This window comes from Gossypium hirsutum, chromosome D08, assembly GCF_007990345.1.
Source record: "Gossypium hirsutum isolate 1008001.06 chromosome D08, Gossypium_hirsutum_v2.1, whole genome shotgun sequence".
NCBI lineage: Eukaryota > Viridiplantae > Streptophyta > Magnoliopsida > Malvales > Malvaceae > Gossypium > Gossypium hirsutum.
In genome coordinates, this window is record NC_053444.1 from 59,090,001 (window position 1) to 59,162,089 (window position 72,089).

The following is a 72,089-nucleotide window of genomic DNA, read 5'->3' on the forward strand; positions in this document are numbered from 1 at the left end:
CTGAATTGCAAAGCTAAACAGGCTTAAAAACTTATTCAATTTATGAGCTTGCCAGCTCAATAAAGCAAGGGAATTTCAGACAGTATGGTCCAAGAGCTTGAAATTAGAAAGAAAATCCTTAGTGCTTGGAGGTTTTTGAAACATTTTTTATTCTTACAATATATTAGCAAATTCCTAAAGAGATAAAAGGCTAATTGAGACATAAAAAAGAGATTAAGTACAAGTCCAGACTCCGGGAAGTGTGGAGGCTTGGGATTTGGGAGACTAATAATAGTGCCTCACATGGAGTTTTTGTTTCACATGCTCAATGATGTTATCTTACTTAGTCTTCAAACAACATTTTTATTGACTCCTAATTATTCAGTCACACCTAAAAACATCAATGTGCCCATGGCTTCCTTGCTACGGACTATGGTAGCCTCTCTCTCTCATATTTACATTTGGTTCAGAGAAAATGGATGATTAATTCTTCACATGTGAACAAATTTAGAGAGGAAGCCATGAAAGGGCACTGCAAATAAAAACCCCAAGGAGAAAAGACTAAAATTTCACGTCAAACTTAGTCAGAAAAAGAAGCACTTCTTATCATTCATGCTGCTACTTTCCAACGAGGAACCCTTGGGCTAAGCATGCCTACCTACAGGTTAGAAGTGTTTCATTATGAGTCCATGAGACACGCCCAATGATTGTGTCCCTTGGAAAATTTTCATTGCTTTAAAGGGATTTTCAGGCTTGACTTCAACCCAAGTAAAAGGATGTTGTCCAAGTGAATAACAACCCAGGTATTGTACTGCTTTTCTTGCCGGTTTGTCCTATTATCCCATTATTATAGATGCCTAAAAACTTGTTTCCATTACTTGAGGTATTTAAACCAAGCTGGTAAGTTCATGTGGTCAGCGGACAATTGCAGTCACCCTTTCCCGTACTTTTCTTCCAACTATGCTTTCTCCTTCAAGTGTTGAAACCCTGGGAAGTCATCGTCAAGGCCTTAGCAGCAGAGATCCATCACTGTTCCGCCACAAGTTTAATGACGTTTTCCATGTCAAATATATTTTGTCTTATGCTGTCTTCAACTCTTCATGGTATTTCCAGTCTCTATACTTTATACATATATATGGGTCTGCAGTTTCCTATATATGATTCCCTATCTCATATTTTCACGTCCAACTTTTTGCAGAAAGATCTAAAGAGTCTGCAAATCTGAAGGAGATACAACTTCTTGCCTCCGTCTTATTCCATCTTCTTGAACGGGTATGTAGCTACACCTAAGGTATCCTGCTAGTAAAGATTATTCCAATTATGATTTTTTTTCGCTTTCTGGGTGCAACATGAAAGAAAAACTTAATTCAATCTATTTGTATTTCTCCATAAACTTTTAGCCAAAAAAATGTGAATAAAGAAAGGCTGAATAAATATTAGCATCTAAATTGATTATTTGTTAAAATCTGGGAAGTAACAACAACTTTTCCATTAAAATACACATGCATCCTCTCTTATCTCAGATTTGGTAGTGTATGACCATTATATTGCTTTGTGCCAAGCTTTCATTATCATTATAGCTCAACATACACAGTTTTTTAATTCAGCATCAAGTACTTCTGCTCAGCAATTAAAACTATTATATTAGAAACAAGAAGGATAAAACTTTTGTTTACACCCATCAGCCTTCAGAAGAAAACGTACGCATACTATCACAATTATAACAAGACCACATCAAAGACAGGACCAAACTCCAAAACACTCAACTTCAAGAACCTGCATACACTGTGCACAAGCTGAGTCAACCACCACAAACATTGCCTGTAGGACTGATATAGCTACTAGCATGCCATTTTTTTTTTCAATTTTAATAACTCTCTGAACTGCTGGCATTTAGCTTATCTTCATTGCACGTATATTTAGTTAAATACTACAATGCTAAGAAATGAACTTAAGATAAGGTCTCATTTAGCTTGAGATGCATAGTGAGTGTCAAACTTTTTTTTTTATTATTATCAAAGAGGATTGAATTGATTAACTTACTGAAGTGAAAAGTAAACCATAAAAGCATAAATGAAAGTTGCAATATTTGCAGAAGCATTACCAACTTGTAAACATATATGATCTAAGAAGAAGATAGAATACAGTAAGAAACCCTTCATATATTTATATATTAAGCTGCGTAATACATTCGATATTAGGTCTAGTCAATCCCAAAAGGGCGCTCGACCAAAGTCCATCATCTAAAAGTACTAGTTTATTGAACTTGCATGATGTCCAATCTAATAATATCTGCATATGCCTAGTATAAATCAATACATATTAAAGGCACCAGCAGTCCCATAGCTAATGAAATACCATTATAGTTTTATTATGTACAGCAACCTGGATTAAAGACTTCTTTTCTTATAAGTTTGCTACCTATAATTAATTAGTATATATGCTCTAATTGCTGGAATATGGTTTCACTTCCACAGATCAATTTGACAACTCGAAGTGGATGTGGAGGCATATTCCTGATGAGCAATTTCTGGCCTTTTGGATTCATTGGACGCTAAATTCATTTGTGCAGCCACATAAAAACTGGTGTCTGCATTGCAGTAGTTGCTTTCCTTTGAAGCTTCCTCATGGCTGAGCTGAGAGGCAACAAACTTGTCAAGAACTCGCCAATCTGTCACTTGATCCACTGCTTGTTCAGTAGTGCTGTCATAGAAAGACTTGAGATTTTGCTGATGCATTGGGTGCATGTGCTCTTCTTGTGTGAGGGTTGAGGACTGCAAAGTGCTTCCAGTTTTCCCATCGTAGTTACCGTCAGGAAGAACTGAGTTGCAGCTTAAACTTGCAGCAGAATATTGTTGAACATTGGGATTTTCCAGCTGAGGGAGCTGAAAGGTAGGGTCATGAGGCGAATTATATTGCAACTTAAGCACAGGCTTGCAGGGATAACGGTGATAGTATGATGCATAAGGCTGAGGAATTCGCCTTGGGGAGTCGAGTTCCTGCATGAATGAGACCTGGCCATCGTACCAACGTGAAGATTCGTATTCACCCATTTTTCGCACCGTTGTCATTCGCTTCTTGAACACCCTACAAATCACCCATCCTTCTTCCTGGTGGAATAACAAAGATAACAAATTAATCATAACTATTAAAACTAAAGACATCAAGGAGATTGCATATGCCTGCATGCTTATATATTTATTTGTATATATTGAAAATGTGCACAAATGGAAGCTCATCATCAAATGTGTCTGAACACAGAAAAATATTATAAGATAAAAATTATGTAAACAGAAACCTTTCTAATTCCTTAGATAAAACAGTGAATATACACATGTATATATGTAGAATAATAACCTGAGGAGTTCCATTTTCATTTGTTTCTAGTCGATACTCATGCATGATCCAATCGGATTTTTGTCCATTGGGTGCTCTTCCTTTGTAAAAAACTAGTGTTTTCCTCATGCCAATAAGGCTCTGCCTGGAGTAAATAGGTTTGTCTCTTCCAGTAGCTTTCCAGAACCCTAATTTTGTTGCTCTATTAGTGCGAGTGCCTGTTGGATACTTTTTATCCTTGTGGCTAAAGAAGTACCATTCATTCTGGTCTTCAGTTCCTATTCTGCACAATTCTATATACATCCAGACCAACCAAAATATGAATTAGCTGCCTCAGATTGTTGTTCTTTTATATGATGTGTGAAAATGGGAAATACTACTATACCTTGCAGGTCCCATGGTTCGATATTATAAAGATCAACATCTTTGATGACATCTAAATCTATCTTCGAAGCAACCTTTTTTCTAAGGTAGTAATCAACGAGTTCTTCATCTGTAGGATGGAACCTAAATCCTGGGGGAACGTGTGAAAAGCTATTCATGTTGTTCCAAGATCGATCAAACCTGCATTACCACGGCGCACTATAATATTTCAGCAATATATGTGTGTTCATACAATTGTGGAACTAAATTCTACAGAAACACATGCAGATATCAGATATGGTCCAAACACATGCAAATTATGGTATGAATATGAAGATCTTTGAGCATGAGTTTATTTGAATAACGTCTAGCATTCAAGAAGAAATTGGTACCCAACAAGAGTTCTGTTCAACCAACGAATTAACAAGAAATTTTAACAACAACAACAAAAATTGTTCACTGTAGCCAATAATGATCAACTTGTATATATGTACTTCTAAGACAAGTTTTGTCAGATGGAAAGAGCTATAATTCTTATGCTTAACCTTTTCAATGCACAATATATTTAGAGTTTCAGTACCATACCTTAAAGTTGCCTACAAAATTTTCATGCTGTTCCCTATGCTACCAAAAAAAGGTGAAATCTATCCCATATGCAGTTATGCATACTTAGAATAAAATAGTAATTTTATCTTAAATTACTGACAGATCGAGGCTTTAGGTGATAAATAGCCTCTTTAAGAGTATAACAAAGATGCCAAGACTTGTTTGGAACACTCAGATAACATGGATACGGGTCCTATCATTCCTTCTTTTCCTAATGATAAAAAAGGAGTATAACAATGATGCTTTTAAGTTATTAATCCAATATTCTTATTTTTCGTATACAATTTAGGGTAATTAGCTCTAGGTTTCAAACTTGTAACTAATCTTGGGATGGTTGGTTATTTTTGGTCCCAACTGGGTTAGCTGGTAAAGAATTATACTAGGGATAAACTCTCGAAAAGATGAGAAATTGAGAACAAGAAATACTTTCATCACTAAGGCCATTTACTTATGAGTTTTAACTAATATCATTAAGTAACAAAATGGGCAAAATAGAACTAAAATATTATTGTATTTCAGCTATATGTTATTAAATGGAGAGTAGACAAACAATGAATTGAGGCTTTCTCCACTCATACAACCATATGCTTAAGATACATAAAGAACTTGAGCAGATCCCCCATAAAATCTGAAAAATGAGTTTTAAGCTATCATCTAATTTATATGAAGTGAGATCTGAACTCAACCATCTGAAAACTGCATACATTTACATGCGATATAGAGAAACAGGATTTATTCTATAGGTTATAATTTAGAAAGAAAAGGTGACAGTTCTCTATGCTGGAGAGAAGAAAAAGAAACATAACTTGAAAAACCTAGGAAATATGATGAACAAAAATCAAAAGCATAAATATCAGCAATAAACAGACTAGGGATCTATGAAACAAGTTTATACAAGGGAAACAAAAAAATATCATCGAGATCGAACTGAAGCCACTTGAGCTAAAAGGCAAATCTTGAAGAAGGGGTGAATGAAATAGTGAAACACATCATATCTTATATAATTTCATTGCTTGCTTAGCTTATATACCAAAAGTATCTTCCACTCTTTTCTAGATAAACTAAAAAGGAAACAACAAAGGACGAAAGAGGAAGAGAAGCTCACGATGACACAAGCTTGCTAATATTGTGTGTACAGCACCCCCCCAATACCCTAAACCAACTCAAAACTGGCTAATCCTCAGAGATCTGACGGAAGACCAGCATCGTGTGATTGTTAAAGCTAAGAAATTAACTTTACGAGAACTTTTTTGTAACTTTTACAAGGCGACAATATATGAACCAGACAAAAGAACGCACCCAAAGAAAAGCAAGAAAGTTGTGGGTGTAATGAAAAAGTTATAAGCCTCGGGAATTGAACTGAGAAACACCTCCAACCCCTATCTCTTTGTAGAATAAGGAAGCTACCCACAAGTTGTCGGAAGGGGAAGAGGAAGATCAGATCCCAACGAAGGAAATGGGAAAGAAAAAGGGAATAAGGAAATGGTAGTCGAGGACTGACGAATGGGAAGAGATTAAATAAGAAGGGGTAAGGGGAATTATGAATATGAATAATGGTATGAAACACACATGCCCCAATAATCTATCCCTCTCAAATGTATTCCCTCTGTCTAATTCTAAATTTTATCCTATTTGAATTATTCTAAATTAATATCATTGTTGATAAATACGTGAAATTGAATTATTAATAAATTGTTAAGCGGATTAACGATTTAATTGGATTGAGTTGTAAAATTTTACAAAGTAGAAGTAAATAAAGAGATTAACTCCTCAATTCATAAATATTTATAATATCACCAATCAAGGGGCTTGGTTGGTAAAAAAGCTTTGCGGGAGAAAAGGGAGGCGGAAGATTGGTAATAGAATTAGAGAAGGAAGCTGCAACCTCCAATGGCGCCCACCAGCTACTGATAAAGACCAGAGCAGAACTTGTGTTTTAATTTGCTTTACAAAAATATCATAAAACAGATCTAACAACGGTGAAGATTAATTGTGCAGCTCCAAAAGCCCTTCTCAGAAGCCAATCATTTTTTCTCTTTTAATTACAGACATGATCACCACTCTCTTCCTTCCTTTTTGTAACTCTCATAATTTTAAAGGAAAATATATTTTCTTTCCTAAAAACTATTGCATTTTCTTATTCATAAATAAAAGCTACAAAAAAATATTGATCGATTATATTTTTGGTGGTGCTCATCACTCATCACTCATCACTCATTCTTTTACTGAGTATTATTATACTCTTGTATTCTCCTATACACCTCGGGATATTAGACTAAGAAATATTAGCCTTCTAGAATATATAGGATCAATTACATGCTTAATATATGGTGCAAGGACGGCTTTTATTTTTCTTTCAAGGGTTGGTTCAGGTCTAAGCACGATAAAAATATATTTTATATTTCTTTAAATTTGGTTCGATTCGAAATATAAATTTTAAATTTTTATCCAAGTCTATCCATTCTTGTAATTGATTGACTCAAATCCTTTTAAAGCTCACCCGTATTATTTTTAATTTTTTAAAAAATATATATTTATATTATTTTAATTTGATATTTAATAATTTTATATATTTTTATTTATTAAAATTTTATATTGTCATCTTTACAATTTTTATGTTTACATTATATTAGTATTAAAGATTACTATTTTTTTATGTATTATTAATTACACAATATATAAAAATAACATAATATAAAACATTACAAACTTTAAAAACAAGTCGGGTCAAGCTTTGAATGGTCAAGCCCGAGCTCGACCCACAATTTAAATGAGCCTAATTTTTTGGGCTTAATATTTTCGCCTAAACACTCCCAATTTTTACGCAGCCCTTCGAATATGGACAATAACCCGCCCCATGAATAGGTCTAATTATATTATTGATTTAATAAATTTAGTGGATTTGAATAAAATAATTAATAAATGTATATCAAATCATATTAATAAATATTTAAATTTAAATGTAATAGAATTTTTTTTAAATAGATAAGCAATTTGAAAAGAGTATTTAGTAATAGAGTTTAACTTGGATTAAATGATTTTAAAAAGTCACTTTTTTTAAGATATTTAATAACATGTCCTATCATATTTTTTTAGTGCTTGAATAATATAAGATAAGATAAATGATCAAAATAATCACTTTTGTTTGTTTTAGGTTACATTTTAATCATTTATGTTTGAAATGTTACGTTTTAGTCATATACGTTATCGTGTTGTAACATTTTAGTTACTAAGCCGTTAATTACCGTTAACAGTGTAACGGTAAGCTGACATGGTATGTTAAATCATCATTTCAAATGAAAATTTTAGTTCCTATATTATTTTTCATTTTGAGCAATTTAATTTTTTTAGTTTTATGTTCTTTTAACTTTCTTTTTTTTTTCCATTATCTTTTGCTTCTCCCTCTATTTTCCTCCCTTCACCATTTCATTTTACGTAGTTTTTCTATGCTTTCTATTTGTTAAAACTAGTCCACAAGCTAGCCTCAATCTAAAAAATTAAATTGTTAAAAAAATAAAAGTATAGGGTATAATTTTAACAAATGGTAAACATAGAAAAACTAAGTTAAAAGAAATGGAGAAGGGAAGAAAACGGAGGGAGAAGCAAAAGAGAATAGAAAATAAAGAAAAAAAAAGTTAAAAGAACATAAAAGAAAAAAATTAAATTACTTAAAATGAAAAAAATATGGGGATCGATTGTATAAATTAACCTAATTTTTTTTGTTTGAAATGATGATTTAACATATCACATCAGCTTACTGTTACACCGTTAACGGCAATTAACAACTCAGTGACTAAAATATTACAACGTGATAACGTGTGACTAAAACGTAAAATTTCAAACATAAGTGACTAAAATGTAACCTAATGTAAACAAAAATGACTATTTTAACAATTTACCCTATAATATATCAAGAAACATAAAATTAACTCTTATTACTATTTTAACTCTAAAATTAATAAAACTATTTTTTTATAAAATTCTAAAACCACAGTTGTATACCTTGAAATCTTAGACTTCTTTAAACCCTAAATCTAATCTAACTTTTTTTTCTAAAATCATAAATCATAAATCATAAAATTCTAAATTCTAACCCATCGCACCATAAATCCAATTAAATAGAAAAACCATAAACTTTGTGTTACTATTATTATTTTTAATATTATTTAATTAATCAATACTAGGATTAAAATATTATTGAGGATATTTGATCTAGTATTAGAAAATGTATGATATAAATTAGAAATTATTTTTTTAAAAAAAATAAGCGACATATTTTTATTGAAATCATAAAAAATTAAATTTCTAATATTGCTTATAAATCTTCTCTAACTTTTGGATTTGCTTAGGATTATAAAATCAGCATTCGTGATGGTGAAATGAAAAATAAAAAATCAAGATATCAGTATATTTCAAGTGAATTGATTTTTTTTAATGATAGTATACGATAATTTCATGGCATCATAAATATCAACTAATTTTATTTGCTTGTAAGATCCTTATAGAATATCTAATTATACTTGGAAGATTATAAAAAAATATTATTGTTGATTTTAGTTGGAATGTTAAGATTTAACATCTAAGTTTAAATTTTATCTTGTATAAACTATATTTGAATTTTGTCTATATTTTTTTATTTTAGTTAAAGATTTTTCCATATCATGTCTAAAACTATCCTTAAATTTTATTAAATGATTAAAAGATTATATCTATTTGATCTCAAGTTGAAAAGTCTATTCCAAATAAAGTTATAAATACTTGTTGAGGGTGAGGATCTTCTTTGGAATGTCTCATTCTCTCAACGGAAGATATTATCCCCTCTCTCATACTTCGAAGAGAGTCCAGTCAAATGGTATCATGATTGTAGAGGTAAGGCTTTAATGCCTTGGTTGGTGGTTCAAACTCTCGTAAGTACAATATGAATAAATAATATTTCACACAATACCAACACTTCTCTCGCAAGCTTGTAAGTCGAGACTTTACTAATCAATGTATTTGTTATTTCTATAAACCCTTTAGACTCTTCTTAAAATATGAAAGATAAAACTCTAACATAAAAACAATAAGCAGTTACGAAAGTAAGACACTCGAAACCAAATATTCTCCCTCAACAACACTAAAACGATTTGATAAAGTTTAGAATATATTTTGTTGCAACTTGAAGGGTAAAATATATATATTTATTGGATCATTTTCGTATATACGAAATTAAGTTATAGAATAATGATCCAGACTCAAATCAAATTTGGAAATGTCATGTAATGTAACATTCTCATCTATCTTTATAATTGCAGTATGATTCAGAATTTCCTTTGCATAAGAAAATTATAAAGCTGTGGTATATATATTTAGTAGAAATAGTGGAGAGTGGAACCAGAATGCAGAATGATATGGGGTGGGGGATAAAGTTCAGTCTGTGATCGCTTGTGGGCCTCTATAGCTTATTTTCATTTCTTTTTATAAATGGTAGGTTGATAATCCTAATAGGAAAATTCCAACTAACCAATTTTTTTAATGGGCATAACATTAGTAATAATAAAAAAAGGAAAATAACCAATAAAAGCCCCTTTATTTTTAAAATTACTGAAATAGGCCAGGTTCTGAATTAATTACCGAAATGAACCATTTCCCCCAAAAACGCGTCCACAACAGCGCGTTGTCAGGGGATAAAGCAGGAAAACGCTTCCTTAAGGAAGCGCTTTGTCCACGTGGACAAAAAATGCTTCCTTGAGGAAGCACTTTCCCTATTTTTTAGGATTTAGGGTTTTTGCAATTAGAGTTAGGGTTTGGGGGGTTTTGAGTTTTTAGATTTTAGGGTTTTAAGGAAAAATTTAAACAAATAAGGGTTTAGAGTTTCTTAATTAAATTAATTATAAATTTTAAAAAATTAGATTAGGGTTTAGTGTTTATGTTTTTTAAGGAAAAAATTAAATAAATTAGGGTTTAGGGTTACTTGAGTAAATTAATTATAATTTTTTTAAAAAAATTAGATTAGAGTTTAGTATTTAGGGTTTTAAGGAAAAAATAAAAAAATTAGGGTTTAGGGTTGCTTGAGTAAATTAATTATAAATTTAAAAAAAATTAGATTGGGGTTTAGTATTTAGGGTTTTTAAGAAAAAATCAAATAAAACTAGTTGTTATTCGTTATATATTTTAAACTCTTCTAAAAAAATAAACTAATAAAATTAAATGTTTTTAGTAAAAATTAAATTTATTAAAAGAATTTTTTAATAAAAAATTAAAAATAATATATATAATGAATTTTTTTATTTTCAAATTTTAAAATAGAAAAAGAGTTTTTTTATGAAAAATAGAAAAAGAGTTAAAAGTTTATATATATATATTAAATTTATCTTTTGTTGTAATTTTAAATTTATAATAATTTAAAAATATTAATATAATATAATATGCAAAAAAATACATGAAATTTAATATAATACAATCATATTAATAATATAATATTTTAGGGATAATAATTCCTTAATTAAGGTCTTGATCATGGGTAAATATTTTATTGATTGTTAGTGAATGATTTATAAATAAGTATTAATAACTTTATTTAATGGAATTAAACATAAATTTTAATATTTTAATATTTAATATATATTTTAAACTGTAGAAGTTTAAATTTAAAATTTGAGAAAAAATATAATAATTGTAATTAATATTTAACTATATTTAAATAAAGTTAGACTTAATAAATAATTTCTATTTTTTTTAAATTTATAATTAATTTAATTAAGAAACCCTAAACCTTAAACCCTTATTTATTTAATTTTTTCCTTAAAATCCTAAAATCTAAAAACTTAAAAACCCCAAAATTCTAACTCTAATTGCAAAAAAACCCTAAATCCTAAAAAACGAGAAAAGTGCTTCCTCAAGGAAGCACTTTGTCCACGTGGACACAAAGCGCTCCCTCAAGGAAGCGTTTTCCTGCTTTATTCCCTGACAACGCGCTGATGTGGATGCGTTTTTGGGGGAAATGGTCCATTTTGGTAATTAATTTAGAATCTGGCTCATTTCGGTAATTTTAAAAATAAAGGAGCTTTTATTGGTTATTTGCCCAAAAAAACTATATAAGTTGACCCGAGAATTTGGTCATGTTTAAAAGATGAATCAACCGTTATGGTTTAAATCATATTCGCATCAATAAATGTAATAATTATTCTATATATTAATGAAATTATAAATATCTGGATTGCCTTAAAAAATAAAATAACGAGTGTTTTGTGTTTGGGACAAAGTATGGATCGAAGTGAAGCAAAAGTCTATAATGCTACCCTAAAACATAGTTTTATTTATTAATGATTACGAATTTGGGAGTATTAGCAAGGTTGAGTTTTAAATTATATTATATTAACAATAATGGTTAATTAGGGTGAGCTTTTTTAAAGTGTAAATTAAAAGACGAATGTTGTTAGAGCATTAAAGTAATGCATTTTATTTGATTCAAATTGGATTTTATTAGGCGTGGTACGGATAAGAAGAAGAATGTCAGCCAAAAATAAAGACAAATTTCTATTCCGTTTTGTTTTGGTGGCTTGTTGCAGCATAATTCCTTTTTTTTTTTTGTATACGTGGCATTGCAAATGCAAAGGTGTTGTGAAACAAAATAAGGGGAACAAAAAGCAAGTGCTGGGCTCTGATTTTATTCATTGCTCGTATAAACCCATTATTGTTTTGGACATTTTGGTTCCCCACGTTTTGCCATGGGAATGGGGAACTCTTCACAAAAATGCCTAATTAAATGCTTTCCATGTCCCTTCTCCATTGCTCTAAAATATTTTTCTTAACCCAACAACTCTGATTAATCTCTCAACACCTCTTTTCTACTTGCATTAACCCATTGTATGTTGTATGTGTCTAGCTTGGGCATTTGTGTTTCTAGCAAATCATTCCTATAATAAAGTACAATAAATGATATTTTCATTTATTTTTTAAATCAATTTACTTATTTAATTTTGTTTTCCTTTTTACATTATTATTACAAACTAATTTTATAATTTGTAGGTTTCTAATATTATCTTTTGTTACAAATTTAAATTCACATGGAATAAAAATAATTTTAATATTAATTATCAAGATTTTAAAATTGAACATATATTTATTTAATTAATATATACAACTAATCCGATATACCAAAAAATGGGTATGGAGTAAAACTTAGGCATTATGAAGTGATTATATTAGTATTTTGAACATCAACGTCGAAGACTGTTAAGCAGTCCAATACTCCAAGGGATATGGGTTAGATTTCCCTAAGAAACTTAATTCAGGTGGCAAGTATGATTAGCGTTAAATTAATTATAATCGGAATGTAGACGAAAATTGGTATGTTGACCGAAATAAATTTGATGTACATATATTATTTTCCAAGCAGAAGCTGGGAAAGTTGACTAATTTTGAACAAGGATGTAAGAAATATTAATTATTATCTAAGGTTTGATTTGAGCCGCAAAGCTGCTCAGCTGTTTCTCTGTCCACGCCGCCGACATCAACTTAGCAGCTGAAGATATTTTGGCCTAAGTCACAAATTACTACCTAAATTATATTTAAATATTTTCATTACTTAAATCACCCAACCAATTAAAAATTATGAAGCGACACAAATTAAAGTCGTATAATCAAATATTTCCAAAAAGAGTAATAAAAGAAACAATTTTATAATTTTTAAATATATATGAGATCATATTTATTAAAATTTATTTCTATAATATATTAATTATATAAAATTTAAAAAAATTCATGAAATTTAATTTATTTATATTATCTAAATTATATACAAATAAAAATATGTGTTTTGATAAAATATAAATTAAAAGTTTACCAAAGTTGATGGGTGAATATCAATGGTTAACATGGCAATGCTTGTATAGTTTTTTTATGCCATGGTTGAGCCACATTATTATTATTGATGAAGGTACTTACATAAAAAAAACATATAAATACCAATAGCTTAGACACATTTGTTAGATGAAATATTTGTAGAAAGACAGGATGTTTGGTTTTTAGTATCTTCTTGCCCTGTCATCTTGTTATATATTTAGCCTCACTGATTAATATCCAAGGAAAAGAAGGCATTTGTTCTAAATTTTTATGATTCAACTAATCCTCAATTAAAAATAAAATCTAAGAATACACCTGGCTAATAACGAATATAATTAGTTTAAACAAACAACTAATATAGAAATTTATAGAATATAAATTATGATGAGGGGAGTATATGGGATAATTAACATTAACTTCATCTCAGTATCCCAAACTATTGCAACCACTACTTTCTTTATCCAAAACATGGACTTGTAATACAAACTGGTTAGTCAACTTCGTGCACATTAAATTATAGTCATTATTAATCTCTTAACTCAGTAATTTAATATACATCATTATAATGTAGGGATTAGTTTAATTTTATATCTAGTCTTAATGAGAGCACTTTTTTAAAATCACCTAATATACTATTTCTTATTATAATAATATTGTATTCAATATGATAATTGATAGTTTTTCAATAAATCAATTTCAGTAAGCAACTGCAAGAAACACGTTTTAAAAATTTAAATTTTTTGTAATCCATGAAAGATGAATAAAAGGTTGACTATTCACTTTCAAAGGTCAAGTAGAACTCAAGGCGTGATGGATAATAATGTCTTTTCTTTTCTGTTTTGAAAGGTAATGACTTTATTTTTCCTACTGAGCTTTGGCCTTTTTAGGAAATTAATAGGCAACAAATATATTAATAAAAAGAATTGATGAAAGGTAAATAAGGATTTAGTTGAAATATAAAAAATCATCATACTTATATTTTTTTTTTCATAATTTCTCAACTAATTTGAGAACCAATTCAATTAGACACTTAAATATAGCATAGATAAAATGTAAATAACTTAAAGTGGTCTATACTCTTCCATAACTTTTTATATATTAATATTTTAATGATTTAACCGTTAAATATATTAAAATATTTTTACTTTGTCATGCATGTAAATTTTTTAATCGATCCAATATCTTTATAAATATTGTCTATATTAATCTATATTTAATGGCTAAAAATTCTTTTACATAAAACATTTATATGGATTGAACATGAAATTTAATGGTTTAATTATTAAAATATTAATCGCATAAAAAATTAAAAACTAACGTAAAATTTTGCTAGAATCCTTCAAAATAACACTACACCAAAATAGGCTTTTAGCGGCATTTGGATAAAAAACGCCGTTAAAGATCAAGCACTCGCGGCGCTTTATGGAAAACGCCACTAAAAATAAGCATTAGCGGCGTTTTCCAAAAAGTGCCGCAAAAAACCTATGCCCAACGCCGTTTTTGAAGCTTTCGGGGTTTTAGCAGCGTTTTTTGAGAAAGCGCGCTAATGCTCAGGGCTTTAGCGGCGTTTTTGGGAAAGCGCCTCTAATGATCAGGGCTTTAGTGGCGTTTTTGGGAAAGCGCCGCTAATAATCAGGGCTTTAGCGGCGTTTTTGGGAAAGCGCCGCTAATGATCAGGGATTTAGCGGCGTTTTTGAAATAGCGCCGCTAATTCTCATGGCTTTAGCGGCGTTTTTGAATTAGTGCCGCTAATTCTCTATTTTTAGTGGCATTTTTTAAAAAGCGCCGCTAATGCTTAGGAATTTAATATAATCTAAAATATTTGTTAAAAATAGAAAAATTAAAATACTATAGGTTCTTTTAAACAGAATATATGGCATAACCTTATATATGGAACAAAAGGCGGCATCACGTGTTAAACTAATTCAATTATTATTTAAAAATTTATATAAATAAAATAGACATAATGATTTTTTATCCTTCTAACTTTACAAAAAAATCATTACAATCCTTTATTTAATTTTATCTTTTTAACCCTTAAATTTATATTATTTATTAAATCAGCTCAAAATAGATAGGAAAAATTATTCTTTATTAACTTTACTAAACATGGAAGCCAAAGGCCCTGAAATGAAACAATTTTCACCTAAGTGTTTTTATAACTTATACACTTTTAAATTAATAATGGTAAAATTACATGTTAATCTCATAAAAATGATAAAAATTTTATTTAATTCTTATAAAAATATAATTAAAATGGTAAAATTACATTTTTAACTATCCTAAAATATACAATTTAATTCCATCTCCTCCAAAAAAATAAAAATAAAAGAAAAACATTACCATTAATCCAGTTCATAAGAGGCTGAAAGTGATACCCGGTTCGATGAAGTTGTTTTACAGTAAGTGCAGTTTTAGATTGTAAATGTAGATGAACCTTATGAAATGTTTCAACGACGCCATTCTTACTTATTATCTCACAAAAACACCCAATTATTAAATAAACTAACAAAATATTTTCTGTAAACTCCATTAAAATTTCGAAAGCCGAATGTTGAAACAGGATGGTGATTCATTTATATAGGACTAAAATTTAACAATTTCAATATATATATATTTTAAAATGTTTAGATAAGATAGATTTTTATTTGAATTTACCAGTAATTTATAATATCAACATTAAATCTACAATTCTTGATTTTCTTTTTTTAAAATAATTAAATTTTTATTCGTATAATATTTAAATAATTAGGGATTATGAAATAAGGTTTGGGGTTTAAGGTTTAGGGGTTAAGGGATAGGAGTTTAGGGTTTATGTTTTATGATTTAAGGTTTATGAGATAGGGGTTAGGGGTTTAGGGTTTAGATTAATTAGTATTTTTTAATTTATATATTAAATAATTTCTTATGTAATTGTAAAAGAGATAATTTTAATTTTAATATATTAAAATTATGATTATAGTTTAAATTATTTAAGAGATAATAGATAAATTGTATATATATTAAATGGTTTAAGATTTAACGTTTACTTGAGATTTGTTATATGACATGTAGAGAATATTTGAAAGTAAAAACATAGAAAAATATATGTTAAAAATGGAAAAAAATTTAAAATAATATTATTTAAAATAATTTTAAAGTGTTTTGGGTATGATTAGGTTTTTTAATTTATATATTAAACAATTTATTATATAATTGTAAAAGAGATAATATGAATTTTAATTTATTAAAATTATCATTAATATAGTTTTTTAAAGTTTTTTCTCTTTGCTTTAAAATTTTTTGTTTTTGTTTTTGTTTTCTTACATAAAAAATTATATAAAAATTTTAAAATTTATCTAATTCTTTTAAATATTACTTAAAATTTCAAAATTTATTTATTTAAAATTGATATGAATTATATAATAATTAAATATAAAATTGTAAAAAAATCAATCATTAGACATAAACGTCACAAAAGGTAAGCAGTAACAACGTTTGGACAAAAAAACGCCACAAATATGTATTGAATTTTTTCAAAACGTGCCGTTTCACTACAAAAATTTAATTTTTTAGTGGCGCCGCAAAATCCATAATCAATGGTAAAGAAAAGGGTGGAAAGATGAGGGGGGAAAGATATTTCAACAGAAATAATTAAAATTAAATCAACCAAAGAAATCCCTAGAAGCCTAAAGAAAAGGAGGGAAGATGAGGCCGACGCCGATGGAATTCGTGACTTCCGGAAGTCGACGGTGTTGACACACCGGAGATCTTCGGTGAAGGCGTCATCGCTTCCAACAACAAGCTCGCCTATGCCGATTTCTTCAACAACTTCGAAGACGATTTTGATGACTCTAATATTGACTAAAAAAATAAAAAAGAATCGTTTGTACGTCTCTTCTCTTCTCTGTCTGCCTTTCTTTCTCTTCTTTGGCTTAGCCATGTCTCTGCTTCCTCTATAATTTCCTTAGCAAAGAAGAGAAAGCAAAGAAATCAAAGTAAACAAATGAAAACCCACCAAAAAATTCAAATCTCTTGTTAGTTTTTTTTTTGGTGCGTGTGTGTGTGCGCGCGTTCAAAAAAAAAAAGCGAATTATGTTTTAGCTGTAAAGATTAAATATGTTTTGTCATTTCTTTAAATAGAAAATTTTGCTTCTGGCCTGCTTTTGCCATGTAATAATACTAAGTTGATTTCTTATTTTCATTAAGCCATTGTTTGATATTGATCTTGCTTTAATGTATTAATTAATTTTCTTGACTTTGTTGGTCTTAAGGGAGTCCTGAACATGCCAGATTTGGCTTTACAAGCGTTGGCCTTAACTATTAGTCATCTCAAGCAATTTGGATTTGAAAGAATTTTGTGCTGTGGAGCTTCATTTCGCTCCTTATCAAGCAGGGTGGAGATGAACCTTTCAGCAAATACACTCCAACAATTAGAGGTAATAGTGTCATCATTTTTTGTATACGTCTAGTTCTGAAAATTTGTCAGAATAGTTGTTCCCTTTACTGCCTAGTTAATCTTATTCAAGTTGCCATTTGACTCTCCCACCAAAAATTGGCATTGGGAATTTGAATACTAGGGCAAGCAACAATTACTCAATTAGCTAGGTTCTTAAGGTTCTTCCTTTTTTGTTTTTTGGTTGAAGCTCTTTCTATTTCATTTAAATGTAAATGTTCCGCTGTTACAATATGGTGTTTTGGCACTATAATTTCTTAAGTCTATTGATTGGCGCTTCATTCAGATTTGTACTGATGAAGGAATGAGAAGTTAAATTTTAATTTGCAACTGCTAGGTGATATTCTTTTTTTTTTCTTGGTTCTTCTCCTGCATTTAAGCCGTTTAAACGATGCTATGTTTCATTGTTAGAAAATAGCTATAGTGGTGGGTGCTATTGTGTAAATCCCTCTGCTTGGTTCTATTGATAAATTCCTAAGGATTCAGTTGTATAGTTCATTGCAGTTATTCAAGCTATTCTGTCTGTTGGAAAGCAACTTAAGCGGCTTCATATTGATGAAGAATATGATGACTATGGCTGCAATAAAATTGGAGTTGCAATTGTGCAGTCTGCTCTGTTGAGAAGGTTGATTTTGACTGCTTCATCATCTAAAGTACTTGGCAATGCTGTGGAACTACTGTCTACCCTAAACAAAGAAGCAGCTGATAAAGGGGATTTTACAGACTTAATCATTATATCTAAAGACCAATTTCCAGAGGTTTGTATTTTGGATGAAGTGAAGATCTTTTTAACTTTAATCTTGTTCTTATTGTTGCATTTGATCTGGTGATCTTTTCAAATCCTGTTGGGTTGACTTTTTACTTACTGCAGGTTGCTAGAGCTCGGAAAGCACTTCAGTTGGCAAAACTGGATAATTTTATTGGCTTGTATAGAAAGCAATTTAGGAATCACAAATTGGAATTTACATTTGTTTCAGGAACTACACATTTGGTAGAGGTAGGCTTATTTGTATATTCTGGAATATCCTAATAATAATGTTCTCCAGACAGCTATTATATTATCGTGTACAGTTTTGTTTTTCTTGCACCCCGACTTGGTGAACCTTAATACTTTAATCTTGATCTGGCTAAGTTGTTATTTTTTATATTTTCAATTGTTTATTGCAGAATTATGTCTGTCCTATCTTTATGGAGGATAGTAGACCTGTTCAAATTCAAATCCATGCTGGCCGCCACCCTGTAAGTTGAAGCTTATGTTTGAAACATATGATATTAATATTGTCTTTGTTAAGTCTTTTTCACATAATTTTCTTTGAAGTTTGAACATTGTTTTGCTCCTTTTCATTATGGAAAAACAAATCTTTTTTGTTTGTATGTTTATGCAGAGGTTCGGTGTCAAGCAAAAGGTTCCAAGATTTGACATGCTTATTCTGTTTCTTTCACCTACAGAATGAAATAATGAAATTATAAATTAATACATAATAATGAAATTATACATAATCAGTGAAGCTCAGTTCCTTTGTTTGAATTCTTATGCTTTAGGTAGATAAGGGTTTCTCTGTACTGCCTAAAAACATTTTGTACTTCAAAAAATAATATGCCACATGAAAATAAAATATTTTACCAATAAAATAAAATAAAAAACAAGAATCAAATATAAAAAAATTCAAACATAGAAGAAGTTTAATCAATTTGCTTGCAAAAACTCTTCAAGGTCTATCTCTTTTCATCTTCTAGGTATGTGTTTTCTTGGTTTTTTTATATATATTCTTTTCCTTTGACAAAGAACTTGAGGTTTAATTAAATTTGACTAAAGACTTGGGGTGGAACTAATTTGATTCTTGTTTTTTATTTTATTTTATTTTATTGGCAAGAAAGATAAAATATTTTATTTATCAAATAATCTAAAAGATTTTGAATTCTTATGCTTTAGGTAGATAAGAGTTGTTTTTTAGTTGTTTTCTTAAATTATTTATGATTATATTAGTTGCAATAATGAAAAAATAATTTCATTTATGTACTTGTAGGTTAAATGGTAAATTCTTTTATATAGTTGCTTTGGCTTGTAAGCTTACCTGGTTACGTGGTAACTTGCACAGATTCTAGTTTTTCTTTTTCTGGGAATAGGTAGATCGTTTTACATTAGCCAATTATGTATGCCCCTGGGTAGTTTTACCTTAATGATTTGTTTTATTTGTAGTCCATTACTTGAAATCAGTTTTTGAGCTAGTTTTCTTATTTTCAGGTCAGCAACACGGATCTTGAAGAAAAAAAAAGCATAGGCTTGTGTGGACAAGGGTTGTCTTTGATGAGGAAGGCAACACACAGGCTCCGCTTGCTATGTTGGCTGACAAGACGAGCGGTGATATACTGCTTGACCAAGGTATACGTTATCCGTTCTGTTGGCCAATGTTGCTGCGATTTTTTATTTTTCTTGAAATACCTGAGTCTAGCACCCATGTTTGAATCATGTTTGGACATGATGGGTATAGAGTTATGACCCTTCAGATTCATGGAAAAACTTGGAAAAATTTAATATAACCTGTATTGGAAAAATTGAATATATCAATGATCAATTTAATTATTATAGTGTTCCTCTTTTTCTTGTGCCTTAGTTCTCTTTTATGCTATGTAAGACATTTCTATATAACGTTAAACAACAGTAGTGCAGTTAGCATGTTTCTGTTCTGCTTTTTGCAAATTAATACTATTGTTCCTTGTTAAAAAATTAAATAGTTTAGACAATCATTAGAAAGAATGCCTATTTGTGACACATGGAAGAGCTATGATTGAGATTGTTTGTTAGTATAGTTCAACCTGCATCTAAAGCTGCACATTATTGTTTGTTATATTTTTTTTTGAGCCTTAATGGCTATATATATTTTTTATTTTTAACATCTCTATTGTTTACCAAGTTTGTTGGTTTATATCATTTGGTTTTGCATCCTTTAGATATTGAAGGTGTAGTGGAGGATTCAATCTCTTCAAGCTGGAAAAGCCAAGGGTTAGCACTTTTTTCAAGTAAAGTGTTATTTAATGTTGTATTCCATGGTCGTTTATCTTAGTCGAAACTTGAATTAGGTGTTATTGAAATAGGGTTTTGTAGCTACCTTGTGTACTAGCTTCTTTAATCATGATTGTTAATTATTATGTGTTTTGTAGCTTCTTTATATTTGGCCAAGTTAATATAGATCAGATGAGCTGTGAGGTAGATTGCTCATTTATTTAAACATAATATTTTAATTCATTAATTTTTATATTTACCTTTAAAGTTAAAATTTTAATAAAAATTTCAATTTAATTAATTTTTTATCCTCATTTATATAGTTTAAAGTTTAAATTTCAAAAATAAAATATTTATTATAAAAATAAATATTATTTAATTAATTTTTTTAGAGGTTATGCTTTTAGTGGCGTTTGTGAAAAGTGTCGCTAAAAGTCAATGTTATAATTGCGTTTTTAATAGAAGTGTCGCTAAAGGTCATGAGCTTTAGCGGCGTTTGTGGGAAAAGCGGCGATTGTGGCAAAAGCACCGCTAAAGTTACTTGTCTTTAGCGGCGCTTGTGGGAAAAGCGTCGCTAAAGGTCCTGGTATTTAGCGGCGTTTGTGGAAAAAGCGCCGCTAAAGGTCTTGGTCTTTAGCAGCGTTTGTGGGAAAAGTGCCGCTAAAGGTCTTGGCCTTTAGCGGCGTTTTTACAAAAAATCGCCGCTAAAGTTAGCGACGCGGTCTTTAGCGGCGTTTTTTGCTTTGAGGCACTTTTTAGCGCCGCTAAAAGCCTATTTTGTGTAGTGTAATTTATTTAAATGTATTTATATATTTAAATAAGAATAGGAGAATGACTTTAAAAAACAAATCAACAGGGAGAATGATTACATATTGGTTAATAAGTCCCCTTCAGAATAATTGTAAGAGAACACATTAAAGAACAAAAGATCAGTGGAATTGGAATAATTGGCAAAACAATTTCAATTTCATCTCCATGAATTTCACAATGATGGATGTGGCTAAATCTCCACCAAATTAAACTACATCTTTCCCTATTCATGAAATTTAATCTATAGTTATATTATTTTGGTAAGTGATTCAATTATTTTATTCAAAGATAAAGAATTATATATTTAAAGTCAATCATTTTATAACACATTAAAGCAAAATAGAGATATAGCTGTGGAATTTAGTGGGGGTTTATAGGAGAAATGTCGCTAGATTAAACATTTAGCGGTATTTAGGGATATTTAAACAGCTAATCGATCAGTTAACTAAATTGAACTAGTATTAATCGAATTAATCAAACTGAAATATTTCAGTTAATTTAGTTATTAACCAGATTAACCGAAATTTATGTTTTTTTTGTTAAAACAAGTATAAAACATATAAAAAGAAATGAATTTATAATGTTCATTTGACCGAATTAACCGAACTAGTAATAACCTAATACATATAATATATAATATTATTGATTAAGTTCAGTTAATTTGATTAATTACCTGATTTTAAACCGAATTAATCGTTAACCAAAATTCCAAAAAATCTTTAACCAACCTCTGACAGAATTAGATCGATTAACCTATCATTAACCGAATTAAATTGGTTCGATCAGTTAATTCGATTTTAACCAAAGTTTGAACATCCGCAGCGGCATTTATAAAAAAAAGTGCTAAATTCAAATCTTTAGTGGTGTTTATGTTCAAAACGGTGGGAAAACCTAATCCCCTATATATTTGACTTACCACGAAATTGTTTTAGCGGTATAATTTTTGCAGTGTTTACTCAAGTAAGTGCTCATGGACAAATGCTATAAAAAAATTGAGTAAAATAAATGGTTATTTTTTAAAAGAATTGTTACTTTCTTCACATAGATTTGGTGACATTTATAACTAAAGCGCCACAATATGTTCATTAATTATTAGAAAAAAATAAAATTATTTTAAAATGATATAATTAGAAATTTAGAAGAAATCGATGTAAAGAATACATGATAATTTATATTATAATTTAAATCAATATTTTAATAAAATAATTTATAAAAATATTGAATTACTTTATCATAATAAATTTTCTTCCTTCCCATTCGTATTTTTAATCTTTATTTATATTTTGACAATTTTTTTCATCTTTAAACAATAGTCTAAAAAGAAATTAAATTTTATGTTATCATAAAAATAATGAAAATATATTTTTTGTCAACTAATGTCTCCGTCACCGGTAGTAGTGACTAATCATCTCACCACAGATTTCTTTAAGAAGAAAAACGATTAACCATGAAATATGCTCCATTTATATGGGCAGGGATCGAATCCCCTACCTCATGACTAAGAAATGAGGTGAGCAACTACCACTAGGGGTGAGTATTCGATAAAGCCGAGACGAATCGAGTCAAAAAATTTCGAGTTAGTTGAGTTGACGAATTATATTTTAGCAACCGAACTCAATTTGAATTTTTTTTCTAATCGGATCGAATCGAGTAAAAAATTTTCGAGTCGAGTTAACGAATCCTATTATTTATACTCAATATTGCATTTACATGAACCAGTTATTTAACTAGTAAACGAAGTATAAAATTATTTAACTACATAAACAATATAATGGTTTTGCTTTTTAACTTAATGAGTAAACATTTATCAAAATAACGTAGTTTTGCCTTTTAACTTAATAGTTTTGACTTTTAACTTTAGAAAGGTAAACATTTATCAAAATGGTGTAGTTTTGCCTTTTCTTATTCGGATTTTCGGATAACTCGAATTGTGTAATTCATATTCGAGGTAAACCAAAAAACTTAATTTTTTATTCAAGTTGATCCAAATAACTTAATTAACTCAAATAACTCGAACTATTTAATTCAAAATTTAAAAATTTTATCGAATTTTTTGAATCAAATCGGATTTTGCTCACCCCTAACTACCACACTACACCTCATGGTTAATATAAACATATATTTTTTAATTCTTATTCTTATGTATTTATATATTTTTCATTTTTATCAATGAACATAAGCGGATTTAGGGGGTTGACAAGGGCCCCGGCCCCAACTAAAATGGAAAATTTTCCATTTTAGCCCTTTAAATTTTTAAAAAATTTAAATTAAAAAGGTCAAATTGCACTTTGCCCCCTAAAAATGATAAAAATTTGATTTAATCTTTTAAAAATTATAAAGATATAGACAATTTAATTTCGATCCACCTAAATTTTTTTCCTAGCTTCGCCCTTGTCAACAAATGCAATGTTGTTTCGTAAAATGCCATAATAGTTATATTTTTGCTGAAATTCAAGAATGAGCACCGCTGATTTAATTAGTTTTTATGGTTTAGGGTCTGCTTCGAGACAATGTCATTTTGAATTGCAAATTTTATAATTTAGAGACACTTTTTTTTGTTAAAACGTTGTGAATAGTATATCCATTTACATCGATCAAGCTTTCTTCTCCATGATTCCCAAAATCAAGTTTTAAAATCAGAACTCCTAAATCCTTAATCGCCACTCACATCTGATCATTGCTCCATTACTATTATCGTATGCGTTTGTTGCTCGCTCAGTTGACTTCCATCTCGATCGCCCACTCAGTTGACTGCCATCTCCATCGCTTGCTTAACTGACCATCCATTCCATTGCTCGCTTAGTTGTCTGCTCGCTCCGTTGCTTGTTTCGTCAACTGCTCTGCTGACATCTCCGCCAATGTTACTTGCTATTGGTTTGCAGATTTAGCAAGGGTAAGTGGTTCAATATTTTTCGCACGCACACACCTATATTGTTGACCTGAACTAGTTGCTAAACCACAAGAAACTGAGTATGCATAAGTGATAATAAAAGTGGACACTTTTACTAAAATTGCGACAACAACAATAAAACAAGAGAAAGTAAAATTGTTTATGCAATTTAGGTTCCCTACATCTGTGGAGCTTAGCTCAGCGAGATAAATTCACTATCTTTGAAACAAATACAATCAATGATCCTAGTTTTAGCACACCACAGTGAAGAATCCCCACTCTTGTATCTGAAAGACTATAACTCTTATTAGGATCTAGTGCCTTAAGTAGTTTATTCGTCATTTATACTTTTAATTTTTGTGAACAAAATTGTTTAAATAAAATTTCATTATTCATAATAAGTATCATTTGTATTTGTCCTCGAATAGTTTTGCATGCAAAGCAAAATGTAAGTAAATATTGTCTCATTGATTATCCAATGTATAATTAATACTAAGTTTGAAAAAGTCCATGGTTTGATTAATCGAAATTAAGAAAATCGGTCAGAGGACTACTATGTCATCTATCAAGTCTAAACAGAGAGATACATTGTCTTGGGTATCAAAGTGGTTTACTCCTAGAATATAGAGATAAAGATGTGATTGTCTAGATTAACAATGCATCGGATTAGACCCAAGTTGAATTAATCCTAGATTCATTTATAGATTAATTCATTTGTGATGTTCATAGTGTGGCTTATCTCAATTCTAATTAAGTGATTGACTATGTGCGCATAACTTGTATGCTTTGATATATTAAAAGTCTGAATTCAAATAACTAAATAGCAGAAAGTTGGTATGTTAGGTAAACAACTTTTGCATGACATAACTTCACTTATAATAGTGAAATTCATAGCCTAATAAAGGGTAAATGATATCCTCTGTAACACCCCTAAACCGTATCCGTCGTCAGAATAGTGTTTTGGAGCATTACCAAGTAATCGTAATCTAATCATTCATTTCAAACATTTCAAAAATCATAAAATGATTCAACATTAACATGCATAAAGTCCCTTAATAAGCCTTTGAGGGTTTGAAAACACTTTAGAAATGATTTGAGACTAAATCGGAAACATTTGAAAAATTTTGGAAAAAGTTAGAAAATTTTTAACTGCAGGGTTCACACAGCTGTTTGGTCAAGCTGTGTAACTCACACAGCCAAGTCACACGCCCGTGTGTCTGGCCGTGTGGGCATTCGAAGTAGGGACACACGGTCGTGTCCGAGCTCATGTTTGTGCCCATGTAACTTTCTGACTTGGGTTACACGGCCAAGCTACACGCCCGTGTGCCAGGCCGTGTACCCTTTGAAATGGCCTCGCACGCCCTTGTGCTAGTTGTGTGTCTCACACAGCCAAGTCACACAGCCGTGTGTCTAGCCGTGTGGACCTAAAATGTGCCTTAACAAAAAATTTACCAATTCCTATATGCTTGGACATTAAACAACTCAAAAACCATTCATTTAACCTGTTCAAAACACGATCAAACATATTCAAAACATGCCAAAACAATCATCCTAGGTGCCTAAACAATGTACCATCATTGGAACCACATCATCAATTCATATCATGAAAGCATCATTCAAATCCAAATTATAAATATACCAAATTCAATCCATTTTTCCTAGTTCATAAGCACTTAAACATCAACTTAAATTCACATACACATATCTAGATTTGGTTCAAATTACCATGCCATAATATGGCTTCAAACATAAACACATATTTATATGTATATACCAAACCAACACTACACTTATAACCTCATTTAAAATCCATCCACAAAATAACTATCATTTAGAAATCCTAAGTACATGTCGGCACAAAAGATAAATATCACGACATTTCAATTCGTGATCGTTGTTGGATGCTAAATCGGAGATCGAAAGTGAAATACCTAATCTGCGCACGGAAAAACAAAACTGTATACTGAGTAAAACTCAGTGGTATTTCAATAATCCGAACATGTAAAGACAAGATAATATAATATGCACAATTGAATTATAAGCACATATTAATGTCTAGTATCATAACTATCATATGCTAGTCTTTTTAATTCATACATATTAGCATATCACTTTATATTATATTCAATTTACACATGCTATCATATTTCATTTGTTAAACAATGTCCCAATTCACACAATTGCTATATAAATAGTTATTAACATATCAAATCACATTTATTTATACAATGACATTAGCCATTCAATACTCAATTCATGAATACATCATTCCATATCATACTCAATTCTCATCACTTGCTATATAATAGCTTTTCATAATTGATCAGCATATCATTTAAACAATAACATTATCCATTCCATAACCAATTCATGGGTACATAACTCATGTATCTCATTTTCATGTTTCAAATCACTATCCCAATTTCAATTCACATACAATATCATCCAATATCAATCATAGTACCATTTATTTAATTACCCCTATTAACACGCCTCGGACTCGGACGATACACGGATCCAACCAACACACTAGTTTGGCACTCAGTGCCTCATCGGATAAATCCAAAGTAATATGCGCTCAACGCTATATACATTGACACCTAGTGTCTCATTGGTTAAGCCGTGTGGGTATTCGAAGTAGGGATACACAGTCGTGTCCTAGCCAGAGTCTGTACCCATGTAAGTCTCTGACTCCGTTCCCGTGTATCCGCTCAGCGTTATATACATTGACATTAGTGTCTAATCGGTTAAACCGAAGTAAATTGGCACCCGGTGCCTCATTGACTCGAGGTTGAAGTAGTCCCTGAACTCTTCCTATCCTATGGCATGTCATTTATATTCGACTCAGCCAAATACAATTAATAGGGTTTAATTTCACATTTCAGATATAACCAATATCCAATACTAATTTTTCATATAATCACATATATACACATAAATTAAATTCCATAAATACACATAAATTAAATTCAATCTATAATAATTAATATCCAACTTTCACATTAACACATATTCATTTCAATTCAATAATCAATACATTCAATATGTATCTACCAATTCCATCCATTTCAATCAATTATCAAAATGTCAATTACTCACCTTAACAGTTATCATATGCATTAAATTGAATTATAACAATTAACAACTATGTTCGGATTATAGAAATACAAACCAGGAATTCCAAGCTATTCGACGTCGATTTTATCTTTGCCCTTTTTAGTCGAGGATTTTGGTATGACGTTAGCTATGGAATTAAAACAATTAAAATTCATCAATACAATAAAATTTCAATTTCATATTGAATATTTAAATTTTTACTCAATATTTGTCTAAATTTCAATTTAGTCCCTAAACTGAGACTAATTTTTATTCTTCACATTTAATTCTATATTTTCATACAAATTCCACTTTAAACTATATTTAACTCCCTATTTTTAGTTAAACCCCTAAATTTCAAAATTTTCACAATTTAGTCCCTAATATTCAAATTTTACAATTTGTTCTACAATTTAATCTTTTTCCATTTCTAATTTAAAAATCTATCAATTTAATCACTAATACTAAAATTATTCTACATTGACAACACTTAAAAACTTAATAATTGCTAAAATTTCAACATGGGTCGGGTAACTCTAGGTACCAGAATTCTGAAAACATAAAAATTACAAGAAAATGGACTAAATTGACTAACCAATTGAACTTTGAAAAATTGGAGCCCTAAGGTTGTGCGTCTCCTTCTTTTCTTCTTTCGTTTTCTTTCTTAGTTTGTATGGCTTTCTCTCTTTTATTATTATTTTTATTATACATTAAATAATTATTATTATATAATATATATACATTTACTTAATTATTAAGTTTTCTTAATATTATAATATATTTTAACTTTACCTATAATAATATATAAAATAAATTTACACATATAAGTCACTAATACCATCCACTAAATGGAATAAGATATAATTGCTTCTTTAGTCCCTTTAATTATTCTTTAATCTATAATTCAACTTTCACCCTATAAACAATTTAGTCCTATACTTAATTACTTTCAATCCAAGTAAATTCGCTTACCCGAAACCTAATTAACTACACAAATAAGTAAATTCGCTTAACCGAAACCTAATTAACTACACAACTAAATTCGTAAATATTTATAATAAATATTTACGAGTATGATTTACATGAACGGAGTTCTGGAAATGTACTTTTCGACACCCCTGACTATCGAGTCGTTATAATTCTCCCCTCTAATTAAATTTCGTCCTCGAAATTTACCTGAAAAGAGGTGGGGGTACTGAGATCTCATTGTCTCTTCTAGTTCCCAAGTCGCTTCCTCAACACTATGACTAAGCCATAGCACTTTCACTAACGAAACTCACTTATTACGCAACTCTTTCAGCTCACGCGCCAAAATCTCAGCCAGTTCTTCTTCGTATGACAAATCAGGTTGAATCTCATTATCTTCCGTCAAAATAACGTGAGATAGATCGATCGATATCTTCTAAGCATTGAAATGTGAAAAACGTCATGTATTTTCTATTCTGCAAGCAAAGCTAAACGAAACGCAATTGGTCCCACTCTTTCTGTTATCTCATACGGTCTAATAAATCGAGGATTCAGTTTCCCTTTTCGACCAAATCTCAAAATTTTCTTCTAAGGCGAAACTTTAAGAAATACTTTATCGCCAACAGAATATTCAATATCTCGACGTTTCAAATCTGCATATGATTTATGTTTATCGAAAGCTATTTTTATTCTATCTCGAATTTTCTTCACAATTTATTTCATTTCTTGAATTAATTCCTGCTCGATCATTCTTCTTTCACTCAATTCCATCTAACAAATAAGTGTTTGACACCTACGACTGTATAAAGCTTCATATGGAGCCATTTGAATACTTCATTGAAAACTATTGTTGTATACAAATATGGCCAAAGGTAAGTAACACTCCCATCCCGATTCAAAATCGATAACACAAGTACGAAGCGTGTCCTTCAAAATCTGAATAACACGCTCAGATTGTCCATCAGTCTGTGAGTGAAAAGCTATGCTAAAATGAAGTCGCGTACCAAAAGATTCGTGCAACTGTTTCCAAAATCTTGAAGTGAATTGCAGATCTCGATCAGAGATTATCAACATAGGGATACCGTGAAATCTCACGATTTATTTAATATAAACTTCAGCAAGCTTTTAAAGTGACCAATCAGTCCTGACCGCTATGAAATGAGCTGATTTCGTAAGTCGATCAACTATCACCTATACAACATTTTTCTTACTTGCCGATAAAGGTAAACCCATTACAAAATCCATCGTGATACGACCCCATTTTCATTTAGGAATAGAAATAGGCTGAAGTAATCTGGTAGGAACCTGATATTTTGCCTTAACTCACTGAAAATTTAAACATTTAGCCACATATTCGACCACGTCTCTTTTCATTCTTGGCCACCAATAAGATTCTCGCAGATCGTGATACATTTTCGTTTCTCTAGGATGCAAAGCAAAAAGACTATCATGAGTGTAAAACCCAAAATCTGTCCGGGCCTAACAGTCCAATTACAAAAAATAATAAACCCAATTTCAACCCAAACAAATCAAAACCCTGAGGCCAAAAATCTAAAACATTTTTCAGTAAAATTTTAACAGCAAACCCTAGGGCGCCGCATGCTGTTGCCCCTGCGCGCCGCTTCGACTCTCTGCACGTCACCGCCGCACTTCACCACGCGTGTCTGGCACCTGCAAAGAAATTAAATGCAACAACAGAAGCATACAGGCAAGATAGTTAATGGAAACAAAAAGAGAAAAATAAGTTATTCAACTATATAAGCCTTGATCGAATCCTTGTACTTTTTTTACGAACGCTCACCAGAAAATCAAATACAGAACTGAGATTTTAAAAGGTTGAAATTTGATTATATTCATTTCATTTTCTTTTTTTCCCTTATTTATTTATTACTTTTACTTTTCGGTTTTAACAAATAATATAGATTAAAAAGGAAAAGAGGAAAGAAATACCTGAGGCGCCCTTAGCCGTGTCGACGGAGGCCTCTCCGTCGCCAAAATCGGCTCTAAATGCGGGGCCAAAAGGTTCTTTCTCTCAATATTCAGGCCAAGCAAGCTCGGCCTCTGAATGAGATTTGAAACGGGCCAGAAATTTCCCCTTTGTGCAACACCGGCCGCCGAACACGGCTGCGCTGCGGGATGGCCATGGCCGGATCTTAGCCCGGAGATGGGAGCGGTCTGAGAGAAAAGAAGAATTTTTAAATTTTTTTTCTTTTGCATTGATAAAATGAAAATTTCAGAAAATTTTTTTGATTAAATAGCGTGGGGTAAACGGCGCTGTTTTGCGTAAATTACACTGATGTCGAAACGACGTCATTTCATCGACATACTCGAGCGCCGACCCGACCCATCCTCAGGATTCGAGTGTTTGCGGTGAAAGGACTAATTGCGTGCGGAGTCCCTCCGCTCTTGGGCTGTGGTGCAATCAGATCCCTTTTGTTTTCCAATTTTGGGCCGCATGTTTTTCGGTCGTTTCAATCTGGCCCATGTTAAACCACGCGCAGGGGACCAGGAATATTGCGCAGCTAGTGCCCCATGTCCTCAGCGCATTTCATTTCAGTCCTCTAGCAACCTATTTCATTTATTTACAATTTAAACTCCAATTTTTGGCCTGACTTCAATTCGGTCCCCGACTTGTTTTTATTATTTCCTTTTTTATCTTGCCTATTTATTGTTTTTTATTACTTCTATTTATATATATATTTTTTAAAAAATAGTTTTATTAAATAATTCAATTAATGTTTTGTATTTACTTATTTTTTAATTTTTAATCAAACTTACATCATTATTTATTTTATTTATTATTCTTTTATATGTATTAGTTTGTGTATTTTATATATGTCATTATTATTGCAATCATTTCATTATCTAATTACTTGCTAATCTTCAATTTTTTTTAAACGTTGGATTCCTTGATATCATCTTCATTGTAGTTTATTATTATTGTTGTTGTTGGGCATGTCACTCATATAGTTATTATTATTACTTATGTTATCGTTAACATTATCCTTATTATTGTTTGTGTTTGTTAACCTTGTGATTCATGAGTGACAATGTTATGCATGTTACATTTTATTATGTACATTATGTCATGGCTATTTCAAATGTATGTCGTACTATTGTATTTAGCCACGTATAACTCCATTTATGTATTAAACGATTTCTCTAAAGACTAATGAATTAAACGTGTATTTGTTTTTTACATTTCGCTATCCTTTTACCCAAATTCGAAACAAATTTAAAATAAGGCAATATTTTTCATTTTGGAAATTCGAGAAATTGTACCCTAACTTATTGGGTCTCAATTTTCTCATTAAACCTAAGTAGCAAAATATCCTTTTAAATTTCCAAACACATAAATTTTTAAAAATAAAGGCAATATTCCGTATTTAGAAAATTCGAGAAATCGTGCCCTAACTTACTGGGCTTCGATTTTTCTCGCGTTGATCCTAAATAATCGAATATCCTTTTAAAATTAAAACGAATGAGGTTTAAATAAAAAGTGAAAGGCAAGCTTACTCTCAGAATACGAGGTGTTGTGTCCTAACTTACTGGATGTGACATCTTGTTACTTCGAGATAAGGAGGCATTTTCTATTTTGATTTATTCGAGTAATTTTAAAATAACACAATATAAAGAGGGATCATATTTTTAAATTCTTTTCGAGTTTTTTTAATTTTCGACACCAAGACATTAAGTAATCAACTAGGTACCAATTTTGGGTGTTACGAGGGTGCTAATCCTTCCTCGTACGTAATCGACTCCCAAACCCGTTTTTTTAAATTTCGTAGACCAAACTCGTTGTTTTAATAAAATCAAATCGTTTATTAAAAACAACCACTTTTCGAGGTGAACCGATCACACCTCATAAAAAAAAGATTGGTGGCGACTCCCATGTTCGTTTTTTTTCAAAATCCAAGTCAACCCCGTTTTAACAAAAAATGGTGTCAACAGCTTGTCGACTCTGCTGGGGAGAAACACGAGAGTCAAGCCACGAGTTAATTACTTTTTTTTTATTTTTGTTGAAAGTTGAAGATTTGGTTTCAATTTACGATCATTTCATCGCATTTCATTCGTCTTTATTTCGGGGTTTTTTTTTCATTGTGATTTGATTGCTGTGGGAGCTTAAGCGTGGTATATTGCTACATTGCATTGCATGACCTTGGGTCGCACCTTTTAAGTGGGAGTGAGAAACTAGTCCTTCGTGAGGTTTTCACCACCGTGCAGGATAGTGGGTCGCTTTCGGGATGCATCCGTACCTATGTCGTCGTGAGATTTTCATCTCCGTGCAGCCATAGGGAAATGTATTCCCCTGAACTGAACTCGGTCCGTATGAGCCTATAATGGGTGAGGATCGAGGAATCTTCTGATTCGGGTACCTCGACTTTAGAATCAAACCGTATGTAATGAGCCCTAGGAGCCTACCCTAGGTAGAACCACCTCGAACCCTAGTAGTTTCCTGAATAGTAGCTTTAATTATTATTCCTTGTATACTTTGAGTTTTAGTTTATTGTTATACTAACTTGCTTTGCTTTTACCTTGATTGTGATTGCACGGCATTCTCATCATAAAAGAGGTGTTGATTCGCGTCCAGTATTTAAATAGAGAGCTCAACATGGAAAAGGAGTTTCTTGGTAAAGTGGAAGATAATGCGGCCGTCCGAGTTTGGTCTGAAAAAATTCAGCAAGAAAAGGGTGATAGCCTCATGGAAGGATACGTGTCAGAGCTATGGGACTTCACTCAAATCAGTGTAACTCAAAACAACCTACAAGAATTGAAGGAGATTTGGGATCAGTAGGGTGATGAGATCAGACAGCTCTTTTACAGTAACTATGGTGATTTGCCTTATCTACTCGACGTAAAGGTAGACAAACACTTGTTCCGAGCCCTCGTGAAGTATTAGAATCCCGCCTACAGTTGTTTCATATTTGGGAAAGTAGATTTGGTACCCACGATAGAAGAATATACGGCCTTGCTTCGATGTCCGAGGATCCAAGTTTATAGGGCCTATTCGAGAGCAACATATGTCCCGACGTTCTTGAAGAAATTAATGAGTATTACAGGGATAAGCAAGCAATGGGTTGCAGCCCGGATTAAGCAAAAGAGAGACAACAAGTGCATGCCTTGGAAAAATCTGCGAGATCTGATCTTGGCATATCCGGATGTGAGAAAAAGGGTTGATATTTTCGCTTTGAGCATTTATGGTCTGGTCATTTTCCCCAAGGCGTTAGGGTATGTGGACGAAGCAGTTTCAGATTTGTTTGACAGGCTTGACAAGAGGGTCACACCAGTCCCAGCAATTTTGGCTGAAACCTTCAGATCTCTAAATGCGTGTCGAAGAGCGGGTGAAGGAAGGTTCGTCGGATGCGCGCAACTGTTATTGGTATGGTTCCATAGTCACTTTTGGAAAGTATAAAAGGTCTCCTATCGAGTTTTCTCATAAAACTACTCCCCATTAAAGGAACTAGTGGCTATACCAAGACGAGACGATATCACGGAAGAGAAATGGATCATGATTCTTCAAAATCTTCAAGAGGAGGATGTCGAGTGGAGAGCCCCATGGATGATCCCTAATGAGATTTTGTATCAATGTGGAGAGTTCGATTGGGTTTCTTTGCTCGAAATTTAGGGAGCCATTGGATACGCCCCTTTGCTAGTCTTGAGGCAGAATAGATCTAGACAGTTCGTACCGGCGACACAAGGGTTGGCTCAGTATGAATTTTCGTTCAAAGAAGATAATTACAAGAAGAAGGTTCGTGAAATATCAAATGCTTGGAACCAAACCCACAGAATGAAGATACTTGCTGTAAACCCAATGACAACTCCCGAGTATAGTTTGTGGTGGGGAAGAAGAATCAATGATAACATCTCCGCATCAAGCCAAGAAGATGTTCGACCGATAGAAGAGCATCTACAAGTGGTTCCGTCAGAACTAGAGATCATTAAACGAGACTTTCAAAGGAGAAGTTCGGAGCTGGGAAGGAAAATTAAGCAACTAGAAGAGGAAAAGATGCGTTTGGGATTAGATGTCGATATCCACAAGTTGAAAGCCGAAAAGTTAAGGAAAGGGAAGAACAAGGCTGAAGAAGATTTAGATAGTCTAAAAATGGATTATAAGAAGTTACGTTTGTCGATAAGAACTGCGGGTTTCGGAAAAACATCGGAGCAATGGCGGCAGGAGATCAAAGAACAAAGGACCAAGGCTGATCAGTGGGAGAAGAAATGTCATGACGCACGAGCTCAAGAGAGCGCTTTGGAGAAAAGCTTGTTAGAATGTCAGAATGAAGAAGCAAGGTTAAAAGCCCGGGTAACAGAGTTAGAAAAGTCGCTTCACCTGCACCGTAGTCGCAACTCTTTGATCGAATTGAGAGCAAGTTTAAGCAAGATCGAAGAACTAAAGGGAAGGATAGGAGAGCTCGAGGACGCATTGCAAAATTCTGAGCTGCGAGTAGAGCTTCTGGAAAGGGGTAATGAGCAGTGGCAAGAGTAATTCCATCATTTTCAAAGTCAGATTAGAGATAGAGATTACATTATGGGTGAAGCTGTTACTCAAGTACGAGAAGTAGTCGATCATCTGCAAACCTTAACAGTTCACGCTGATATATTGAGTTTAAGTTATTAATCAGAATCAAGCCGAGGCCGAGAGTTGGCTCAGCTCCTTAGGAGTGTTAAGGCTTTGAGTATAAGGGCAAAGCCGTATATGTAGTCCATTTTATGTAAAGAAATTTGTTTTCTAAATCGAGTTCTTCTAATGAAATTGAATTAGAATCAATGCCTCCCTTTGCATTCATGCATTTACATTACATTTCATTACATGCATTAAGTTTCATTAAAAAGGCCCTAATTAATCAAAATTGTCACAGTTACCCTGGAAACCAACAAAAATCCACCAACCAAATATCACTATGGTACTCGACGACAAACAAAAGCAGCGGATCAGAGGTTAGAAAGGCTGGAACAAATGCAAAAAGAAATGTAAGATAAGATGTAAGAACAATTGGATAAAATCCAACAAGACGCGCTGGACTCCTAAAGAATTATGAGCCAGCTGACACAATTATTGGCTGATAAAGGAAAGAGCCCTGTAATTAATTCGGAAGTTGATCAGGAGGATCCTATTTATCCTCCAGGTTTTACCCCGACAAGCACCCAGGCACAACTAGACATGTGCCCACGAGGAGCACCTAGACCTCAATATCAGGCTGGCGCCTCGGTACCAATGCATTTTCAAGTAGGCTCAAGTTCTAACCTCGGGGACAACCTTACCAACCCTGTGGTCCCTGATCTCGACGGCATAGCAGATATGGAGAAAGCGAAAACGGACCTACCAAAATAACTAAAAGAACGATGTAGATGGCTAGAGGAAAAATTTAGAGCCATGGAGAACACCAACTACCAATGTGGAGTCGACGCCAAAGATTTGAGTTTGGTTCCTGATTTAGTGCTCCTGCCTAAGTTCAAGATGCCGGAGTTCGAAAGGTACAACGGGAGTAGTTGTCCTGAAGCTCATATAACTATGTTATGTCGAAGAATGACAGGATACGTCAACAATGATCAACTACTAATCCACTACTTTCAGGACAGTTTGATCGGGTCTGTAGCTAAATGGTACAACCAGTTAAGTCGTACTAAAGTTAGTTCATGGAGAGACTTGGCGCAAGCTTTCATGAAGGAACGCAGTCATGTGACGGACATAACACCAAATCGAATTACATTACAAAATATAGAAAAAAAGCCTAGTGAGAGCTTCAGACAATACGCCCAGAGATTGAGAGAAGTGGCAACGCAAGTCCAGCCACCCCTTTTGGAAAAAGAGGTCACCATGCTGTTTATCAACACTTTGAAAGCCCTATTCATCAACCACATATTGGGGAGTGCTACTAAGAGCTTTTCGGATATGGTAATGTCTGGTGAAATGATCGAACATGCAAAAAGAAGCGGCAAAATAGACACGGGGGAAAGGTCCAAAAGACCAACCCTGAGAAAAAAAGAAAGCAAGGTAAACAACGTAATCACATATAGCAAGAATTATTCAAAACCGATTACTGTTGGCCCTCCAAGAACGGCAGCCACTAGTCACCAGAGCCCCTCAAGGCAAGAGCTCAACACAAGGCCCAACACAGAGAGACTTTAATTCACGCCCATTCCAATAACGTACAAGGAACTGTATCAGAAGCTATTCGATGCGCACGTAGTGTCTCCACATTATCTAGAGCCCATGCAACTTCCATACCCTAAATGGTATGACATGAATGCCCAATGTGAATACCATGCGAGGATACCAGGGCACTCGATTGAGAACTGCACTGCGTTTAAGAAGGCGGTGAAAAGATTCATTAAGATGGGGATCGTAAAGTTTGACAACCCATCAGGACCAAACGTGGCAGGAAATCCGTTACCCAATCTTTCTAATAAAGGGGTAAATGCAATAATTGAGAATGGGGGAAGGATAATCAAAGATGACATTGCGGAGGTAAATACCCCACTGAAATGGGTTTGGAGACAAATGATAAATGGAGGTCTAATCAAACAAGAATCAAAGGAAAGGCCCGAAGGAATAAAGAAATATTGCGAGTTCCATGCTAGAGAGGACCATGACATTTAAAACTGCACTAAATTCAGGGCTATGGTACAAAATCTGATGAACAACAAAGAGCTTGAATTTTATAAAGAGATCAAAGGACTAGAAGAAGGAGAAGTTTATGCCTCGGAGGAAGGACCTACAGGAAAAGCCCAAAATCACCCGGTGGTGATTATTTCAAGGCCAAGGAGCACAAGATCTAGAATACAAATGGCGCCAAGGGTCGTAATCCAAAAACTGGTATCCTTTCCTTACAAGGATAGTAAAAGGGTTCATTGGAATTATGACTGCAACAAGACGATCCCAGGAGAAGAGAACCCGATAAATGCTTCAAAGGAGGGTAATGATGTAGGTTTTTATACACGCAGTGGAAAACGCTACGACCCGGCAAATACAAAAGGAGAGCCTATAAAAGGAAAAGCCTTGGCGGTTGAACAAGATAAAACAAAGACGGCTAAAATTGAATCGCATGTTAACAAACCGGTACTGAAAATGAGGCTAGAGAATTTTTAAAATTCTTGAAGCACAGCGAGTACAGTGTTGTGGAACAACTGCATAAGCAACCGGCTCGCATCTCAGTGCTCGAGCTACTTCTAAGTTTAGAGACACATCGTAACGCGTTGATAAAAGTGCTAAATGAGACTTATGTTACTAACGATATCTCAGTGAACAAGTTGGATCGCCTGGTTAACAATATAAATGCCGACAACTTTATCTTCTTCAACGATGATGAGATCTCACCAGGTGGTATTGGATCTACCAAGGCCCTCCACATCACTATCCGTTGCAAGGGGTACATACTACCAGGGGTGCTCATTGACAATGGATCAGCACTGAATGTTTTACCCCTGCCCACGTTAAACAGGCTGCCTGTGGATAGTTCTCACATGAAATCATGCCAAAATATAGTGAGAGCATTTGATGGTACTGAGAGGAAAGTGATGGAAAGAATCGAGATACCTCTCTTGATTGGTCCAAATACATACGAGGTGGATTTTTTGGTAATGGATATCAAACCATCTTACAATTGCCTATTGGGGAGGCCTTGGATCCATTCTGCAAGGGCTGTACCATCGTCACTTTGCCAAAAGTTGAAATTGGTAATAGAAGGCCGATTAGTAACTATAGGTGCAGAAGAAGACATCATTGCATCAGTTACCAATGACACGCCATATATAGAGGCCGATAGTGAAACAATAGAATGTTCATTCCAATCATTGGAATTCGTAAACGTAACATTTGTCATCGAGGGGAGCAAAATTCCAGCGCCTAAAATATACAAAGCTACGAAAATGAATTTGCAGCTAACAATGGGAAATAGAGCGTTGCTTGGAAGAGGACTTAGAAAATACCTCCAGGGATGGATCGAAGTATCGATCTTGGTTAACAAACAGGACCGTTGTGGTTTGGGGTATAAGCCTGACGTAAAGGAAAGGAAGAAGGAATTGGAGAAAAAACGAGAGAAAAGAAGAGCACGTTTGAGCGGGATGGAAACCAAATGGGAACCAATGACCTTTCCCTATATATCTAAGACATTTTTTTCAGGGGGAATTGTCTACCCTGAAGGAAAGAAAGAAGTTACGGAAGGAAGGACTAGAAGGTTGGACATCAATGCCATATTTGAAGAGGAAAGGGTGGAAAGAAATTTATCGGGCATTCGCCCTTACGAACCTGGAAGTGTTCTGAACAACTGGACTGCAGAAGAGATCCCTGTAACATTTAAAACTAATTCAGAGTAATATTCAGAGCACTTGTTGCCCTAAGCCTGGGGTAATAAGAATCTTTTGTAAATGGCACATGTCCAAAATCTCATTTCAATGAAAACTTATCATTCAGTCTCACCTTGAGCAAATATTCTTTCATTCTTTTCATTCTATTTATAATCATACTATGCATATAAGTACTCTTAGATTCTTTTTATTTGGGCCTCCCTTTGTCCCAATAACAGGTCTTCAGATATCAACAAGATGAACGACGCTGTTACTAACTCAGAGTCCCTATTTAAACAAGACATGAGTATAGATGATCCTCAGGATTTTGAAGATGACCAAGACAGTGTTTTATCTCCGGATTTGTTAAGAATGGTGGAGGAAGAAGAAAAACAAATCCTACCCTATAAGGAATCGGTAGAAGTCGTGAGCTTAGAAGGAGGAAGGAAGGTAAAATTTGCGCTGGCATTACCGAGGAAATAAGGCGAGACCTCGTTGAGTTGCTTCAAGAGTTTAAAGATGTCTTCGCATGGTCCTATCAATATATGCTCGGGTTATGTACTGATATCGTGGTACACCGACTGCCTATAAAGAAAGAATGTAAACCAGTTCAACAAAAGCTCCGAAGGATGAGGCCTGATGTCTTGCTAAAAATAAAAGAATAAGTTAAGAAGCAGTTTGATGCTAGTTTCTTATAGGTGGTCAAGTATTCAGAATGGGTAGCCAATATAGTCCCTGCTCCTAAGAAAGACGGGAAGGTGCGAATGTGTGTGGACTACCGGGATTTGAACAAGGCCAGTCCTAAAGATAATTTCCCATTGCCCCATATCGATACCTTAGTGGACAACACGGCTGGATACTCACTGTTCTCTTTCATGGATGGTTTCTCCGGGTACAACCAAATTAAGATGCATTCTGAAGACATGGAGAAGACCACATTCGTAATGATGTGGGGGATGTTTTGCTACAAAGTGATGCCTTTTGGATTAAAAAATACGGGACCAACGTATCAGAGAGCCATGGTAACATTATTCCATGATATGATGCATAAAGAGATAGAAGTCTATGTCGATGACATGATCGCAAAGTCCAGAACAGAAGGGGAACACGTGCAAGTCCTGAGAAAACTATTTCTAAGGTTAAGGAAGTTCTAGCTAAAACTTAACCCAACCAAGTGTACTTTCGGGGCTAGATCAGGAAAGTTGCTAGGATTCTTTGTCAGCGAAAGGGGAATTGAAATTGACCCAGACAAAGTTAAAGCCATACAAGAATTACCTCCACCGAGTACTCAAAAAGAAGTTTGAGGTTTTCTAGGAAGACTAAATTACATAGCTCGATTCATTTCACAGTTAATTGAGAAATGTGGCCCCATCTTCCGTCTTCTTAGGAAACACAATCCAGGTGTATGGGATGAGGAGTGCCAAAAAACTTTTGAAAAAGTTAAACATTACCTGTCCAACGCCCTAGTACTGATGCCACCTTGCCCGAACAAGCCACTGATACTATACTTGACAGTATGCAAAAATTCTATGGGGTGTGTGCTCGGCCAACATGATGAGTCAGGACGAAAAGAAAGAGCGATCTACTATCTCAGCAAGAAGTTCACTGAATGCGAAAGGAGGTATTCACCAATTGAAAAATTATGTTGCGCCTTGGTTTGCACTACTCGAAGATTGAGACAATACATGTTGTACCATACGACTTGGTTAATCTCAAAGTTAGACCCTCTGAAATACATGATCGAGTCAACCGCTCTAAACAGAAGGATGGCCCGATGGCAAATTCTACTATCTGAATTTCACATAACCTATGTGAATCAAAAGGCTGTAAAAGGGATTGCGATAGCAGATTTTCTAGCTATTAGAGCCCTGGATGATTATGAGCCTTTGAACTTCTATTTCCCAAATGAGGATCTAATGTAAGTGGCAACTGCTGAAGCAAACACACAAAAAAGCAATGCTTGGAAATTAAACTTTGACGGAGCCTCAAATGCTGTGGGCAACGGGATTGGGGCAGTCTTGGTATCTCCAGACGGTGATCATTATCCGTTCACTAGTAAACTAGATTTTGATTGCATAAATAACATGGCAGAATATGAAGCATGTATCATGGGAATCCGTGCGGCTATAGAACGCAAAATCAAGGTACTTGAGGTATATGAGGATTTGACATTGGTAATTTATCAGCTCAAAGGCGAATGGGAAACAAGAGACCCCAAGTTGATTAGTTATCGAAAGCTAGTCCTAGAATTGATTGAGGAGTTTGACGACATCACTTTTTGTTATCTCCCACGAGACGAGAATCTAATGGCCGACGCTTTGGCTACATTGGCTTCCACGATCAAAGTAAATAAACAAGAGGATGTGAAGCCTATCCAAATGAGCATTTATGATGCTCCAGCCCACTGTTGTAATGTTGACGAGGAAGAGGAAAAAGACGACAACCCTTGGTATCAGGACATTTTTTGCGATACGTGAAAAATCGCGAATACCCAAACCAAGCAACTGAGAATGACAAGAGAACGTTGAAGAGACTGGCTAGTGACTACGTCTTAGATGGAGAGATCCTGTACAAAAGAGGAAAGGATCAGGTGCTGTTAATATGTGTGGACGCTGTGGAGGCCAAGCAAATCTTGGAAGAAGTCCATGATGGTGTTTGTGGAGTACACGCTAACGGTTTCACAATGGCCAGACAAATCATGAGATACGGATATTATTAGTCTACCATGGAAGGATATTGCATCAAATATGCTAAGAAGTGCCATAAATGCCAGATTTACGGAGACAAAATTCATGTGCCTCCCTCACCTCTTCACATCATAACTTCCCCATGGCCTTTCTCCATGTGGGGCATGGACGTCATTGGGCCGATATCGCCAAAGGCTTCAAACGGACATCGTTTCATTTTTGTAGTGATTGACTACTTTACTAAGTGGGTAGAAGTTACTTCTTACGCCAATGTCACAAAGGCAGCTGTCAGTTAGTTTCTAAAGAAGGAAATCATATGTTGATATGGAATGCCCGAAAGGATTATATCTGACAACGCATTGAACTTGAACAATAGCACGATAACAGAGGTCTGTAGTCAATTCAAGATCAAGCACCACAACTCATCACCATATCATCCAAAAATGAGTGGCGCGGTGGAGGCAGCCAATAATAATATCAAGAAGATTGTGGGGAAAATGACTGAGACCTATAAAGATTGGCACGAGAAGTTACCATTCGCCCTCTATGCTTATCGAACGTCTGTCAGGACTTCCACCGGGGCAACACCGTTCTCTTTGGTTTATGGAATGGAGGCGGTGCTACAAATTGAGGTTGAAATTCCCTCTCTTCGAGTTTTCTCAGAACTAAAGTTAGACGAAGCAGAATGGGTCCAATCCTGGTATGACCAGCTGAATTTAATTGAAGGAAAGAGGCTGAAAGCTATCCGTCATGGTCAAATGTACCAGAAGCGAATGATACGAGCTTACAATAAGAAAGTTCATCCCAGGGACTTCCTTGAAGTGGACTTGGTACTGAAGAAGATCCTTCCCATACAAAAAGACTTTAGAGGAAAGTGGATGCCAAACTGGGAGGGACCTTATGTAGTAAAGAAAGCCTTTTCAGGAGGGACATTAATTTTAACCGAGATGGATGGCAAAAGCTTGGCCAATCCTGTGAATTTGAATTCAGTGAAGAAGTACTTTGCCTAAAAAAAAAGAGAGGCCAAGGAGAAAACCCGCAAAGGGCGCCTTGAGACCAAAGGGGTTTTGAATTGAAAACCCAGGAATGGACAGTTCAAATTTTTTATCAAAGATGAGGCATACGGTAGTCTTATCATCTCTGAGTTAATAAGAAGGAGAGATGCTACATCTTGGGGGCATCAACAAAGTCTTTTAGGACTTCTAAACACATGTCAAGTTTAAAAGGGTCCTCAAGAAGTTTGGGGCAGAGAAGCTCATGCTACGATATCTGGGGCACATATTTTCATTTTTTTGTATTTTTTGAAAAAATGCTCCATCTTGATTAATTTATTCTCATTCTGTATCCTAGCAAAATTTGTTATCATGATTGATCTATTCATTTCGAGCTTTGCTCTCAAAAAAATTTCATCTTGTTCATTTTGATAATCTTTTTCAAGCATTTTCATTGAAATAATGATTACTGGATTCATAATATTCAAGCAAAAGGAGTTATGCGTATTACTCTGAAAGCTTCTAAATAGTACGAGGACCTGAAATAGGGCTATTGTTTAGAACTAACCGACTTAAGGGTTAGAAGCATTGGAGAAAGAATAGTCTAAATTGCGACTATTCCTTTGAAGATACCAACTGAACAAGAAGGCATCAGTGGTAGAACTTTGAGGAACAGCGAGTAATGACAACCTAAGCATTAAAAAGGGATCATTCTCATGACGTTTCGCATTTATACAAATAACATACATACACATCTAGTTAGGAGCATTTGATTCATTCTGATCATAACATCCTAAACACTAGGCATAAGTTGGTCCATAGAATGAATTTTGCAGGTCGCGTTCCCCGGAGAACAGATCAATAAAGTTACCCATAACCTTGAGGTTACAGTGGGATGGATTAGAACCACAAATTTTATCTCCCTAAGTAGTAGTGGAGCAGATCGCCTCAAGTCTTATCTCCCTAAGTAGTAGTGGAGCAGACAGAACCACAGATCTTATCTCCCTAAGCAGTAGTGGAGCAGACAGAAACGCAGATCTTATCTCCCTAAACAGTAGTGGAGCAGATCGCTTCAAGTCTTATCTCCCTAAGCAGTAGTGGAGTAGATCGCCTCAAGTCTTATCTCCCTAAGTAATAGTGGAGCAGACAGAATCATAGATCTTATCTCCCTAAGCAGTAGTGGAGCAGATCGACTCAAGTCTTATCTCCCGAAGCAGTAGTGGAACAGACAGAACCACAGATCTTGTCTCCCTAAGAAGTTGCAGTGGAGCAGGTTGAAGATACCAATTTCATCCCTATAGAGTTGCAGCAGAGTGGATCGAAGCAACAAGGCGCAGTGGATTAGAGCAGTGCCAAGAAGTCAAGACTCGACGAGACCGGGCAATTTTGGCCTTTCTTAAAAGTCTTTGCTTCATTCCCGTTGCACGACAATGAGCAAAGAAGGGCAGCTGTAAAACCCAAAATCTGCCCAGGCCCAACAGTCCAATTACAAAAAATAATAAACCCAATTTCAACCCAAACAAATCAAAACCCTAAGGCCCAAAATCTAAAACATTTTTCAGTAAAATTTCAGCAGCAAACCCTAGGGCGCCGCATGCTGCTGCCCCTGCGCGCCGCTTCGACTCCCTGTACGTCGCCGCCACACTTCACCATGCGTGTCTGGCACCTGCAAAGAAATTAAATGCAACAACAGAAGCATGCAGGGAAGATAGTTAATGGAAACAAAAAGAGAAAAATGAGTTATTCGGCTATAAAAGCCTTGATCGAATCCTTGTACTTTTTTTACGAACGCTCACCATAAAATCAAATACAGAACTGAGATTTTAAAAGGTTGAAATTTATTATATTCATTTCGTTTTCTGTTTTTCCCTTATTTATTTATTTATTACTTTTACTTTTCGGTTTTAACAAATAATATAGATTAAAAAGGAAAAGAGGAAAGAAATACCTGGGGGGCCTTTGGCCGTGTCGTCTGAGGCCTCTCCGTCGCCGAAGTTTTTGTTCTTTTGCATTGATAAAATGAAAATTTCAGAAAATTTTTGATTAAATAGTGTGGGGTAAACGGCGCCGTTTTGCGCAAATTACACTGACGTCAAAACGACGTCGTTTCATCAACATACCCGAGCGCCGACCCGACCCATCCTCAGGATCCGCGTGTTTGCGGTGAAGGGACTAATTGCGTGCGGAGTCCCTCCGCTCTTGGGCTGTGGTGCAATCATATCCCTTTTGTTTTCCAATTTTGGGCCACATGTTTTTCGTTCGTTTCAATCTGGCCCATGTTAAACCACGCGCGCAGAGGACCAGGAATATTGCGCAGTTAGTGCCCCATGTCCTCAGCGCATTTCATTTCAGTCCCCTAGCAACCTATTTCATTTATTTACAATTTAAACTCCGATTTTTGGCCTGACTTCAATTCGGTCCCCGACTTGTTTTTATTATTTCCTTTTTTATCTTGCCTATTTATTTATTTATTTATTACTTCTATTTATATATATTTTTAAAAAAATAGTTTTATTAAATAATTCAATTAATGTTTTGTATTTACTCATTTTTTAATTTTTAATTAAACTTACATCATTATTTATTTTATTTATTATTCTTTTATATGTATTAGTTTGTGTATTTTATATATGTCATTATTATTACAATCATTTCATTATCTAATTACTTGCTAATCTTCAATTTTTTTTAAACATTGGATTCCTTGATATCATCTTCATTGTAGTTTATTATTATTGTTGTTGTTGGGCATGTCACTCATATAGTTATTATTATTACTTGTGGTATCATTAACATTATCCTTATTATTGTTTGTGTTTGTTAACCTTGTGATTCATGAGTGACAATGTTATGCATGTTACATTTTATTATGTACATTATGTCATGGCTATTTCAAATGTATGTCGTACTATTGTATTTAGCCACGTATAACTCCATTTACGTATTAAATGATTTCTCTAAAGACTAATGAATTAAACGTGTATTTGTTTTTTACATTTCACTATTCTTTTACCCAAATTCGAAACAAATTTAAAATAAGGCAATATTTTGCATTTTGGAAATTCGAGAAATTGTACCCTAACTTACTGGGTCTCTATTTTCTCTTTAAACCTAAATAGCAAAATATCCTTTTAAATTTCCAAACACATAAAATTTTAAAAATAAAGGCAATATTCCGTATTTAGAAAATCCGAGAAATCATGCCCTAACTTACTGGGCTTCGATTTTTCTCGCGTTGATCCTAAATAATCGAATATCCTTTTAAAATTAAACCAAATGAGGTTTAAATAAAAAGAGAAAGGCAAGCTTACTCTCAGAATACGAGGTGTTGTGTCCTAACTTACTAGATGTGACATCTTGTTACTTCGAGATAAGGAGGCATTTTCCATTTTGATTTATTCGAGTAATTTTAAAATAACACAATATAAAGGGGGATCGTATTTTTAAATTCTTTTCGAGTTTTTTTAATTTTCGACACCAAGACATTAAGTAATCAACAAGGTACCAATTTTGGGCGTTACGAGGGTACTAATCCTTCCTCGTACGTAATCGACTCCCGAACCCGTTTTTCTAAATTTCGTAGACCAAACTCGTTGTTTTAATAAAATTAAATCGTTTATTAAAAACAACCACTTTTCGAGGTGAACCGATCACACCTCATAAAAAAAAGATTGGTGGCGACTCCCAAATCCGTTTTTTTTTCAAAATCCAAGCCGACCCTGTTTTAACAAAAAATGGTGTCAACAATGAGCTTCACGAAGTATCAAATCTTTTAAATTAGAAACATCTGGAACGCAGATTCGGTTATGAAATCTCAAGCAACCACAACCATCAATGCTGAAATTTTCTAATATACCATTATAAATCATTTCTCTTTTCTTTATTAACTTGTCATCATCGAACTGCACTGCCTTGATCCGATCAAACATCACTAGTTTGATCTTTAATTCAGCCAATAGGCTTCCATCATTATTGATACTGAGTTAAGTAAATATTGCTCGCAATTCAACCGCTACTTTTCTACTCAACTCATCAGCTACAACGTTAGCTTTACTAGGGTGGTAATCAATAACGCAATCAGAATATTTCAAAAGCTTTACCCAACGACGCTGTCTCAAATTCAACTCCTTTTGAGATAGAAGGTATTTGAGACTCTTTTGATCAGAATAGATATGACACTTTTTTCCGTACAGGTAGTGTCTCCAGATCCTTAGAGCAAAAACCACAGCAACTAGCTCTAAATCGTGCATCGAATAATTACGTTCATGCGTTTTTAGTTGACGAGAAGCATAAGCAATCACTTTCCCATCTTGTATCAAAACACAACCAATATCACTCAAGAAAGCATCACTATAAACGACAAAATCCTTTCTCGATTCTGGTAAAGTCAAAATCGGCTCTTTTGTCAACAGCTACTTCAATTTCTCAAAGCTTTCTTAACACTAATCGTCCCAGATGAATTGAACATTCTTATGTAACAACTTTGTCATCGGCAAAGCTATATTCGAAAATCCATTTACCAATCTTTGATAATAACCAACTAGTCCAAGAAAATTACGAACCTCTAACACATTCCTAGGTGCTTTTCACTGAACAATTGCCTTGATCTTTTTTGAATCAACTCTAATTCCATCTGTCGAGATAACATAACCCAAAAATACAACCTTTGATAACCATAATTCACACTTACTAAGCTTTTCGTATAATTGTTTCTCTCGTAACACTTGCAAAACAATTCTGAGGTGTTGCTCATGTTCGGATTCAGATTTCAAATAGATCAAAATATCATCAATAAAAACTACCACAAATTGATCCAAATATGGTTGGAAAATATGATTCATGAGATCCATAAATGTCGCCAGAACATTCATCAACCCAAAAGGCATCACTAAGAATTCATAATGGCCATAAATCGTACGAAATGTCGTCCTCGGTACATCATTATCTTTCACTTTCAACTGATAGTAACCCGATCTCAAATCGATCTTTAAAAAAATAGAAGTTCCTTTTAGTTGATCGAATAAGTCATCAATACGGGATAGAGGGTAACAATTCTTAATCGTCAACTTATTCAATTGCCGATAGTCAATACAAAGCTGCATCGAGCCATATTTCTTTTTGACAAAAAGTACTGGAGCTCCCCAATGCGATATACTAGGGCGTATAAAGCCACGATCCAATAAGTCTTGCAATTGTACTTTTAAATCTTTCAACTCCGTGGGTGACATACGATGGGAGACATTGACATCGGAGCCGTACCAGGAAACACTTCAATTGCAAACTCAACCTCCTGATCTGGTGGTTATCCCCGTAATTCCTCGGGAAACACATCAAGGAATTTGTAGACAATTCAAATTTTATTGCACTGACTATCACCAGAATTCGAGTTGATAACATAGGCTAGAAAAGCTTCACAACCTTGATTGAAAAGTTTATCAGCTCAAATTGCTAAAATGATACGAGTTGAACAACTCATTCGAACACCATTCACCTCAATTATATCACCGTCTTCACTCTAAACAACAAAATTCGTTTCACAACAATCCAGAACCACCCCGTGCTTCGTAAGCCAATCCATACCCAAAATCATATCAAAACGCCAAACAACATTATCAACAAATCAATAGGGAAGGTTATATTCTGTATCACTAACGGACATCTCCTACACACATTTTCCACTAGCACAGATTGTCCCAATGGACTAGATATCACTATCGATACTCTAGATGTCTCAGATTTTAAACTTTCTGACTTAACCAATTTAGTATTAACATACGAATGCGAAGATCCTAGATCTATCAAAGCATAAACATATTCTGAATGTAATAAAAAGATACATGTCACAACATCATTAGAATCGCCATCCTCACGAGTCCGCACAACATAAGCTCGAGATGATGTTCTGGCCTCTGACTGATGAGTAACAACATCATTACCCTTTCTAGCACCCTTTCTCGAAAATGAACCACTTTGACTCGACTCGCGACCCCTAGGAGTAGGCATAAATCTCTGAGAAGTAACAGGTGTAGCTTTCTCATTCTTTGGACACTCTCAAGCAAAATGTTTCGCAGACCCACAGCGAAAACAACCTCGAGTTAACTTTTAGCATTCACCACGGTGCTTTTTCCCACAATGCTCATAATTCAAGATATCAATATCCCTGAATAGACCTTGCACACTACCCGTAGACATAGTCAATTGTCTATCACAATTTCTATCAGCTCTATCTGACTTAAAATTTGATCTCCAGCTACCACGAAATTCTATTCATCTCTTCGATTGTGGATTTAAATTTGTAGCTCCAGGACATTTTCCAACAGTACGGGTATTTTCAGTCTTTTTATCAAAGTCTAGAACTTGTTCTTCCATTCTTGCCCGTTCAACTAGATCCACAAACTCAGTAATTTTATGCGATACTAACTGTACTCGTAACTCATCACGTAAACCAGACAAATATCACTTGCAACTATCAATTTTAGTCAGCACAAATTCAACAGCGTACCTACTAAGTCTCGAAAACTCTCGTTCAAAATCAACCACAAACATCCCACATTGTTTCAGCATAAAAAAATCTTGTCTTCTATCTTCGATATACAATTCGCCAACATATTTCTTTTAGAATTCCTTTTAAAAGAATTCCTAATTAGCCTGATATGTAGATACATGGCGTGTCACTGACTGCCACCAGGTATATGCTTCTCATTGCAGTAGAGAAACAACACATATTACGCTTTCACGCAGGTTGCATTCAAGTTGTTGCAAGATGCGTTTAGTGGATTCAATCTAAACTTCAGCTGCAGAAGGATCAACTCCTTTAAATCCTAAGAATTAAATCGCACCATATCTACGTAACTCTTTAACCGGAGCTCAACGAACATTAGGTGCAGATGCCGTAGCAGATGTGGTTCCCGCCACACACTAAAGAGCATCAGCGATAGCTCTAAGTAATTGTGAATCACCTCCTCCATCAATATTATCTCGCTCAATGTTAAGTTCTTGAATAGTAAGTAGATTAACACTTGGTGTTACTGATTCGGTTTCATCTAACTCATTAGAGACATCATCTTCGGTATACATCCCTTGATCAACATCGTCATTATAATCATTCAACATTTTCAACTATAAAACAAAAACAAATATATCCGCATCCAAATCCCGACTCAATTATGGCATTTACCTCTAAACTCAATTCCGAGCTTGATTTAGTCTGATAATCAGCTAAACCTGCAAAGCTCTAATACCACTAAATGTAACACCCCTAACCTGTATCCATCGTTAGAATAGGGTTTTGGAGCATTACCAAGTAATCGTAATCTAATCATTCATTTCAAACATTTCAAAAATCATAAAATGATTTAACATTAACATGCATAAAGTCTCTTAATAAGCCTTTGAAAGTTTGAAAATATTTTAGAAACGATTTGAGACTAAATCGGAAATATTTAAATTTTTTTGAAAAAAGTTAAAAAAATTTTAACTACAGTGTTCACACAACCGTGTGGTTAGGCCGTGTGACTCACATGGCCAAGTCACATGCCCGTGTGTCTGGCTGTGTGGGTATTCGAAGTAGGGACGCACAGCCATGTCCCAACCCGTGTCTGTGCCCATGTAACTCTCTGACTCCTCTCCCGTGTATGTGCTCAGCGCTATATACATTGACATTAGTGTCTAATCGATTAAACCGAAGTAAATTGGCACCCAATGTCTCATTGACTCGAGATCGAAGTAGTCACTACACCAAAACAGGGTTTTAGCGGCGTTTTTTAGGCCTTTAGAAAAGTATTTGCGGTGCTTCAACAAACACCGCAAAAAATACCGCTATTGACAATGCCGCTAACATTTGCGGTGTTTTTAGAAATAAACAACCTTTAGCGGCGCTTCTCCCACAAACGCCACTACAGATCATGACTTTTAGCGGTGCTTTACCTACAAACGCCGCTAAAGGCCATAACCTTTAGCACCGTTTTACATAAAAACGCCACTAACATTTAAAAACATTTAAAAATATTAATTATTAATATCAAAAATTAATTAGTATTAAATATATACTTTTAGTCAAAAAGATAATATTTAATCATATAATAAATTAATATTTTTTATTCAAAATATTGAAAAATCATGTTAATATTTAAATAGTAAAATTACAAGTTCAAATAGTGCAACTAATTGATTGCAAAAAAAAAATACATAAGTTCAATATGTCCAATAATAAACTTGAAAATTTATAGACTAAATTAAAAATTCAAAAACCCTTTGAAATTACAGCAGGTTTAGTTGGGGGAATGCATGCGTATTCCCCCTATGCAGCGGGCCCACCAGGAAACGGCTGTTTGGTTCGCTGTTTTCCAATTCCCCCCGAATTGGTTACTTCCCCATTACATTGATTGCGCCTCAGCGCCGATTACCCATTCCGCGTCTTTCCCTTTTTTCTCTTCTGTTTTCTGCCCTTGTCCTCAACGCTCCGGTTCTCCCACGCTTCCTTGCACAGGTAATTTCTTTTCCCTTCCACTCACTTTGTCGTCGATTATTGTTCATCGTTTCTTTGATTTTCTTCATTTTATCAAGAAGGAGAAACCGATTTCCAGAGGTATTTTCACTATTCATTTAAAATAGATTTCCCTTTTCTCATTTCAGGTTCTTGTTCATCGTACTCTTCCCCGATTTCCCTGGTTACAGGTTAGTCCTCAAGAGTATCAAAATTTTTGTTTTTGTTGCGTCTTGGTCTTTTTGGAATTAGAGGCATAGCAGTGCAACGACGATCACCTTACTAAAGAAGAAGTAATCGACAGAGTCCTCGACGTTGTCAAAAGCTTCCCCAAAGTCGATCCTTCCAAGGTCACCCCTTTTTCTCACATCCATTTCACGATTTATTGTTTGATTTTATATTTCGGTGCTTGGGTGCTTAGGAAGAAATGATTTTGAAGTTATTCTTTTCTGGAACTACTTGATATTTCACCCGATTTATAGTTTGCGAATCAGATTTAATTTTATTTCCCTTAATAGAATATTTGGGATCGATTAGGCACCCTTTTGATTGGTTGATCTGGTGTCTTTGTTTGGGTTTCTAGAAAAAAATGTGGGTACTGAAAATAGCCTTAAAATTCTAAGTTGTGGGCATTTTATGTTTATTGGTTATCCATTTGTGAAAGTGAAAAGTTCAGGTTGATTGTGTCAATAGGAAGCAATTTCAGTAGTAGTATTAACATGCTGAAGCTTACATTTGCATTGCAGTTGATTCTGCATTCTAGATTCCATTGAAATTACTCTCCTAAAGTTGTGCTAAATTTGAGGTTGTTTATATTGTTATGCATGTTTAAAAGAACAATTGACTGGTCTCAAAACCTATTTTGATGGATCATTTGCTTTGTATGCTGGCATGACTTCGAGATAAGTTATTCATTGGAGGTGTCAATTATTTTACTTGTTTTCTGATTTTATAAATGACAATGTAGATGCCACATCCTTGAATGTCAATACACTGGTTACTGCTGAATGGGTTCCCAGCTCTGAAGCTAAAGGTATGAAAAATTGAAAATTAGTGCTTTTGAATATAATTTGAAATTTAAAGTTGAAGAACAGCCATGAAGTTTGAGATTAGGTGTCGACACTGAAAATCTTAAACATTATATATGTGTTTTGAAAAAGCTATGCTCGACTATTTAGGTTTAATAAGGAAAATTGGAACCCAATACGTTAGGGCTCAATCTTCTCGAAAATCCTAAATATCGAGTATCGCATTATCTTGAAAGCCTTTGAACAAAAATGATTTTAATGCTTTGATGAAATCAAACACATTTTTTAAAAGCATGATAAAATGTTAATATACAACATGAAACACATAATTTAATTTAAATTATATATGTATATGTGTTTACAAAATATGTATATATAAGTATGATACATAAGTAAATTTTGAAAATATGTATATGCATATATTAAAACATATATAAATATACATATAAAAAAGGAAAAAAAGAATGAAATATATAAAACAAAAAAACTTATAATAATTTCTAAGAAAATATGTATGTATATATATATGTATGTGAAAATTATGAAAATAAGATAAAAAAAAGATAAAAGTATGTATATGTGTATATATTTACAAAAATAAAAATGTATTAGTATATATATTGGTAAATCATGAAAATACGTATATGTATATATTTAAAATACGTATATATATAAATATAATATGTAAATAAAAAATGACATATGCAAAAAAAACAAATATATATATTTATAAAAATTTAGAATAAATAAAAAATGTACGTATATACATATTATAAGAATGTATGCATATGTGCATGGATTATGAAATATAAAAGATGTATATGTATTATAAAATGTCAATGCATATATATACATGTATACAAAAATTATGAAAATAAAATAATAAATATATATAAAATATGTACATGTATTTTCAAAAAAAAAGAGTATAAGTATAATATATTAGTAAACTATGAAAATATTTATATAAAAAAAATATGCGGAAAATATATTTATAACAATTTTGAATAGTGTATGAATATATATATTATAAAAAATGTATATATATTAGAAAAAAATATGCTTGCCTATAGAAATAATAATAATAATAATAATAATAATAATAATAATAATGATGCAATATCAATATTAATAATAAAAAAAAGAACTAAAAAAAACTTAAAACGATAGATCAAGGATTAAATTGAAAATAAACGAAGTTTAAGGGGCCGAATTTAAAGAAAACACAACAAGGGACCAAATCCCAATGCGCGCAACAAGAGGAGAACCTAAAGGAAATATCCCCACACTGGTCCAATGGCGTCGTTTTAGCGAGACTCATGCGCATGGTCTATGGACCGAATTGAAACAGGAAAGAAATTTTGTGGCAAAAATTAAATATAAAAATTAAACTATATTGAGAACGCTACGGAAGTGGAGGGACTTATTACGCAAATAACCCCACTAACGAAAACACGCGGATCCTTAGGCGGGTCGGGTCACGCATGCGGGTATGACCCTATACGGCGCCGTTTTGGGGCCACTGAAACAGGTTCTAAACGACGCCGTTTTGCAGCCGTTATAAAACAAAATTTTCCTTAAAAATTTCATTTTTCCCCCTTTTCTCTGCTAGGGTTTCTTTTTCCCACGCCGCCGCCGCCAACCAAGGCCCTCCCATGGCCTCAGCTGATGTCCCGGTCTCCGATCGCGACGGAGAAGGGTACACCACGACGACTCCAAGTAAGATTTTCTCTTTTTTAAAAAAAAACAGAGAAAAAGAATCTAGGACTCGAAAAAGAAATCGAAAAGAAAAATTTTTAAACCTTTCAAAATCCCCTTTTTTTTGAAAATCTTCTCCTTTTATTACTGTTTATAAAAATAAAAGATAAATAGAACAAGAAACAATAATGGAGACGCAATTTCACCTTTAATCTTTTCTCTTTTACTTTATTTTGTCTTTGTTTTTTTAGTCTCCCCTCTTTTCAAATACAAAAGCGGCCTTTATAGCCCGAAACATATTGTTATTTTACACATTTTTTCTCTGCTGGACTCTTCTAGTCCGTGTTTGCAGGTGTACGTGAGGGAACGGCACGCTTGGAGGAGGCCGGTTCCGAATCGTGCGTCGCCTAGAGTCCGCTGGAGGCGCTGAGCAATATGCGGCTAGGGTTGCTGTTTCTGAACATTTGCTTTGGGCCATACTGAAATCGGGCTAGGGTAAAACCTAGGTTTTGGGCCTGTAATTTGGGTAGTTAGGTTGATGATATTGGGCCGTGTAAATGGACCTTTAAATGTTGGACTCTTTATTTGTTTTTTTTTACTTTCTGTTTTGATTTATTATTTCTGCATGCGGGCCCAGGCAATAATTGGTATTACACTCCTCACATTTACACTTGGTAATCCAACCATCCTTGTATTCTCCCTAAGCTTGAACACATCGGAATAAACCATTAGTTGTTCCAAACATGCATTTCTCAATAGAGCTAATTCCTCATCATCCGCATGTTCCACAACCTTCTTCATTTGAATTGATTTACCCCCACCACTTTTGTCACAAACCTCGTCACCATTTAAGCCATTTCTTTGATTTCAATCATACTTCGCATCATTCTCGCTCCGATGTAGATCATTACCCTGGCATTGTTAAAACATAAATAAACAAGATTATAAATGTGGAAAAAGAACGCTAATTTCATTTATGAAAAATGCAAATTTCAACCTAATGAATCGAAGAGTAACTAATTTTATTTGGCTTGCAAATAAAATAATATTAGTTTCCAATAAACTTTGGTTACTTATAAAGTTTCTGTTTTCGAGAGTATGGTTACTTATAATTATGAGCCGCAGAAAGCTAAATTTCAGTGCTTGTTATCGTAAACTCCATGCATGCAACTTGAAGTTTCCGTATGGCATGGCAAGCATAAGCTGAAATTGTTTTCTTGTCCACAATCATATTTGATATTATTATATTATTGAAATTCGTAAACTTGATAATCAACCCTTTCGAACTTGAAGCATGATTCCAATTTACACGCCGTTGATCATTGTCAATTATAAAGAATTGAAAGAAACAATATATTAAATTCTCTTGGATTTTTTATGCTTGGCATCTTGAATTATCATTTCATGATTGAATAAGTTAACCAGGGGAAAAGGAAAACACAGATATTGCAATAACATGGGGATCAGACCTCGTCGAGTTTGGCATTGATTTGCCTCCAATGAATAACACTGTCCAAAAATAGAAATGGGGGGAATTATGAGGTCTAGATCAGGTGCAGCCATGGAGGTGGTGAAGGTGGGAGTGAAATAGATCAAATTTGATCAAATAGAGTCAACTGAGATGCTGTTTCAATGATAACAGCGGGACCCCTTCTGTTGATATTTTACTAAATTCTTCCTAGTAGCTAGTTAATTTGGTAAACACGGGGAACCTTTTTTAAGCTAGCTATGATCAATCTAAACCATCAAATCTCATTTTATATATATATATATAAAAAAGAGTCAGTTTACCAAGATCATTTTCTTATAATTGAAGCAAAATGGGTCATGGAAGACAGGGATGGATGCAAAAGAGAGGAATAGTTTAAAAGAAATTGCTAAACAATATTATATGTATAGCAATAATTAGCATTACGATAGCAGTATTCTTCCGTAGAACAGAAGGTATTTGAATCCTACTATAGCACAACATTTTCCTAATGAAATTATAGGCATGTTTTTCCAATCGTAGGTTGAAAATAGAAAAAGAATTGCAGATGAATGATAAACTTTGATCCTAAACTACTTGAATCGCATAAGTTAATTAAATTATACCCAGGATACAATTATATCAGTATATAGAAGAGGTGGAGGAGATGGCCCCATTAACCATACAAACAGATTACATATAGAACACAAACTTTTTGTCTGACTAGAAATCCGGGGTTGCACTGTCTGTTGCTTTTCCTCAAAGGTCCTTTAAAGCTTGAAGGTTACTCTCGTGATCTAAACAGCATCTTTTGCTTTTGCTTTTGTATATCGCAATAGCCTCTGCTGTATGTGTGAACTGTTACAAAAGGGATGGTTACCACTGTTTCTATTTCAAGGTTCATCATGTTGAATATATATATATAAGTATTGGAGTTGTCCCACAAAGCAGTTACAGTTGAGAAGAAGCAATCCTATGTAGAGTGTGGGGTTTCCCCTTAAGATAAGTCCAGCATTTGCAATTGGAGGATAATCGGGCGATGTGTCCTGTAATTGCAGTCACATTTGAATTGCTACTAGGAAATAAGGTCTAGCCCTTCTTTTGCAAGTTCCCTAACCTTGGTCCACCTCTTTTTTATTTTTCTATTTTTCCGCACAACTCCTGTACAAGCCATTTGCCCGGCCTCACCAAATCAAACCAGGCCCACTAACCTAAAATCAGACCCAAACCTACCTAAACCCAACAAACAGCAACTCAATTCGGCCCAAAACCCGAATGGCCCACTAACCTAACCCTAGCCTAGAATCCCAAACCACAACAGAATAAAATTTTCAAACCCTAGGTGCACCGCACCTAGGGTCTTCTAGCCCGGCGCAGCCTCCATCAGCACAAGTGACGCACGCCACTGCCACCGCCACAGCCCACTTGCTCCATCACCATCGCCACTTGCCTGCAAAATCAGAGAAAGAAATGACAAGTAAAAAAATAGAAAAATGGCTATTTAAAAAGCCATTCGAAAATGTAAAGGGGGTCTCTATTCTTGTATCTTTCCCTACGAGATTTTGGGGGCTCTCTTCTTCCATTTTTGTAACAAAAAAACAGAGATCAATAAAAAAAATAAGTTTCAAAGGTGATTTTCGTTTTGCATTTCTTTTCTTTTTTATCTTTTTTTCATTGTTTTTTATTTTTATTTTTTAGAAAAACAGTTTACACTTACAAAAAAAAGAAAAAAAATATAAAGAGAAAGGTATAAAAATTTTACCTTTTTTTTCTGAATTTCCGGCCACCGCGTACGGTGGCCGGCGCGACGGCTGCTCTCCCCGCCGGATTCTGGGATATGGACTACAGGGGGAGAGGATTTTTTTAAGAGAATTTGTTTTTTTTTCTTTGAAAGAGCAGAAAATGAAGTTAAAAAAACTTTGATTTATAAAGGCATATAAAACGGCGCCGTTTTAGGCCCTAGCTCCAGGCGCAAAAACGACGCCATTTAGGAGCCGACCCGATCCGTACGACCCGCTCCAGGTCAAGATCCGCGTGTTTTTGAGCGGAAGGGCTAATTTCGCTTTCAGCCCTACTGCTTTTAAATGATTTTGCAATCAATTTCTTTTTGTTTTTTAATTTCGCCCTGCAATCTATTTTGCTCTACAATTTGGTCCGCCTTGAAGCTGTGCGTTTTTTAGGGATGGGATTATTTCCCATTTGGTCCCTCCTTGTTATTCGCGCATTCCTTGTGGCCCTTCCCCTTTATTTTACTTTCAATTTTGGCCCCGAATCTTCGTCCTATTTTCAAATTAGTCTTTTTTTTTTTTATGTTTTTGCTATTAAACTATTAACTTTCATCATCTTTATTATTAATATATACATAAGTACATTTTCATAATATATATGTACATATATATATTTTTATAACTTAAATATACGTATGCATTTACATATATATTTCTTATATTTTGTAATTAACACACATGTCCATATATCTATATATTTTCTTTTTTATGAATTGATATTTCCTATTTATTTTTACCTTTTGAAACTTTATAAATTATATATATACGTATACACATGTTTTAAGAAAAATATATTCACAAATATATATATGCATTATCATTATTTACTTATTTATTTATATGTGTATACTTTTTTTTACTATTTTCAAATTATGTTATATATATACATGGATTTTATTGTTTTATATTTTTATTTATCTTTATTATTTATTATTTTATATTGTTATCATTATTATTTTATTATTTTTATTTATTTATTCTCATTATTGTTGTTATTGTCTTATTTGATGTTTATTTATCCACGTGTTTACTATTATCTTTGAGAGGCATTGTAGTCCTATTTGTTTTTTCGTTTATAGTTTCATGTATGCTATTGATTTGTCCTTTTTATTTTATTTTGTTGCTATTTATGCTCGCATTATTGCATTCATTAACATTTTGTTACGCATGTTAACATCCTTTAAAAAAAAATTCAAGGTAAGACAATGTCTTACGTTTGGAAATTCGAGAAGGTCGTACCCTAACTTACTGGGTTTCAGTTTTCGCAATGAATCTAAATACGCGAGTCTTTTTTTCAAACTTAAGCTTTAAACGATCTCGAGAATTAAGAGAAGATTGTGTCCTAACTTACTGGGCATGATCCCCCTTTTTTCGAGATAGCTAAATATATTTTTTAAAAAATAAATAAGTAAATTTCCGGAATTCATTCACGCATTGGGAATTCGAGACATCATGTCTTAACTTACTCGATATGATGCATTTTCTCGATTAACATGAAATATGCCCCTTTTCTTGAAAATTTTCAACGTTTTAATACAAGGATCGTATTTTTAAAATTCTTCAAAGTTCTCAATTTTCGACATTAAGACATTAAGTAATCAACTAGGTACCAATTTTGGGCGTATCGAGGGTGCTAATCCTTCCTCGTGCGTAACCGACTCCCGAACCCGTTTTTCTAAATTTCGTGGACCAAACTTGTTGTTTTAATAAAATCAAACCGTTTATTAAAAACAACCACTTTTCGAGGTGATCCAATCACACCTCATAAAAAAGGATTGGTGGTGACTCCCATTTCATTTTTCAAAACCCAAGTCGACCCTGTTTTCATCAAAAAAATGGTGTCAACAGCTTGGCGACTCCACTGGGGACCAAAATAAGTGAGTCAAGCCACGAGCCGATTATTTTTTGTCTTTTTGTCAAAAATCGAAAACTTGGTTTAAATATACGATCCTTTCGTTGCATTTCATTTGTCTTTATTACGATATTCATCATTGTGGTTTATAATTGATGTCTTAGTTTAAGTTTTGGTATCTTCCTACACATTGCATTGCATGACCGTTGGCCACACCCTTTTTAAGTGGGAGTGAGAAACTACGCCTTCGTGAGGTTTTCACCTCCGCATGGCCATAGGGAAATGTTTTCCCCTGAACTGAACTCAGTCCGTATGAGCCTATAATGGGTGAGGATCGAGGAATCTGTCGGTTCAGGTACCCTTACTTTAGAGCCAAACCTCATGTAGTGAACCTTAGGAGCCCACCCTAGGTAGAACCACTTCGAACCCCTAGAATTCACCCGAATAGGTGTCCTATTTATTCTTGCTTGCTTTTGTTTTGTACTAACCTATTTTCTTTTTTGGTTATGATTGCATTGCATTTTCATCATAAAAAAGAGGTGTTAATTCATGTTCGGTTGTTAAATAGAGAGCTTGTCATAAGGAAATGGGTTTCTTGATAAAGTGGATAATAATACGGTTGTCCGAATATGGTCCAAGAAAATGTGATAAGAGAAGGATGATAGTTTAATGGAGGACTACACGACCATTGCTCCGTTGCCCGAGTATTCAAGGTGACAAAGATTATTCGAGAGCCGCTGACTTTCTTAAAGAGAAGCTAATGAGCATCACGACGACGAGCAAGCAACGAGTCAAGGCCCGGATCAAGCAAAATAGAGATAGAAGAGACGTCCTTTTGAAGAGTTCGTAAGATTCATCTTAATACGCGAATGAAGAAAAGAATCGTTGTATTGGAATATAAGGGCAAAGCCGTATATATATCCGCTTTATGTAAAGAGATTTGTTTTCTAGTAAAGTTGTTCTAATAGAATTTAACCAAGAATCAACGTCTCTTTTTGCATTCATTTGCATTATATTGCATCATATGCATTAGATTTTCATAAAGTGACCCTAATTAGGTAAAATTATCTCAGTTAACCTGGAAAACCAACATCCCTACGAAACTCGAGCGAAATCAAAGAACATGGATCAAAGATTAGAAAAACTTGAACAGCTCCAAAAAGACATGCAAGATCAGATACATGAGCGGCTGGAAAAAATCTAGCGAGATATGACAGAAAAGATGCGGGAGTCCCAGAATGACATGATGGCATAGTTAACGCAGCTGTTGAGAGGAGGAAATGACAAGGGAAAGGACCCTGCAGTTAATGTTGAAAAGGGAAATAACGATGAACCCCTTTACCTTCTAGGCTTTACCCCTCCGCACGCGCATACTCAAGCTGAGCTGTACCCACAAAAATCCTCTGTTACAATCAGACCCCATCAATTTCAGACGGGTTCTTCAATACCAATGAACTTTCAAATTGGAATAGGTAATAATCCCGGAGAGAATCCTACCAATCTCATGGTTCCTGATCTCAATGACGTGGCAGAAGTGGAGAAAGCGAAAGTAGATTTGTCAAAGCAATTAGAGGACCGGTGTAAATGGCTAGAGGAAAAGTTTAAAGCCATGGAAAATGCTGATTACCACCGAGGAATGGACGCTAAAGATTTGAGCTTGGTACCCGATTTGGTTCTCCCTCCCAAATTTAAAATGCCAGAATTTGAGACGTATAACGGGACAAGTTGTCCCGAAGCTCATATCACTATGTTTTGCCGAAGGATGACCGGGTACATCAATAATGATCAACTGTTAATTCACTACTTTCGGGACAGTTTTATCGGGTCAGTGGCTAGATGGTACAATCAATTGAGTCGGGCCAACATCCATTCATGAAAGGATTTGGCGCAGGCCTTTATCAAACAGTACAGACATGTGATGGATATAGCACCCGATCGAATTGTATTGCAAAAGATGGAAAAGAAGCCTAATGAGAGCTTCCGACAGTATGCTCAGAGATGGAGGGAGGTGGCAACGCAAGTTCAACCACCACTTTTAGAGAAAGAGATAACCATGCTTTTTATCAATAGTTTGAAAGCTCAATTTCTCAATCACATGTTGGGCAGTGCCATTATGAGCTTTTCAGACATAGTGATGTCCGGAGAAATGATAGAGAATGCCATAAGATGCGGTAAGATAAAAGCGGGAGAAACACCCAGAGGTCGGCTCCAAGGAAGAAAGAGCACGAGATAAACAATGCAAGCATGTTTAACAAGGGCTATTCTAAACCAATCACAGTGGGACAAGCAAGAGCAGTAACCACTAATCATCAAGGTTCTTCAAGGCAGGAAACCAATCCTAGGCCAAATGAAGAAAGACCCCAATTCACACCCATCCCGATGACATATAGAGAGTTGTATCAGAAGCTATTTGATGCGCATGTGGTATCTCTATTTTACTTAGAGCCCATACAACCTCCGTACCCCAAATGGTACAATGCGAATGCCCAATGTGACTACCATGCAGGAATTACGGGGCACTTAATAGAAAATTGTATTACCTTCAAAAAGCTAGTTGAAAAACTTATTAACATGGGTATTGTCAAGTTGGGTGACTCATCTACTAAAGAAAATCCGCTACCCAATCATGATTGACGAGGCGAGTGTGATGTACGAAGAAGTATTGGGAAGCGTTCACACCAAGGCCATACATGAAGACACAAATGAAAAAGGACCTTATTAGATGTCTGCCCTTATAAATTTGGGAGCGTTCTAAGCAATTGTACTGCAGAAGAAATCCTTGTAGTTTTTAGAGCTTATTTAGAGTAATGTTTAGAACATTTTTGTTGTTTTTTGCCTAAAAGTGATAAAAATTCCTTTGTGAAATAGGCTAATGTCTGAACATCATTATGAAATACATCTTCGCATTCCTTTTTGAGTCAATATTCTTTCATTCTTTTTGAATAATTATTTCTGATTATTTCATTCTTTTGGATTTTCTTCCATATCATTCATTCATTCCTAATCATATTATACATAACTTCATAAATTTTTTGTATATTCATTTGTACCTACAATAGGTCCCTGAATATCAACGACATGAATGACACTGCTATAGACTCAGAATCTCCTTTTGAGCAAGACATGTGTTTAGATAGATCTCATGACTTCGAAGATGACATAGATTGTAGCCTATCTCCGGACTTATTGAGGATGGTAAAACAAGATCCTACCCTATAAAGAATCATTGGAATCCACAACTTCTCCCTATGTGGGGCATGAATGCCATTGAGCCGATCTTGCCAAAAATTTCTGGCGGTCAACAATTCATCTTTGCAGCCGTAGGTACTTCGCTAAGTGGGTGGAAGCTGCTTCATATGCCAGTGTCATGAAGTCAACAGTCAAGAAATCCTTAAAAAATCATATGTCAGTATGGAATGTCAAAAAGGATCATATCTGACAATGCATCAAATTTGAACAACGACACTATATCAAAAGTTTGTAATCAGTTCAAGAATAACACCATATTTCCCCAAAGTGAACAACGCAAAAAAAAAAAGAAAAAAAGAAAAAAACTTTACCGGGGCAACGCTTTTTTGGCTTATCGCGGTTTCACCTATTGAAGACGAGATTCTTTCTCTTTGAGTTTTTGGATCCAATCTCAATCAAAGAGGAATGTTCAAAGTTATCCATCATGGTCAAATGCGCCAAAAGTAAATGATGCGAGCTCACAAAAAATCCCATGAGAGGGACTTGGTATCGAAAAAGATCCTTCCCACACAAAAAGAACTTCATGCCAAGCTGAAAAAACCTTAAATAGAAGGCCTTATCTGGAAAAGCGCCATTCTTGATCGGAAGGGATAACAAGGACATGCCTAATCCTATAAGTTCAGATTCAAAAAAAAAGGGGGAAAAAGGAAAAAAAAAGAGAAAAGAAAAAGAAAAAAGGAGAGGCCAAGGTGAAAACCCGCAAAGGACGCCTTGAGACCAAAGGGGACTTGAGTTGAAAGCCCAAAAAAGGCGACTCAAATTTTGGATCAAATTGGGGCATGAGGCGATCAGAGCAGCTCAAATTTTAATCAGATCGGGGCATATGGTGATCTTGTTATACCTGAATCAATAGGAAAGGGTAGGTGACATCTTGGGGCATCAACAAAGTCCTGTAGATCTCCTAAACACATGTCAAATCCAAAATGGTCTTCAGAAAGTTTGTACAGAGAAGTTCAAGCTGCGATATCTGGGGCACCTAACCCTCATACTATCTATATATTGAATTTTTTGTTCTTGGAATACTTCTTTCTTTTTCAAGATACATGTTTCCAATCAATTCCTTTTTTATTCTTGGTAATTTATTCATTTTGAGCTATGCTTCCAAATCAATTCTATGATTATCCATCGTTATGTTCTTTTTACAAGCATGTTACATTAGAATAATGATTAATGAGCTAATAATACTTTCACAATGGAAGTTTTGCATATTACTCTAGAAGTATCTAAATAATATAAGAACCTGAAACATGACTATTGTTTAGAAAACACCAAGTTTAAAGGGTGACATGTCTAAGAAGGAAAAGTCTAAATTAAAACTATCCTTTCGAATTTTGTTGTCCAAACATTGATTGAACAAAATGACAAGATGCCGTGTTGATGACAAAGCTTCAATGAATAAACAAGCAATGATCACCAAGTGATAAGAAAAGGTTTTCTCGGAGAAGAAAATTTTGCAATTGTGCATGAGCATTTGGTATGACACCTTGCGAATGGGGTAAAGGACCAAAGAGCTTCACATTCTGTATCCTTGAATTGCGATAGGAGAAGATTGAGAAAAACCATATCTTTCTACCCTTGGGTTACAGCGGGAGAAAGGTGGTTCAAATTTTGCATCCAGTGGATTGAACTTTGACGTTCACAGTGGGGGGCAATCATATTAAGTGTTTCTTTGGATATGCCAGTCGAGCAAGGTGTTATAACACGTCAATGATAAAACATTAATAAGCTTTTGCGTGATGATAACCTAAGCATTAAGGAATCATTTTCATGACATTCTGCATTCATTCAAATGTCATTCATACACATCTAGTTAGGAGCATTTGATTCATTCTGATTATGTCATCCTAATCACTAGGCATAAATAGGTCCATCAAATGGATTATATAGGTCATGTTCCCCAGAGAACAGATCAATGAAGATAGCAGATCTTGCCTTCCTGTACTAACGGTGAAGCAGATCAAAGACACCATAGTTTGCAATTAAAAAGATTGAAGCCACAACGGCGAATCTTACTTCTCTGGTGATGCAGTGGAACAGATTGAAGCTACAATGGTGAATCTCACTTCCCCGACATTGCAATTAAAAGATTGAGCCACAACGGCAAATCTTACTTTCCCAGGCGGTGCAGTGGAATAGATTGAAGCTACAACGGCAAATCTCACTTCCTCGACATTGCAATTCAAAGATTTAAGCCACAATGGCAGATCTTACTTTCCCAGGAGATGCAGTGGAAGAGATTGAAACTACGACGGTGAATCTCACTTCCCTGGCATTACAATTGAAAAAATTGAAGCCACAACGGCGAATCTTATTTCCTAGGCGATGCAGCAGAACAAATTGAAGCTACAACGGCGAATCTCACTTCCCCAACATTACAATTTAAAAGATTGAAGCCACAACGGTGAATCTTACTTCCCAGGCGATGTAGCGGAACAGATTGAAGCTACGATGGTGAATCTCACTTCCCCGAAATTGTAATTTAAAAGATTGAGGCCACAACGTCAGATCTTACTTCCCAGGCGATACAGCGGAACATATTGAAGCTACGACGGCGAATCTCGTTTCCCCGACATTGCAATTAAAAAGATTGAAGCTACAATGGCGAATCTTACTTTCCAGGCGGTGCAACGGAACAGATTAAAGCTACAACGGCGAATCTTGTTTCCCCGACATTATGGTTAAATAGATTGAAGCTACAACAACGAATCTTACTTCCCTGGCGGTGTAATGAAATAGATTGAAGCTACGACGACGAATCTAATTTCTCCGACATCGCAGTTCAATAGATTGGAGATGGCAGACGTTATCTCTCTAAAGTTGCAGTAGAACAGATCGCATACAGTCCTATCTCTCTAAACAATTCTATCTCCCTGGTTGGCAGTGGAATAGATTGAAGATTTCAAATCTTATCTCCCCAAGCAGTAGTAGAGCAGATCGAAGATGGCAGATTTTACCTCCCTGTGACTACAGTGGAGTACATTGAAGCTAGTAATTCTATCTCCCTAGTTGGCAGTGGAATAGATTGAGGAGTCACAAATCCTATCTCCCTGAAGTTGCAGTGGAGCGGATTAAAATGATGAATCCTATACCTCTGAAGTTGCAGTAGGTCGAATTAAATCTACCACAACAAGTCTTATCTCCCTGATGTTATAGTGAAGCAGACTAAAATCATGAATCTCGTCCCCCTAGAGTCCCTGCGAAGAAGATTAAAGCTACAAGTCAGATCTTTCTGAAGTGCAGTAGAGTGGATTGAAGCAACAAGACACGGTGGATTTGAAGGAGACTACTTGAAGAAGATGAACGTCAGAATAAGTCAAGACTCGGCGAGACCGGGCAAATTGGTCTTTCTTAGTTTTTGCTCTGTTCTCGATACACGACAACGAGCAAAGAGGGGCAGCTGTACAAGCCCATTTGCCCGGGCCTCACCAAATCAAACTAGGCCCACTAACCTAAAATCAGACCCAAACCTACCTAAACCCAACAAACAGCAACCCAATTTGGCCCAAAACCCGAATGGCCCACTAACCTAACCCTAGCCCAGAATCCCAAACCACAACAGAACAAAATTTTCAAACCCTAGGTGCGTCGCACCTAGGGTCTTCTAGCCCGGCACCGCCACTGCCACCGCCGCAGCCCACTTGCTCCATCACCATCGCCACTTGCCTGTAAAATCAGAGAAAGAAATGACAAGTAAAATAATAGAAAAATGGCTATTTAAAAAGCCATTTGAAAATGTAAAGGGGGGTCTCTATTCTTGTATCTTTCTCTACGAGATTTTGGGGGCTCTCTTCTTCTATTTTTGTAACAAAAAAACAGAGATCAATAAAAAAAATTAAGTTTCAAAGGTGATTTTCGTTTTGCATTTCTTTTCTTTTTTTATCTTTTTTTCATTGTTGTTTATTTTTATTTTTTAGAAAAACAATTTACATTTGCAAAAAAAAGAAAAAAATATAAAGGGAAAGGTATAAAAATTTTACCTTTTTTTCTGAATTTTCGGCCACTGCGTACGGTGGCCGGCGCGATGGCGGCTCTCCTTACCGGATTCTGGGATATGGACTGGAGGGGGAGAGGATTTTTTTAAGAGAATTTGTTTTTTTTCTTTGAAAGGGCAGAAAATAAAGTTAAAAAAAACTTTGATTTATAAAGGCATATAAAACGGCGCCGTTTTAGGCCCTAGCTCCATGCACAAAAACGACGCCGTTTAGGAGCTGACCCGATCCGTACGACCGGCTCCAGGTCAAGATCCGCGTGTTTTTGAGCGGAAGGGCTAATTGCGCTTTTAGCCCTTTCGCTTTTAAATGATTTTGCAATCAATTTCTTTCTGTTTTTTAATTTCGCCCTGCAATCTATTTTGCTTTACAATCTGGTCCGCCTTGAAGCTGGCGTTTTTGAGGGACGGGATGATTTTCCATTTGGTCCCTCCTTGTTATTCGCGCTTTCATTGTGGTCCTTCCCCTTTATTTTACTTTCGATTTTGGCCCTGAATATTCGTCCTATTTTCAAATTAGTCTTTTTTTATGTTTTTGCTATTAAACTAATTAACTTTCATCATCTTTATTATTAATATATACATAAGTACATTTTAATAATATATATGTACATATATATATTTTTTATAACTTAAATATACGTATGCATTTACATATATATTTATTATATTTTGTAATTAACACACATGTCCATATATCTATATATTTTCTTTTTTATGAATTGATATTTCCTATTTATTTTTACCTTTTGAAACTTTATAACTTATATATATACGAATACACATGTTTTAAGAAAAATATATTCACAAATATATATATGCATTATCATTATTTACTTATTTATTTATATATTTATACTTTTTTTTACTATTTTCAAATTATGTTATATATATACATGGATTTTATTGTTTTATATTTTTATTTATCTTTATTATTTATTATTTTATATTGTTATCATTATTATTTTATTATTTTTATTTATTTATTCTCATTATTGTTGTTATTGTCTTATTTGATGTTTATTTATCCACGTGTTTACTATTATCTTTGAGAGGCATTGTAGTCCTATTTGTTTTTTCGTTTATAGTTTCATGTATGCTATTGATTTGTCCTTTTTATTTTACTTTGTTGCTATTTATGCTCGCATTATTGCATTCATTAACATTTTGTTACGCATGTTAACATCCTTTTAAAAAAAATTTCAAAGTAAGACAATGTCTTGCGTTTGGAAATTCGAGAAGGTCGTACCCTAACTTACTGAGTTTCGGTTTTCGCAATGAATCTAAATACGCGAGTCTTTTTTTCAAACTTAAGCTTTAAACGATCTCGAGAATTAAGAGAAGATCGTGTCCTAAGTTACTCGGCATGATCCCCCTTTTTTCGAGATAGCTAAATATATTTTTTTAAAAATAAATAAGTAAATTTCTGGAATTCATTCACGCATTGGGAATTCAAGACATCATGTCTTAACTTACTCGATATGATGCATTTTCTCGATTAACATGAAATATGCCCCTTTTCCTGAAAATTTTCAACGTTTTAATACAAGGATCGTATTTTTAAAATTCTTCAAAGTTCTCAATTTTTCGACATTAAGACATTAAGTAATCAACTAGGTACCAATTTTGGGCGTATCGAGGGTGCTAATCCTTCCTCGTGCGTAACCGACTCCCGAACCCGTTTTTCTGAATTTCGTGGACCAAACTTGTTGTTTTAATAAAATCAAACCGTTTATTAAAAACAACCACTTTTCGAGGTGATCCAATCACACCTCATAAAAAAGGATTGGTGGCGACTCCCGTTTCATTTTTCAAAACCCAAGTCGACCCCATTTTCATAAAAAAAATGGTGTCAACAACTCCAAATAACAAGTTTAGAGTATGTTAGCATATATTATCCTCAAAGAGTAAAAGGGTTGGGGAGGAGGGACGTATTGGTTTGGTACTATGAAAGAGCTAGTCTGGGATGCTTTTACTAATTATTTAATTTGATATTCATACTTGAATGTTTCGAATTAGTGTCGATTTTTTTTAATGTTGAGCTTATTTTACAAATTCAAAGCCATTTTTTCTGGCTCAATTTTATTTTAGATCAATATTAATTTGGGTCTTTATGAATTTAATCTTAAATGTTGTAGTTTGAATAAATTTGATTTGATTGAAGGGTATAAGCAGAATTATTTTGATTGATAAAGTTTATTGAATTATTATTAAATATTATAAAACATAATTAGGACATAGTTTCCTTTGAACTTGAATAACTCTTAACAGGACTCGTGAGATTTAAGTTAGATTCTGTACAAGCCCATTTTTTGCCCGGCCCAAAATCCAAATTTTTACAATCCAAATTCACTAACCCAATACGCCGTTTTAGAGGGGAGGGGAAAATTTCCCTTTCAGTCCCTCAATATTACGTGCGTGTTCAGATTGGTTCTTACCTTTCATTTTATTCGGATTTTGCCCCGAATCTTTATCATCAGTTTCAAATTAGTCCCTTTTTGTTATGTTTTCGCTATTAAACTAATTAACTTTTAATAATGTTATCATTATCTTTACTATTATTATATACGTAAGTACAGTTCCATAATATGTATATGTACATATATTGTTTATAACTTTTATATATATACATACGTATTTATATATATTTCTTATATTTTGTGATTTACATACATGTCCATATATATCTATATATTTTTATTCTTATGAATATATATTTCTTATTTATTTTTATTTCTTGGAAACTTTATAATTTGTATATACGTATACATATATATTTTTTAATATATTCATAAATATATATATATATATATACACGTTATCATTACCTACTTATTTATATATATATTTACTATTTTCGAATTTTGTTATATATATACATAGAATTTTATTTTATTTATTTTTATTTTTACTTTTAGTTTTTTTTATTTATTCTCATTATTGTTATTATTATCTTATTTGATATTTATTTATTTATGTGTTCATTATTATTTTGAAAAGTATTGTCGTCCTATTTATTTATTTACTTATCATTACATGTATGTTATTGATTTGTCCTTGTATTTATTTTATTTTGTAGCCCTTGCTCGGATTATTTTACTTACATTATTATAATTTAACATTACATCAATTTTTACCCAAATTCGTAAAAGATAGAAAATTTTGAAAATAATAATAATACTCGATATTTAGGATCTTCGAGAGAATCGAGCCCTAATGTATTGGGTTCCAATTTTTTTCGTTGAATCTAAATAATCGAAACTATTTTTTATAAAACATAACTAAAAGCTCGTTATTGGGAATTCAATACGTCGTGTCCTAATGTATTGGATATGACACGTTTTCTCGAGACGAGGATTTTCTTATAAATGCAATATTCAATGTTTAATATTTTGAGAAATTGTACCTTAACGTATTGGGTTGCAATTCTTTTACATGACTTAAACAATTGGATACCCTTTTAAATTTTATTGTGCAAGTTTTTAGACAAGCTCATTTCTGAAGAGGCAAAATATTATGCCCTCACGCATTGGGTGTGACGTTTTCTCTTCCTGAAATGAGAGGGTCTTAACGAGTAATTTGCTTTGTATAAGTTTTTTTTCTTTTCACACAAAGGGTTGCATTTTAAATCTTTTTAAAGTTTTCAATTTTCGACATTAAAACATTAATTAATTAACTAGGTACTAATTTTGGGGTGTTAGGAGGGTGCTAATCCTTCCTCGTACGTAACCGACTCCCGAAACAGGTTTTTCTAGATTTCGTGGACCAAAATCGTTGTTTTAATAAAATTAAATCGTTTATTAAAAACAACCATTTTTCGAAGTGATCCAATCACACCTTATTAAAAAGGATTGGTGGCGACTCTCGTTTTTCATTTTTATTTTTAAAATCCAAGTCGACCCCGTTTTTAATCCAAAAAATGGTGTCAACAGATTCAAATTTAGATAAAAACTATATATGATCTACGTAAAATAGGATTTGGATTTGAGCACTTAAGGGCTCGGAATCTCAATCTTTGTCTATAGTACCAAAGTCTTATTATCTCATTACCTTTATATTTAAATCTTTATCTTATATAAATACGTTTTTAACACGGATCATAAGCAATGTTATTTGAATTGGATTGAACTGACAGGATGAATCAGAAATCAATTGAGGTATCAATCTAGATGAATTAGCAACTATCCATTTTAGCTCTTGAACTTGAATTTTATCAAGATTTAATGATTTGACCAGTGTTCTTGAAACATGATTGGATTGACTGGTTGGACCGCCTGGATCTAGAACAGACCAATATATTAGTCCAAATAAAGAGGTTGAACCAATTGAATCAGAAAATGCTTATAATGTGAAAAAATCGAAAATTGAGACAAAAACTAGTGGTTGAACCGATTTAATAATTTTTTAAATTTTTTTATAAATTTTTAATTAACTAATTCATTATTATTGGTTTAACAATTGAATCGATCAAGCTAATTGAATCAAGAACTTGATTTTGACCGGTTCAACCACTTGTTTGGTTATTAGAAACTCTAAGATTGTACCTCGTGCTCACCTAAAAATTTATATAAATTTCTTAATTTTTAAGTGATGGTGTGGCACTAATCTCAAAGTGTCACATCATCAAAATTTTTTATTTTTCAAATTTAGACCAAAATGAATTCAATAATGAAATTCATGTATCAAATTTAGACCGATTCCTATTTGTGGCTGGCTTGGGTTTGTTTAACTTAAAATAAATTTTAAAAATAGATTAATTTTCTGAAATTTTTAATTTTTTATATTTAAATGATTTTATGTAAAATATTTTTTAAATCATTTTTCAAAATTTTTATAAAATTATATATCATGTTATACTTACTAAAATTTTGATACATTAATATATATGTGCCATGATTATATTATTTTTAAAATTTTTGAGTGAAAGATTTTATGAGAATGTGAGATTTATTAGTGGCTTTTTGAGTAGGTATGTATCAAATTTGTTGAGGTGCGCTAGAATTGGTCTGTAAGATTAAAAGGTAAGAGAACCAAAATTGGCACTTCAATTGTTTTATGATGCTTAACAATCAGAGTAAAAATATCTTAATTTAATAAAATAGAAAAGAAGAAGATAAAAGCATAATACCTCGTGCTCCTTGTAATAAGTAGTGTCGCATTATACCAAGTAAATTTGGTAGGGCTTGACAATTGGTATATTTGTCTTTATTTATATTAAGATTAATACTTAGATCCTAGAATAACAGAAGATAGAAGTAAAAGAAGACGAACCGAGAGATAAATCTTAGCAATGGTGTTGTGGGTATGATGATGTTTCCAGAAAAGGTGAGAAAGGGTAAAATGTCTCACAGAAAATAAAAATGGAAGACACTTACATGTTTGTTTCATTTATCTGTAAATTATTTTATATTTATCAAACATTTGGTTGAAGTTCATTGGTGTCAGCAATTTGCAACGTTAAAATACTGATTACACTACATCAAAACAGGCTTTTAGCGGCGCTTTTTAGCACCACAAATACTTTTAGCGGCGCTTTGATAAGCGCCGCAAAAGATGCCGCTAAAGATAGCGCCGCTACCTTTAACGGCGTTTTCACAAAAAAACGCCGCTAAAGGTGTTGGTCTATAGCGGCGCTTCTATCACAAACGCCGCTGAAGACTAAGAGCTTTAGCGGCGTTTTTAATATAACCGCCGCTATAGATTGGTGTCTTTAGCGGCGTTTTTGTTGAAAGCGCCGCTATAGATCAGGGTCTTTAGCGGCGTTTTTTATATAAGCGCCGCTATAGATCATGGCCTTTAGCGGCGCTTTTCCCCAAAACGCCGCAATAGACCCTGATTTATAGCGGCATTTTTCGCACAAACGCCGCAATAGACCCTGATCTATAGCGGCGCTTATCCAGAAAACGCCGCTAAATACCCTTTGTCTATATAGCGGCGCTTTTACCAAAAACGCCGCTAAATTTGACAGATTTGTAATTTTTTTTATATTTTCTGCCATCCTGTAAAAAACAAATCAAAAGAAATCATATCTAAACCAGACAAAAGTAACAAATCTATGGATTAAACAAATAATATAATAAATATCAATAAATATAAACAAATTCGTATTATTCTTACAAAAATGTTAAAAGTTAAAATGATAATTGAAAGTCAAAATTGAAGTATATTTACACGATAGTCTAAGACGGCGGCTGTTGCGACTGCTGAAACATCTTCATCATACTCTGGAGCTGCTGCTGGAGTTCATCGAAGTTTTG

The 72,089-nt window shown here is 33.8% G+C and overlaps 2 protein-coding genes and 1 long non-coding RNA gene across 5 annotated transcripts; 2 read left to right on the forward strand and 1 right to left on the reverse strand.

Annotated features, from left to right (window-relative positions):
* The first annotated feature begins 548 nt into the window (after nt 1–548).
* On the forward strand, nt 549–3,335 carry LOC107931279 (uncharacterized). Its single transcript, XR_001693192.2, has 3 exons — nt 549–1,082; nt 1,178–1,251; nt 2,457–3,335. It is a non-coding gene; the product is annotated as an uncharacterized lncRNA (long non-coding RNA).
* LOC107931278 (NAC domain-containing protein 7-like) lies at nt 1,265–5,820 on the reverse strand. 2 transcript variants are annotated; one of them, XM_016863126.2, is made up of 4 exons: nt 5,390–5,820; nt 3,701–3,879; nt 3,337–3,608; nt 1,265–3,089 (listed from the first exon to the last, which is right to left on the reverse strand). In XM_016863126.2, the coding sequence occupies exons 2-4, from the start codon at nt 3,855–3,857 to the stop codon at nt 2,445–2,447; spliced, it is 1,074 nt and encodes a 357-aa protein (XP_016718615.1). In that variant the 5' UTR covers nt 3,858–3,879; nt 5,390–5,820; the 3' UTR covers nt 1,265–2,444.
* Nucleotides 5,821–16,681: 10,861 nt separating this feature from the next.
* LOC107931270 (DNA mismatch repair protein MSH3) lies at nt 16,682–20,850 on the forward strand. 2 transcript variants are annotated; one of them, XM_016863114.2, is made up of 7 exons: nt 16,682–16,978; nt 17,364–17,528; nt 18,040–18,303; nt 18,417–18,542; nt 18,713–18,784; nt 19,791–19,928; nt 20,498–20,850. In XM_016863114.2, exons 2-7 carry the CDS (start codon nt 17,376–17,378, stop codon nt 20,510–20,512), a joined length of 768 nt encoding a protein of 255 aa, XP_016718603.1. In that variant the 5' UTR covers nt 16,682–16,978; nt 17,364–17,375; the 3' UTR covers nt 20,513–20,850. The 2 variants fall into 2 exon arrangements, with proteins under 2 accessions (XP_016718603.1, XP_016718604.1); XM_016863115.2 differs by having other exon boundaries at nt 16,697–16,978; nt 18,154–18,303.
* The last annotated feature ends 51,239 nt before the right edge of the window (nt 20,851–72,089 follow it).

Bases quoted from the DNA above. Each gene is read 5' to 3' on its own strand.
- LOC107931278 (XM_016863126.2), bottom strand. From the start codon at position 3,857: ATGAATAGCTTTTCACACGTTCCCCCAGGATTTAGGTTCCATCCTACA. The intron at 3,609-3,700 runs GTATAGTAGTAT...GGATGTATATAG, and splicing joins CGAACCATGGGACCTGCAAG to AATTGTGCAGAATAGGAACT. The intron at 3,090-3,336 runs GTTATTATTCTA...TTATTCCACCAG, and splicing joins ATGAAAATGGAACTCCTCAG to GAAGAAGGATGGGTGATTTG.
- LOC107931270 (XM_016863114.2), top strand. From the start codon at position 17,376: ATGCCAGATTTGGCTTTACAAGCGTTGGCCTTAACTATTAGTCATCTC. The intron at 18,304-18,416 runs GTTTGTATTTTG...TACTTACTGCAG, and splicing joins CTAAAGACCAATTTCCAGAG to GTTGCTAGAGCTCGGAAAGC. The intron at 18,785-19,790 runs GTAAGTTGAAGC...TCTTATTTTCAG, and splicing joins TCCATGCTGGCCGCCACCCT to GTCAGCAACACGGATCTTGA.